This window comes from Jatropha curcas, chromosome 10, assembly GCF_041381405.1.
Source record: "Jatropha curcas cultivar XTBG-Jc1 chromosome 10, XTBG_Jcur_1.0, whole genome shotgun sequence".
Classification (NCBI taxonomy): domain Eukaryota; kingdom Viridiplantae; phylum Streptophyta; class Magnoliopsida; order Malpighiales; family Euphorbiaceae; genus Jatropha; species Jatropha curcas.
In genome coordinates this window covers 20,940,765-21,012,853 of record NC_143160.1, presented here as the reverse complement: position 1 = coordinate 21,012,853, position 72,089 = coordinate 20,940,765, and the positions used below count along the sequence as shown (strand labels likewise).

Sequence of the window (72,089 nt, the reverse complement as noted above, 5' to 3'; positions counted from 1 at the left end):
AAAAAAAAATAAAAGCATCAATTTAAGACAAGAAGTGAAGGTTCCATACCATGATGGCGGTGGGTTATCGGACCTCAATTTCAGACAAGATGGAATTTTAATCTCTGATGATTCCTTTGTGTGTCTGTCTAAGTATACCAAAAAAACCCTAATCTGACAAATTAAATTTTCATTTTTATATTTTTATTTGGATGAAAACATATTATGTGTTGAAGAGAGAGAAAGCGAAAGAAAGAGAGAGGTAAAGGCTAAACAGTTACCACTTACTACTGTTGGTCTTCTATTAATGGATGAATTATTATTTAGTCCTTGTAGTTTTATAGAATTCATAAATTAAAATCTGCATGTTAAAATATTAATTAAATGGTCTTTTCATTTATAAATTAAAATTGGTGATATTTAAGATTAAGTTTTTTGTCATGTGCAAAAGAACATTTAAAAAACTTTGTTAGTAAAAATTGATATTTAGCATAATTTAACAGAAGAATTAAGAAAATTAATACTTGATAGAATAATATAATAAAACAAAGAGAATGTTTAATTATTTTTAAAAATAAGTTCTGATTTATTAATTTTATAAGGACTAAATAGTAATTCGTCTTTATTAATAATGTGCAAGAGAAAGGAAACGCGGTTGCTTTGCTGGCATTCTTGCTTGTTCTTTGACTTTCTTTTGCATGCAGTTAAGGTTTTTACTATTCTCTATATTCCTTTATTATTTAAAATATTGCCATGCTGTAATATTTAATTTAAAGAAAGTGTTCAAACTCGTTTATGTTTAACTTAAAATAAAATAAAATCATGTTTTTCACGAGAAGTTTAAGGAGGTTTATTGGATTAAGAGTTTATTTGATTTTAAAAGATTTTAAAGTTTTAATGGTATTCAATTTAGATTCTTTTAATGTCTATTAAAATTTTATGATATTCGATTCAGACTCTTATAAAATTCATAAAAATTTTATAGTATTTAATTACGACTCTTATAAAATCTATAAAAATTTTATGGTATATTCAATTACAACTTTTTAAAAATTCTTACAAATTTGATGGTATTCAAAAATTTATTGATTTGAAAGGATTTTATAAAAGTATTAATTTCGTTGGATTTTAGAGTGTTATAAATAAATAAAATAGCCATTCACAAATTCATCCTCCAATCCAAAATTTCAAAAATCTTTTAAAATCTAACAGACTCTTAGGAGGATGTTTTGGATTAAAAATCTATTAGATTTTAAAAGATTTTAAAATTCCAGTGGTATTCAATTTAGATTTTTTTTATAGTCTATTAAAATTTTGTGATATGCAATTCAGACTCTTATAAAATACGTAAAAATCTTATGGTATTCAATTACGATTTTTAATTTTATATCTTATTTTAAAATTAATATGCATTTATAATAATTATCTATATCTATATTTCAATTTAAAATTTTGAATTTTCTTTTTTTTTTTATAAGAGCACTTCACGCACTTTTTTTCTAAATTTAAAGTTTAAAATTATTATTTATTTAAAAATATCTATACATATTTTTGAATTTTTGAATTTTTTTTTGAATTGAAAGTTTAATTTTATTTTTGTGTCCATTTATTTGTAATAATTTTTATTTTTATATCTATATATGTTTATTATCATTGTATTTTTTTATTCTTTTGTTCTTAGCTTATTTGTAAAAACAATTCAACTAACGGTTATTGTTACATTTATTCTATTTTAGGTTATACTTATGTCTTTTATAATTGTTTTTATTTGTTTGTTTTCATTTCTCTAAAGCTGTAGAATGTAGTTTTTATAAATATTTATTTTTATATGTATAATAGAAAAAGTAACTTCTAATGTAATGTACAATAATAAAGTAATACAATAATCCACACAAAATGCGGATTTCCATCTAGTATATATATAATACTGGAGGAAAAAAAATTTTCAAAAAGCTTATTTGATACTCTCTTCTTTGAGCATTATTTTCTTTTTCTACAAATTTTTTAATTTTTAAATATTTATTGTCACATATCTAATCTAAAATATACTTATATTATATCTAAAATTTTAAATAATTAATATTTTTAAATTTTTAAATTTTGAAGTTAAAACTTTTAAAACTCTTGAACTTTTTTTTATATACTTATATCTATCTATATATACCTCTGTATATCTATCTATATATAAAATTTTGAAGCAAAAAAAATTTTTAAAAATACTGATGTGGCACTCACTTTTTTAGTGTTCTATTTTTTTTCCTTTTTAGAACTATTAAATTTTTAAAGTTTAAATTTTAAAATTTTTGAGTTTTTTTCTCATCTTGTATCCGTATACATATATCTATTCAATATTTTTCTTTCATAATGACTTTTTTTTTTTTAAAAAAAAAATTTTGTTGTTCCTTTCAATTATTTTGCTTTCAATTCTCCTTCTTTCAATTTTTTCGCTTTCAATTCTCTAGGTTTTGATTGTATTGTGAAAATATCTTAATTTTATTTTTTTATTTTGATATAAATATATTATTGTCGTTTTCATTTTTTTTTTTTGAAATATATATTATTGTCATTTTTTTTTTTGAATAAACCGACAGTATCTAGACCTTATCCATTATCAGGGATCACCTAATCCGGCTTAAGGTTTAGTCACAATTAAGGCTCTCGCCCTTCCCTGCATGTGCATTTAGTAGAGATCGAATCCAAAAGTTCTTTCCATATATCCAGCCTGCATTGCCAACTGAACTATAACTCATCAGTTTGTTATATATATATTTTTCTGTGTTTTGCAATAATTAAATTATATATAATATATTTCTATATAGTACTCTATTAAATTATTTGAATCATAAAAATTTTATAGAATTATCTATGGTGTTTAAATTGTTTAAATATTTATATAAAATTTTATAATTATTTAAAATAAATTAATAGGATTATAATTTTTATAATATAATAATTGAATAATACAACTTGCGAGAAAATGGATCTTTTAATAATATACTAAATACAATTTATAAAATATAATGTACAACAATAAAGCAACCAATCGGTCAAATTGCAGGTCTTCAACTAGTATACATATAAGTTTGAAGCAAAAAAAATCTCCAAAAAGCTTTATCGACACTCTCTTTTTTGAGCGTTTCTTTTTGTTTTTTTCTACAAATTTCTAATATATATATATATAATCCTGAAACAGAAAAAAATTCCAAAAAGTTGAGCTGGCATTCTATTCATTCAACATTCTCTTTTATTTTTTTTTAGAAAATTTTGACATTTTTTGTTTATTTTTCTGCATTGTGATTGGACACTTTTTTAAATATTTTTTAAAAAATTAATTTTTATAAAAGATGTGTAGGTAATTATAATTATAATTTTTTATTTTGTTTAGTATTCTGTTACACAACTATCTATTATCTTATCTGTTAAATAGATATATACATAGTGATCTCTTCTCTTCGATCACAAAATCTTGTTCCAAAGGGAAACAGACGTTCATCAGGTTTGATTCTTCTTTCTTCCATATTTTAGATTTCCATTATCACACTTTGATGCTCAGTAATTTTGTTTTTATGCTTGAATGAATTGTTGTTCATATAAAATAAAATTAATTATTGTTTTCTTGATTTGGAATCTTTGAGCAGTTATGGCCTAAGTGATAACTAACGAAACAAATTTTATGGTGGCTGTTAAATTGAACCAGAAGAGTCCCAATTGTAAATCAAAATGTGGCTGAAAAGTCAATTCTTCACGGGATATTTCTACTCAAGCAAAGACACAAAAAGGGTATTTAAAATTGTCAAGCTCAGATTCTTTTACTTGACTTTATAGTTAACGTATTCTTAGTTTGATTTTTTAAAAATCTATTCCCTCTATGATTGATGGCCTGAAGCCAATTATGTTTCAAGAGGAATTTGGTCAAGCATATTAAAATTTCTTAGTTTCAAATTTATGTATCTAATAAGTCTGCTTAGGTGATCTTCAAATATTATGATTGTGTTTTAGTTTTTTCTCATTTTTATTTTATTTTTATTTTGCGTGTCGTTATGTATCTGAATTGATTGCGAGCCATCTTTAGCCTTTGATTATAAATAAAATAACTATTATAAAACTTTTATGTTCTTTTATCACATATTTATCAAGCATAGAGAGGGAAAGTCGGCTAAATATAGAAATAGGACACTGAGTTAGTAAACTAAACAAAGTTTTAAATTAGTTTTAGTTAGGATGCTTAAAAAAAAAAAACATTAGTTTCTATCTTTTTATTATCTGTTATAGATTAATTTTGTTAAGTTTTTGTACAATTTTAAACTTTTCATGTTTGAACTTATTTTTAATTGTCATAAAAATGTATCACTATGAAAAATTGAATAATCAAAAGTTTTAAAAAAATTTTAAATAATCGTTCATCTTAAAATAATTGGAAAGTTGACTCTTTCAAAGAGAGTCCAAAATTTATTTATAATTAATAGATATATATTCAACATTATTTTTTTAAAATTTATTTTTTTTACTTTTCTATATTTTATTGGATTTTATTTTGTAAAAATTTATTTCTTAATAGATATATAGATAATTTCCTTTCAATAGATATATAGATACATTATTTTTGAATTTTTTTTCTTATACGTTTCTATATGCATATATCTATCTAATAAAAAATATTTACTATATACAAATAGCGCCAATTATTTATGGACCGGTAACTACTTTCCTTTCATATATTTACTGCATGGTAAAAGACATGATACAATAGGGTCAATTATTTCCATATTCTTTTTTTTTTTTTTTTTTGGATAATAATTATTTCCATATTCAAATACCTACTATGTTGGCCTGCATAAGAGAAATAGATTAAGGTGGTGACGAAGTTCTAGGACGTGGGATCCATTATCGTATATTTAGCGGGATAAGGAGTCTTTATTTTTTATTTTTTATTTTTTTTAAAGTTTATAAAATTAGTGCTTGTATTAGTGTTTGTATTTTCTTTTAAGTAAGTTTCGTGTTTAGTAAATGTAAGTTAGAAATTAGTAATGAAAGAATGGTAAAAGGATTTGATTAGTAAACATGAATATTTAAATAATGCAAGGTAGAATAAGCAGAAATTAAGAATTTAATCTTATAATTATAGAACATCATTTATATCCTTTTATATATATTCTTAAGGGCTTTGAGAGGTTTGGTGACATCTAATAGAGGATTGAGAAGTTGAGAAATGATTTGCTATAAACAGATGAACTGTGAGTAGTGCTAGATAATTCACATTATTCACTTGCATTTTGCATTTATGCATACACGACTAAATGGTAGATGTGCATTTCTTGGTAAATTACTATTTGTGTTTCATTATTTGCTGCTATTGGATATTGCTTAATTAGTTGTAATGTGCTACATATATGCCTTGCTTGTGTGGAATTGGAATGAAGTAAGTCACCATTGGGTTTGTGAGGGTAGTCCATGATACTGTCGGCCATGTATGGGGAGATCGGCGTCCATGTGTGCATCTGATGAAAAATGATATGGATGATATAGAAAACCACAGGGTGACCTCCTATTGGTATGAAAAGAAATAAGAGTATAAAAGAAATGAGAAGACTGGTCAAATGAGGTTGAGACCGGTCAAGTGAGGTTGAGACCGGTTGGCCATGTAAGGGGATCGGCTCCCTGGTGCACAAGTGATGAAAGGGCAGGCCATGTATGAGGATAGCTCGTAGGGAATTTTGGTGACGTTACTGACCAATTTCCACTTGATGTGGTTAGTTGAAGGTGTTAATAGTTGTGATTGTTGTTGTTATGTAATTGGTGTGATTGACAACATGATCATATAACTAGTCGGATGGCTAGATTGATTTACATACGCATTTGTGTGATTGTATGGGGTGAGGGTTATCTAATCTTACTCACTAAATTTAGGCGCTCATCCTTGCCTTAATATTTTTTCAGGTTACAGATCTTTCAATAACTCATTGTCCGTCACCTGTCTAGACGATACCTCCATAAATCTTGTAAAATTTTTTTAAGTTCTTAGATTGTTTCACAATTACGATAGTATAAAATTATTAATGTATTACTTATTAAAGTTCCTATTATGTAACATATTAATATAGCTTAGAGGATTTTGAAAATTGATATTATTGAATATGATGATGCGGGCCAAGCGAGCCCAAGACTTATGTTAGTTGAAAATTATTGACATTGGCCTAAGGCTGTTTCTATTGAACAGAAAATTTATTTAGTATTTATTTGACTTATTACGAGCTTTGGTGACTTTAACTCTACCTAGATCCTAGTGCCGGTCCAGTCCCAGATAACAGGTCGTAACATAAATATATATTTGGATTCTCCAATTGCTAGGTTAATATATTATATACAATTCAAGTTACTAGTCAATAGATTAGGGAGAGAAATATAAGTATAATATATTTCTTATTTATTTATTTATTTATTATTATTATATTATTTTTTATCATTTACATTAAAGAGAAATTTCTTTACTATCTATATATATATATATATATATATATTCAATAAATACATTGAAAATAATAAAAATATCTGATAAATTAAAAAAATAAATACATTTAATAAATTAAAAAGAATTCAGATATCTTATCATTTATAGTTAAAACAATGTTCTTATCATTTAAATTTAAATTTTATTATTTAATTATTAAAAAATTATATCAAATAATTATATATTAAAAATGAATAATTCATTTACAATAATTATCTATATCTATATTTCAATTTAAATTTTTTTATTTTTTATTAGATCACTTAACATACTTTTTAAGTTTAAAAATTATTACTTATATAAAATAATTAATGGATTATTTAATTTTTTGTGTCCATGTATTTATAATAATTATCTAATTTTTACATCCATATTTCTTTATTATTATCTTTATAGATGAAAATTTTTGTACATTTTTTAAATTTATAATTTTGCCAAATTTATAATTTTTTGTACATTTTAAAATATATTCTTTATTATTATTATCTTTATTATTATCTACCATCCTATTTTAAAACACACACACACACACACACACACACACACACACACACACACACACACACACACACACATATATATATATATATATATATATATATATATATATATATATATTATATGTTTTATAATTTTTTATTTGCTTTTTTTCATTTCTCAAAAGTTGTAGGATTTTTTTATAAATAATATATTTTTATATGTAGAAGAAAAAAGTAACTTCTAATACAATGTATGATAGGTGTTATTTTTATAGTATTTTAATATAGTTTTTATTAGGATTTTTAGTATTTTTAATTGCTTTAATTATTTTTTAATTAGTTTTATTTCTGTTTTTGTTCAAAGCTTCCTTGAATCATAATTCACTTAATCTTAAGGAAATTTATAGGGTTTAGGACTAGAAAAGAGCACAATAAAGCACAACACTCAGGCTCTAACATGCCCTGCCCGTTCACATCAGCAAGCCTGTGCTGGATTTAAGAAAAATCAAGTGGAGACTCAGATTCTAGCACGCCCAAGCTGTCCTATATGGCACGCCCATGCCAAAAGAGGACATCAACCCAAATGCGTGCTTGCTTAAGCACGGCTCGTGCTGCATCTCATCCTGGAGACTCAGAGCCTAGCACGCCCTAGCTGTGCTATGTGGCACGCCCGTGCCACAAATTCTTATCTAGGCGTGCCCCTAAGCACAACCTGTACTGAACCTTCCTTAGAACTCAGGCTCCGGCACGCTCTGACCGTGCCATACAACATGCCCATGCTGCGAATCAAGTGCTGTTTTGTGTCGAGAACGCCAACCAGTCCCTATCACTTACATGGGCCCACATGAGATATTTTCTTGACATGCAAATCAAGTTCTAATCCTATTTAGACGCATGGAAGAGTCCTAATTGAGAAGAAATTCAAAGCCTAAACAGTTTCCTACTTCCAAAAAGATTTCTTACTTAATGAAGACTCTATTTCCTAAACGAAGTCGGATTTTCTCCCAGAAAATCTATATAAAGAGAGGAGCCATTCATTGTAGAGATATCTCTAGTTTGGATTATTTTTGTTCTATTGTACTTCTCTCTCTCCAAGACTTCAAGTGTTCAAGATTTGTACCAAGATTCAAGGAAGCCGTCTAGAATTAATTATTGACTAGGTTTTATCTCTAAACTCTTAATCTTATTTTAATCTTTCATTATTCTGATTGATTATGGAATTTTTATCAAGTATTATTGAGTTTTATTTAATTACTATGTCGAACTAAACTCTCATACTAGGGATTTGATGTAGCTTAATTTCTTTTCCAATTTATAATATTAGATTTGTTTTTCTTTGTTCAAAGTATAATTTATTATTAAACTTAATGCTTCCAGGCAAAGTTTCTCCCCTAGATTGGTTTATTTCATTAATCACTATCGGGAGAAGGGTTTTTGATATGAAAAAGGTAATAAATTACATGAAAATAATAACTTGATGCGGAAGCTATATGGTTTGACTCATGGAGGGCTTTCATAAGTTAATGACCTTAGGTTCTGAATTCACAAAACTAACCATAAAACTTAATGATTTAATTCATGTTTGATTGCACTATTGGAAGATAGGTAATTAGACCAGGTTAAAATAGCTAACAATACATCGGGAGAGCTTGTTAGTAATTTTAGGGTTGTTTCCCCTATTTGAACAATTAAAATTAATTAATGAACTAATAAAATAAATTGGAAAAAATTAAGTGAAGTCAAAAACCCTAGTAGCTTTTAATCTTTGATTCATTGAGCGAGTTAGTTTGATTGTTAATGAGGTCAAAGAAATCTGTTTAATATTAAATGGCATGTGAAACACATGTGATGAGATGATTTTTTAATCAAAAAAATTGCCTTGCTTTCTTCTTATTTTCTTTTATTTACTGAAGTTAGTTTCTTAAAATAATTTCTCTAAATCGTCGTTTAAATAATAATAGGTTAACATAATTTTGATACTTGGTATACAATCCCTGTGGATACGATACTCTTCTCATTCTATATTACTTGTTACGATTTCGTACACTTGTGAAAATCACTGTCAAGTTTTTAGCGCCGTTGTCGGAGATTGGCAATATCTATATCAATACCAATTACCCTATTATTAATTTAGACATTTGTTTTTGTTTATTATTTATTTAATTTAATTTTTCTGGAAGATTATTTCAGTGTTTATGCAAAGAAGATCAGGTAGAACTGAGCCCTTGATCTTTGATCTAGAAATCGAAAAGACTTGTCGTAGGAACAAGGCTACTAGAAGAGCACATGAGAACAAACCAGAACAGTAAGCAAACATGGACGATGAAGTTAACCCTCAGGACGAACCTCAACCTCATGTCCGCACCTTGCGAGATTACACAACACCTTCTCTCACTAGAACAACCTCGAGTATCACTGGACCTAAGGTGGAAGCTAACAATTTTGAAATTAAACCTGCAATTATCCAAATGCTTTCCACCTTAATTCAATATGGAGGTTTACCTAGTGAAGATCCTAATGCCCATATCACAAATTTCTTAGAGAGTTGTGATACTTTCAAACAAAATGGAGTTTCCGAGGATGCCATAAAATTAAGACTCTTTCCTTTCACTGTTAGGGACAAAGCACGATCTTAGTTACAATTATGCCCTGCTGGAAGTTTTATAACATGAGAAGAATTAGCCCAAAAATTTTTAGCAAAATTCTCTCCATCTTCAAAAACCACAAACTGCGGAACGAGATAATGACCTTTGTCCACTATGATCAAGAGAGTTTGTACGAAGCTTAGGAGAGATTCAAGGACTTATTGAGAAAGTACCCACATCACAACTTGCCTAAGTGGTTACAGGTTCAAACTTTTTATAATGCATTATCTCCTAACATTAAAATTACTCTAGATGCAGCTGCAGGTGGATCTTTTGAAAGAAAAGAAATTGACGAGGCAATGACTTGATAGAGGAGATGGCTAGCATTAGCCATTATCAAAGCAACTCCGAAAGGAAGAAGACTGCAGGAGTTTATAAGATTGATGCCATCACCGCACTTAATGCCAAGGTAGACAATATGGTAAGGAAGTGGGACTTATTGACTACTAACTCAGTGAATTCTATTGTGCAAGCTTGTGACAGGTGTAATGGACAACATGGGATTAGGGAATGCATGTTAGATTCTTTAAATCCATAAACTTTGGAGCAAGTGAACTATGTGATGAATCAAGGAAGGAAGAATTACCTGTGCTCTAACTCTTATGATAACAGGTTAAGGAATCACCCTAATCTTTCATATGGGAATCCAAACAACGCCTTGAATGCACTACCAGGTTTTCTACCTTAAGAGAAAAAGTCTTATGATGCTCTCCTTACCGCCCTCTCTAAATCACACATGGACTTCATGAATGAAACCCAAGAAAACAACAAAATCCAACAAGCTGCGATAAGGAACTTGGAGATTCAACTAGGGCAGTTTGCAAACATAATGGCCTCCCGACCCTAAGGTACGTTACCTAGTAATACTGAAAAAAATCCTAAAGAATAGGTACAAGCTATCACCTTGAGGAGTGGCAAACAGTTGGAGGAACCAACCAAGACAGAGAAGAAGAAGGAAGAACAGAAAAAAATCCCCATCATTGACCTAGAAGAGAAAGAGGAAGTAAAACCTTATGTTCCACTTGTCCTTTTCGCACAAAGGTTAAAGAAAACACAAGATGATAAAAGTTTCCTCAAATTTCTTGATGTCTACAAAAAGCGTCAAATCAACATACCTTTTGCTGAAGCTCTTGCTCAAATGCCCAGCTATGCAAAATTCCTAAAAGAAATCCTGAGCAAGAAAAGGAAAAGATTGATGATCAAGGAATGGTAATGTTGACAAACGAGTGTAGTGCAATTATTCAAAATAAATTACCTCCAAAATTAAAAGATCCAAGAAGTTTTTCTATCCCTTGTAATATTGGAAATCTTGATTTTGAAAAAGCATTAGCAGATTTAGGTGCTAGCATTAATCTTATGTCGTATGAAGTTTTTAAGATGCTGGGGATGGGAGAGCTAAAACCAACAAGGATGCCTCTACAGTTGGCAGATCTATCAATCAAATATCCAAGAGGAATTGTAGAAGATGTGCTCGTCAAGGTAGGTAAATTTATCTTTCCTATTGATTTTGTTATTCTTGACATTGATGAAGATAGAGAAGGATCCTTAATCCTTGGAAGGCCCTTTCTTGCAACTGTAAGAGCATTGATTGATGTGTATAAAGGCAAATTAACCTTGAGGGTAGGTCAAGAGGAGGTTGTTTTTGATGTTCTTAAATCTTGTAAACTTCCCATGGATTATAATGATTGTTTTAGGATTGATGTTGTTAATGAATGTGTTAAGGACACTTTTCATATTAAAGATAAAAATGACATTAATAATCCAAGCATCATAGATGAAAAAGAAAGTGAATCACCAAAGCAAGAATTGAAACAACTTCCATCTTATTTAAAACATGCATTCTTAAGTGAGAATAATTCTTTTCATATTATTATTTCTTCTCACTTAACACTTGATCAAGAGGAAAGGTTGTTGTAGGTCCTTCGAAAACATAAGAAAGCCCTAGGATAGTCAATTTCAGATTTGCAGGGAATAAGTCCAAGTGTGTGCATGCACAAGATATTAATGGAAGAAGACTAGAAACCTTCAATTGAGCATCAAAGAAGATTGAACCCAAACATGAAAGAGGTAGTCAAAGCAGAGATCATAAAACTTTTGGATGCTGGCATTATCTATCCAATTTCTGATAGCAGTTGGGTAAGTCCTATTCAAGTTGTCCCAAAGAAAGGAGGTATGACAGTTATTTCTAACAGGAATAATGAGTTAATTTCTACTAGAACTGTCATAGGTTGGCATGTGTGTATTGATTATAGGAAATTGAACAAAGCAACAAACAAAAATCACTTCCCTTTACCTTTTATTGATCAAATGCTTGAAAGACTTGCAGGTTATCCCTATTATTGCTTTTTAGATGGTTCTTCAGGGTATTTTCAAATACCTATTGCTCCCGAGGATCAAGAGAAAACAACTTTCAGTTGCCCTTATGGTACTTTTGCTTATAGGAGAATTCCTTTTGGGTTGTGCAATGCTCCTGCAACTTTTCAAAGGTGCATGATGTCTATATTTTCTGACATAGTTGAGAAGTTCATTGAAATATTTATGGATGACTTTTCTGTGTTTGGTTCTTCTTTTGATTCTTGTCTTTATAACCTCTCTTTAGTAATGCAGTGATGTGAAGGCACTAACCTTATTTTGAATTGGGAAAAATGCCGCTTTATGGTTAGTGAAGGTATTGTTTTAGGGCATAAAATCTCACAAAAAGGGATTGAAGTAGATAAAGCCAAGATAGAGGTAATTGAAAAGCTACCTCCTCCAAATTCAGTAAAAGGAGTAAGAAGCTTTCTTGGCCATGTAGGTTTTTACAGGAGATTTATCAAGGATTTCTCCAAAATCACGAAACCTCTTTGTAATTTATTAGTTAAAGATGTTCCTTTTGATTTTGACAAAGAGTGTTTGAATGCTTTTAACAGGTTGAAGAAAGAGTTCATTTTAGCACCTATCATTGCTACACCAGATTGGAGTCTTCCTTTTGAACTTATGTGTGATGCTAGTGATCATGCTATAGGAGCTGTTCTTGGGCAAAGAAAGGAAAAGAAATTGCATGTCATTTATTATGCTAGTCGCACATTGAATGATGTACAATTGAATTATGCCCCCACTGAAAAAGAACTTCTAGCTATTGTTTTTGCTTTTAATAGATTGAGGGCTTATTTAATTAGAGCTAAACAATAGTGTACACCGATCACTCTACTATTAAGTATTTATTAGAAAAGAAAGATGCAAAGCCTAGATCAATTCGTTGGGTTCTTCTTTTACAGGAATTTGATTTAGAGATTCGTGATAAAAAAGGAATTGAGAACCTTGTAGCGGATCATTTATCTAGGCTTGATTTGGGGGAAGAAGAGCAAGCAGAACTGCAAATCAATGAAGAATTCCCCCATGAACATCTTCTTCTTCTAGCTAAAGCACAAGCTCCATGGTATGCTGATATAGTTAACTACCTTGCTTGCAAGATTACTCCTCCCAATCTTTCTTATCAACAAAAGAAAAAATTTTTTCATGATCTTAAAAATTACTATTGGGAGGAGCCTTTTTTGTTCAAGTATTGTAGTGACCAGCTTTTTTGACGATGTATACCAGAAGAGGAAATGGAAAGTGTCCTTCGATTCTGTCATTCAATGGAATGTGGAGGACACTTTGGAGCAAGCAAGATGGCAGCACATATTTTAGAAAGCGATTTGTATTGGCCTAACTTATTTAAGGATGCTTTTAACTTTGTTTGTCTTTGTGATCGTTGTCAAATGTTAGGTAATATTTCCAAGTGACATGAGATGCCATTAAACAAATCCTTGAAGTGGAGATCTCTGATGTTTAGGGCTTGGATTTCATGGGGCCATTCCCATCCTCTTATTCCAACCAATACATTCTAGTAGCAATGGACTATGTCTCGAAATGGGCAAAAGCTGTTGCCCTTCCCAATAATGATGCCAAAAGTGTGATGAACTTCATAAAAAAACATATTTTCACACATCATGGTACTCCAAGAGCGATAATCACAAACGGAGGTAAGCACTTTTGCAATAAGTACTTAGATTCCATTCTTTCAAAATATGGTGTTACTCATTGTGTAGGTACCCCATATCACCTTCAAACAAGTGGACAAGTGGAAGTCAGTAATAGCGAAATCAAGAAGATACTGGAGACAACGGTTGGCCAATCAAGGAAGGACTGGTCCAAGAAGCTCGATGACGCTCTTTGGGCCTATAGAACTGCATTTAAAACACCAATTGGTATGTCTCCATATCGAATGGTCTACGGAAAGGCTTGTCACCTCCCTGTTGAGTTAGAGCACAAGGCATATTGGGCAATCCAGTTTCTTAACTTTAATGCTAAGGAGGTTGGTCAAAAGAGGTTGCCTCAATTGAATATGATGGATGAAATGAGACTCCATGCTTATGAGAATGCCAAAATCTATAAAGACTGCACCAAACAATGGCATGATAAGCATATTATCCTAAGGAATCTAAAGGTAGGCCAAAAGGTACTACTCTATAACTCTAGACTCTGTCTTTTTCCAGGTAAATTGCGCTCTAGATGGTCTAGTCCATTCACGATCAAAGAAAATTTTCTACATGGGGCAGTTGAAATAGTGGATGGTGACCAGAGTTTCAAAGTCAATGCTCAACGTTTAAAAGTTAACCAAAATAGAGAATTTGATCCAGTCAAATCCACTATAAGTCTAGCTTAGCCCAAATCGGGTTTAATACGTCGAGCTAAACGATGTTAAACAAAAGCGCTTGTGAGAGACAACCCATACCCTTTTCCTTAACCTTCTTACTTTAGTTTATTTTTATTATAGTTTTCCCAAAATTTTCACCATGTTTGTTCTTCTGTTTTCAGTCAAGTTCTCTCAGGTACAAGTTGAGGTATAGGCTCTAGCACGCCCTTGTCGTGCTCATCGGCACGCCCTTGTTGTGCTCATCGGCACGCCCGTGCTTTAAAAAAAAAGGGGAATGCTTCAAGAGTCAGACTTTAGCATGCCCTGACCGTGCTTTTAAGCGCCCCTGTACTAGGTAAGATGAAATTTTGCTCTTGTAAGTTAGAGGCTAGCATGCCCTAGCCATGCTCCTCAGCACGCCCATGCCAGGTAAGACACCATGCCTCCATGGTATAAACGGAACAGACCTACATCTTCAGTGGCTGCATGAAATTGGCCAATTGCCTGTCCTTCAACTGCTTCTCCTCCACCTGTTCCACCTCCTACAGCTCCTGTTCCTCCTCGGTTTGAGATCGGCTCACCAGAACAACAGGAAAGGTACAATAAACTCTCTCTTCGCCTTATTTTGCCAAATCGTTTTATTGATGAATCTACATTAGCATAAGTAGGGCTTAAACCTGCTGTTTTAGAACCCCTTAGGCGTATTGGGTGGGAATAATTTATTGCCATGAAAGACCTTGTTTATGCACCTCTGACTTTAGAGTTTTTGAGTTCTTATTCTTCTCTTATTCGTCTGTTGCCTATTGAATTTCCTAGCAAAATTAAATTCAGGCTTTTTTGGAAAAATTTTGAACTTTCAATTAATGAGGTTAGTCACATCTTTGGTTTCACCACCACAAATGCCCTCAATCAAATACCTCAAGATTTTATAGATCGCAGCACATGGACCGATCTGACTGGAGAACATAACAATAATCCTAGGTTTTCAAAAGCGTCAAAATTGAGAAACACGACCTTGAGGTATATTCATAAATTCTTAGCCAACACGATTTTTGGGCGAAGTGAGAGTGATGGGGTGTTGAGTTGAAATGAATTATATTTTCTATGGGCAATCGATCAAGGGATTTTTCCGAATGTTAGCTATTAACTATGCCTACGATGGGCTAGAGTTGCATGAGCAGATAAAAGAGCTATTATGATGGGGTGTTTTGTGACCCGAATTGCATCTTATTTGAGAGTTTGGAACCCTGCTAGGCCAGTATATGATAATGTGGGAGGAGGAAAGGGCACTAGGCTAGACTTAGATGTCATGCTGCATATGAAGTTGGTGGAAAAGGTAGGAGATTTGTATCGTATTGTGGGTACTCGAGAAGAGAGTTCTAATGAAGAGGAGGCTGAAGATGCTGGCGACATTAATATGGAGGAGGGTAATCTGAATCCTTTCCCTCGTTTTGGTACTTCTTTTGGTGCAGGTACGTCTGAAGTAGGTCCTTCTTTTCAGGGAGCATCTAACTTGTCTAACGACGAAGTTCTTGCACGCATGATGTCCCAAATGGACATGTTTGATACTCGCCTTAATGGAATGGAGTCCATGATTGCTGACCATTTCCAGTCCATAGAGATTATGCATGGGAGCCTCGACTCTCGTACAGACACCATGCAAGGCCCATATCAGCGAATTGCTAGTCAACTCCAAACAGTGATTCAGTTGCTGCAGCCACATCCACCTCCATCACCTGAAGATTGATTATTTTTGGTTCTTTTTCTTTTGCTTTCTATTTTGATTTTTGTTCCTCTTTATGTGTATTAAGTATTTTGGATATTATATTTTCTTATTTTTAGTGTTTTTTATTTTATAGCTTTGATATTTTCCAGCACCCGGCTCTTATCATATTTTTCCTTCAATCTTATTGTATTTTTCAATACAATGATGGTAATGGTTCCCACACTTTCTTATTCTTTAGTTACATTATTGATAATATGATAAGTTTGGGGACTTGCTTTAAAGCTCATTGGGGACAATGTGCTATATTAAGTTGGGAGAAGGAAATTTTTAATTAATAATTTAATTTTTTTTTGTTTCATTAGTTTAATATGGTTGGAATAATTGTGAGCAAGTTTCAAAATTATCATAATTCATTAACTTGCAATGAATTTAGTTACTCTTCGAAGTTAATTATTTTTAACTTAAATTTTAATTTTTGACTTACCATGATTCTTTGGTTTAACTATTTGTTTCTAAGATTATAAACACTAATTTTTGTGAATTTTATAATGTATAGGTATGTTTTAATCTAAATTTATTTAACCTTGGCAATCCTAGAACAAATTAGAATTTCCTTTGAGGGAAAATTTTAAATGCTTACATTTAGAAATAGATGATTTAGGCATTCTTTGTTGAACTTCATATTTAGCCTAGCCATGTTTTCGTACCATCGCCCCCGTGCGGCTCGAAAACGTCCTTTTTGTTTTTGAAAAATTGTGACAAAACATTTTATTGGATACGATGCCGATGAATCGGTCTTATAAAATATTTTTTTAAGTCGCCACCCATTATTTTGGTAATGGGATCGTTTCCAATTTTATTTTATAAGAAGTGACTCCATTTTAAACCCAACTTTATTTAAGGCCAAATTATTAAAAAGACTGGTCAGGCGCACTAATGCAATTCTGGGTAAGGGAATTGGGTACGTCGGCCCATTGGAAACCGACGCCCGGAAAAAAAACCGGCCTCTTTTAACCTACGGTTTCTAATTTATTTTAGTTAGAAAAGCTAAATAATTTATTTACCCAAACCCAATCCAAATGAATCGGACCGAGTTCCTATAGGGAAAATTACTTAATTGTCCCAATCAAATCCAATTATCCCATTTATAATCATTCAAACCAAGCATTTGAAATCATTCAAACCAAAGCAAGTAAATCGAACAAATAAAAGACCCGCTCTTGCCTTATGGTTCAAGGCGGGCAACAAACTGAACCTAAAATACATTCTACCCGATTCAAAATTAAACCCAAAAGCCGAAAACCAAAATCATGCATAATTATTATTTAGCAACTAAATCATATTTTATTATTTTTTTAATTTAATCCTAAACATGCAAATTACTAACAAATCCATAAATTTAATTTCATTTTTCATTCAACATAAAATTGTAAAATTCATACAAATAAATACACAAAATTACATTTTAGTATTCTAAACTTAATTAAATTGCAATATGTTCATAATTGGACATCTTCGGATTTATTGGAGAAATTAAACTTTATTTTGTACAAAATTTATTATTTTTTTAAAAAAAAATTATTTCTGGAAGCTTAGAACAGTTGCGTGACCCAACTGCGAATCGCGTGACCCAACTGAGAGTCGCGTGACACAACTGAGGGCTTATTTGAACAGACGCGTGACGCAACTGAGAGTCGTGTGACGCGGCTGTTCTTTTTTGAACAATTGCGTGACGCGACTGTTCTTTCCACAATCTGGAAAATAAAACACTGGGTACAGAAAATAACGTTTTGGACATGAACAGATCCGTCACGCATCTGCCAGATCCGTTACGGATCCATCGGCTGCGTGACGCAATTGCTCTGGTCCGAGCCTATTTTTCAAATAATTTGTTTAAATCGTTCTTTTATTTAAATATGCTTTAAGAAAATCTAAAATGACCCAAAGATGAACAAAATACAGTTTAACTAAGATTAAACTACTAAAACAATAACTAAATAAATAATAAATAAATAAAATAAAAATACAAAAAGTATAAAGGAGTTACCTAATCCTCTCAGATTGAGGATTGTAAATGGCTTAAATGCCTTAACAAATGATGGTTAAGGCGATCCAGAAGTTTTGTCAACAAGGATTTAAGCACTCACTCTTTTCTCTCTTGATTTTTTCTTTTTATGATTTTGTTTTAACCCTAATTCATATTTAATGGCTATTTTTCTTCAAAGGAACTCAAAAGAGTCTCTGGAGAAAAACGCAACCGAAGATGTGTTTTTAGACGCCCTAAAGCCAATCCCCTTAAATGAGAGAAAAAGATGAATTTATAGAAGTAGGGCAACAGAGAATAGCTGCATCACGTAGCTTACGGCTGGACACATCTTCCTTTCTAGACCACAGCCACGTGTCGCTCAAACAGCAATTTGGACTAGAGCTGCGTGACGCAGCTGACAGCCGCGTCATGCGACTGCTTAGCTGCGTGACGCGACTGTTCTTTTTTGAACAGTTGGGAACAGTTGCGTGACGCGACTATTGAGCTGCATCACCTGACTGCATCACGCAACTCTGACCCAACCAGAAACTTAAAATCGGTTTAATTTAAATCCTTGGATTAAAAGACTTCTAGATAGCATTAACCCTTCATTCTGTATCCTCATATCCTCATTGGATCAGGCGGGGGCATAAAGACATGCGTCAACAGTTTGCCCCCCCCCCACTTTGTCATTAATTGTGTAAACAATTAATGTTAAAGTGGCCCACTGACGCGCCTTCAATCTTGGGTTGAATGAAATAGTTGTCTTGATCATCTGGTCACATCCAAAGCTCAGTTTGATTGGCTTTGTCGGCTCCCGTCGGATTTGTAAGCATCTCTAAAGCTCAGTTTGATTGGCTTTGAAGACACCTCCGAAGCTCGGTTTGATTGGCTTGAAGGATTTTGGTTGAGATCATCCTGATCATCTGGTCACGTCCAAAGCTCAGTTTGATTGGCTTTGTTGGCTCCCGTCTGATCTGTGATCATCTCCAAAGCTCGGTCTGATTGGCTTGAAGGATTTTGGTTGAGATTGACTTGATCATCTGGTCACGTCCGAAGCATAGTCTGATCAGCTTTGTTGGCTCCAGTAAGATCTGTAATCATCTCCAAAGCTCGATCTGATTGGCTTTGAAGACACCTCTGAAGCTCAGTCTGATTGGCTTGAAGGATTTTGGTTGAGATTTGTCCTGATCATCTGGTCACGTCCAAAGCTTAGTTTGATCGGCTTTGTTGGCTTCCGTCTGATCTGTGATCATCTCCGAAGCTCGGTCTGATTGGCTTGAAGGATTTTGGGTGAATGACTCCTGATCAGCTTCGTAATACACTATCACTAATCAGGAAAAGGATCCAAACAGCAAAGCTCAGTCTGATCGGCTTTGTTGTTCACCTCCTCAGCTCAGTTTGATCAACTTTAGAGGGTTTGGTTGGTGGGATTGGTTCGATCAGCTTCGTAATGCATCATCACAAATCGAGAAAGGGATGCAAACAGCTTCGCAATACACCATCACTGCTTGGTGGGATTTGAGTCAGCTTCGAAAAACCATCACTGACTCGATTAAGGACTCCAAAGCTCAGTTTGATCGGCTTTGTTGTCCACCTCCTCAGCTCAGTTTGATCAGCTTTGGAGGGTTTGGTATAGAGATTGTCTTGATCAGCTTCGCAATGCACCATCACTAATCAAGAAAGTGATCCAAACAGCTTCGCAATACACCATCACTGCTTGACCTGAAAACATTTTCAAGAGAAAAGAGCAATTTCTGTGTACGAACAGATCTTGCCTTTGTTAAATGTTGGAGCGTCACATGCCCCCATGCATTAATAATCATAAACTTTGAAATTTGAATTTTGGCATCAGGGCAAAAGATTTTATTTTTTGCCCCCAGTTTAGAATTCCGTCTCGGGACCAAAAATATTATCTTTTAAGCAAACCTTGAAAACGTATATTTTTTATCCATTGCAAAAATTTTTTTGAAATTTTGTTAAATTTTTCTAGTCCTAAATTTTCAGGTATACTCTTCCTGATGTAGTGTTGAATGAAAACTTACCTGAGGGTATTTGATGATTTTGCCCCCTGTGTGGCGAGTAGATGGAATTATTGAAGTATACGAGCCTCACACCGACTCCAAATTGATTTTTTTTGAGACTTTGCTTTATTCCTGCATAAAGAAAACAAAACCACAGAAACAAAAAGGAGGCATCCCACTCACTGGCAAGAGTGGTCCACCTTGTTCATGCGGGCATAAATGCCCATATACTTTATTCCAAATTGCAAGAGTGGTCCACCTTGTTAATGCGGGCATAAATGCCCATCTACTTTATTCCAAAATTGCAAGAGTGGTCCACCTTGTTAATGCGGGCATAAATGCCCATCTACTTTATTCCAAAACTTATCACCACCAAAAGCAAATGCTAGCCAGCTGGTGATGAGCATCATTTCCCACCCAGTAAGGCCTTTCCTCTCCTATAAATAGGAGTTCCATTCTTCATTCTCTTCATTCCACCGCATTCGAAATAAACTGTTCTAACAACCCTTTTCTTTCATGGCTTTCAGAAATCAAGTCTCATCTTTTGTTCAATCACTTCCTGATGACCTGTGGGAGATCAACCCCATGAATCAACTAGCCTGGCTAAAATACTTCAAAGATTTGAAGCCTGACCATGGTTTCTTGTCCTGGCTCGTGAGGCACTTCAACCCCAATACCATGGTTTTTCGATTTGATGATTCTGAAGTGACACCGACCTATGAGGAGATGTGCGTCATAATGGGTCACCACCCTGAACAGGATGAAACTCCAGCCTTGTCCCCAGGCCCAAGATATGATCTGACTGAGGTTGCGGCTCTATGTCCGGTTTACCTTCCTGGTGGAATAGATCCAAACCAAGGCCTTCCCTTGGAGCCTTTCCTGAATAGGGTTCTGTCCATGGATGCGAACTCCTCTTGGGTTCAGGCTTGTTGTTTCCTGTTGCTGAACATGTATGCTATGAAAAATCGCCAACCTGGAATTGGAGATTTCCGACTACTGACCGTCGTCCGAGACATGCAGGTGTATCGTCGCACCGTCTTCATGATGATCATGGGAGAGACCATGTGCTGGGTTAGGGACATTGCCCTTCAGATCACCAACTTCAACATTCACCACCGGGGTTGCCCGATGTTACTACAAGCCTGGGCTTTAGATAAACTGAGCATGATTCCTCCAGTCCCAACTCGTTCAATTCCAACTTATGGTCCTGCCAATTTTCGCACCCGCTCCCGAGGACACTTTGATTTTGGAGATAACCCCGTGATTCGGTGGACTTGCCCTTGGTGGAGGATTAGACTGGTCACTGCTGGGAGCATGAACCTCAATTATGTGCTATATGCCAGTCTTAATCGCTCCATGGCCTATTTTTCAGATAGAATCAACCGCCAGTATGGTGGCGTTCAGCACGTTCCCAGAGTCCATAACTTCGAAAGCGGTCCCATGACGCAGAGTCTATTGACCAACCTAGCCGATCGTTGGCAGAATCGAAACACCTGGTACATGGGTCAAGGGGTGATGCATGCACTGTGACACCCGAGTATGTTGATTAGTTTTATTCCCAGTGATGAAACTGGGTCTTCGAGGGGTCGGTGTTTGATGATTCAACCACTATGATGACTGCTGCTGCTGCTTTTCTCTTTATTCAATTTCCTGTATTTCGGAGGGCCATGAGCTCCTAATCATTGTATCCTCTCTCTTTTTTTCTTTCTTTTTCTTTTCAATGAATAATTCCAACAGTTCCCTCTTTATTGATTCCTGTTTTCTGCACTTAAAGACACCAAAAGACAACAACAAATATTTTCTTTCAAAATTATTTGCTGGATTAGCACCTGGGCCTCCTGCCCTTGGATTAAGAATTGAAAGCACATTAAAGTGGATTATCTAACTGAGGACAGAACTTACATTTTTGAAAAAGATGGGGTGACCATTTTATCACCTGCAACATTCAAAAAGAGATAAAATATGCAACTCCCTCATGTATGCATGAACCTATTTAAGTGCTAGGGATTTTATTCATGGTTTTTCTTTATCGATCCTTCCAAGGAAACCATCGAGAAAATAGCATTTAACCTCCTGATCGCCGTCTAAAAGAATCCAACACTCAGGTAGGACCAACAGCCAAACGTCTTCAAAACGAATGAGCAAATTCTGACCAAATAAGCAGAGAGGAAGGTCTTGTAATCAACAATCATACCCCAGAAACAAAAGGGAAGAAAAATCTGAAAATCAAGCTCTTTATTGATCTTACTTCTTTCAACATCATACAGAAGTAAAGAGAAACTACTTTAATACAATAGTCGTTCATTCTAACTACTCATTCGCCTATTCTCCTTCTAGTCAGGTTGATGGCATTGAGCAACCAGTCGCAAGTGTAACATCCCTTCCCGGTCCACCCGTAAACCCGAATAAACCGAGCCGAGACGCTACAAACTGGTTGACTGAATGAACTGACATGCTGAAATCATAATGTATAATGAATCTAATATCATGCTGAGATTGCTTATAGTAATAATGTACTGAATATTTACAAGACATGATACTGTTTACAAAATGGATTGGGCCCAACTGTGTGCCCTGTACATGCCAAAAAAAATAACAAAATGAGTTTCTACCCTGAAGACTGAGTCTTCTATAGATGAACGGCAGCAGTTGTAAACGGACCCTCTACGGACCAATCTCAAAACCTGCGAGTTAAACAGGTAACTCGCTGAGCAAATAAAGCTCAGTGGATATCTCAACATAAAACAACAATAAGCACACATATAAGCAAAAAGCATTATGTAAGCACATATAATCACACATAACATGCAGCTTTCATTTTACCTTAATGATCTTTCTTACTGTTTATTTTACTGTATGATTCATGCAGTAGCAAGTTAAAATATCTGTATGGCTCCATAAGGTTATAGCGAAACCGAGGTGATAAGAAAAACTGTATAAACTGGATGAATACTGTATACTTGGCTGCTATGGCCCATATAATCATATCCACTCAACGGCCTGTAGCCGGAGTAACAAACTGTATGAGGCGCAGATCTGCTATCCTATGTCGCGACATGGCCTTATCGACATGGTTTCTACCTAACCTCAATGGAGCATAATGTTGGTATGTCAAATGTATAACAATAAATCATAGTAATAGTTCAACACTTCATAAATTATAATGTTCATATGATTTCACATCATTTGCATGCTTGGATGTTGTTTTGATCCATGTTCTAATGTTGTCTTTTTGTTTTGAAATGATTGGATGCATACAAGTTGAGCAAAGAACCCAATTACATAGAAAAAGAAAGTCCAAAAATGCAGGAAAAACCAAGTCGCGAGCGCGCCTGTGGAAGTCGCGAGCGCGAGATGCAGAAAATAAGAGACAGTGTGTTATCAGGCACAAGTCGCGATCGCGTACTTGAAAGTCGCGAGCGCGTAGTGTGCCAAATGAGAGACAGTGAGTTTTCATGCCAACTATGCGAGCGCGCACTTGAGAGTCGCGATCGCGTAATATGCCAATTGAGAGTCAGAGAGTTTTCATGCCAATTACGCGAGCGCGCAGTGCAAGTCGCGAGCGCTTCCAGGCCAAGGGCCAACTTCGCGATCGCGTCTTGCAAGGTCGCGAGCGCGAGAGGAGCAAAATGAGAGTCAGTGAGTTTGAAGTGGAAGTCGCGCGCGCGCAGTGCAAAGTCGCGAGCGCGCGACGTGCTTCCAGCCTACGCAGTGCCAGGTCGCGACGCATTTCCAGCCTGCGCAGTCTGCGCTCTTTTGGTCATATCTCTCAATATACAAATCCAATTTGGGTGATTCAAAAACCCATGCAAAGCTAACACATAGAGGAACAAATAACTCTTCTATGACACTTCCTAATTCCATCATTAACTGGGGTCAAAATCAAGATGAAGTCCTCCCCTGTTTTCAACATAAACTCAATACCTCCCCTGTTTTCTCACCACTACCATTCTCCAACATGAAACAATATATTGTCTCAATAGCAACACACCACACAAATTCTCATGCAAAGAAGATGATAAAAATCAAGAGATATCAAACCTTTACTCCAAAAAGCTTGAGCTCTGTTCTAGCTTCTCTTTTCTGCACCTTTTGAACTCCCTTCTCCTATACACATCAAAATTCTTACAACTTATCTACAATATAACACAAGTAGAGACTGAATAACATAAAGCTGCAAGTAATTCTACTTACTAGGAGAAAATTGAGGTTGCCTAATGGGATGGAGAAGTAAAGGAAATGAAGGAGATGAAGAAGATGGCGATAAAGATAAACAAGGGAAAGTAAAATGATGATTACGGGTAAGTCATCACAAAATCAAGATAAATGATGGAAACTTACTACATGGTACCTCAAGTGGGTAAAAGCTACAACTTGATACTCAAGCTTGTTCTTTTAATGCCATTAAATCCTAATCCTTACACTTTGCTCTTTATCTCTCAATCAAGTAAGTCCACTAATAATCCCATTCTACCCCAACTGGGTTTGGTTCAACTCGACTCAACTCAATGCAAGACTCGACTCAATGCAAAGACTCAACTCGGTAGGATGTCACAATTCTCCCCTCCTAAATAAAAACTTCGTCTCGAAGTTTACCTGTTGTGAACAACTGCGGATACTGTTGTCGCATGGTTTCTTCAGATTCCCAAGTTGCTTCTTCTGTCTTATGATTCCTCCAAAGAACTTTTACCAATGCTATTTTCTTGTTCCGCAGTTCTTTCATTTCTCTTGCTAGGATCTGAACTGGTTCTTCTTCATAAGTGAGATCCGGCTGAATGTCAATCTCTTCTGCTAATAACACATGTGATGGGTCTGATCGGTATCTCCTTAACATTGATACGTGAAAGACATTATGAATCCGATCTAAGGTTGAAGGTAATGCTAGGCGATAGGCCAATGGTCCGACACGTTCAACAATCTCGTATGGACCAATGAACCTAGGGCTAAGCTTACCCTTTTGTCCAAACCTTAGGATCTTCTTCCATGGTGAAACTTTCAGAAATACTTTATCACCGACCGAATACTCAATATCCCTTCTCTTTAAATCAGCATAAGACTTCTGTCGATCACTTGCTTCTTTCAGCCGTTTTCTGATAATCTCCACTTTCTCTTCAGTTTCTCTAACCAAATCTGGACCCAAAATCTTCTTCTCACTAAGTTCTGTCCAACACACAGGTGTCCTGCATTGTCTACCATACAATGCTTCATATGGTGCCATTTTAATGCTCGATTGGTAGCTGTTGTTGTAGGCAAATTCCATGAGAGGTACATATCTGTCCCAACTGCCTTCAAATTCTATGACACATGCTCTCATCATGTCTTCCAGGATCTGAATGACTCTCTCTGATTGGCCATCTGTTTGAGGATGAAATGCAGTGCTGAAATGCAATTTCGTTCCTAATGCTTCCTGCAGTTTACCCCAAAACTTCGATGTAAACCTTGGATCACGATCAGATATAATGGATGATGGAACTCCATGTAGTCGAACTATTTCTCTAACATAAATTTCGGCTAACTTGGCTAGAGAATAGTCCATCCTAATTGGTAAAAAGTGTGCAGATTTAGTTAATCTGTCCACAATCACCCATACTGCATCATGCTTCCGCTGCGTCTGAGGTAATCCAGTAACAAAATCCATCGTGATCTGATCCCACTTCCATGTTGGCACTGTTATTGGATGAAGTAACCTAGATGGCAGTTGATGTTCTGCTTTTACTTGTTGACATGTTAAACATCTTGTTACAACATGTACAATATCGTTCTTCATGCCCGGCCACCAATAGCCTTTCTTCAAATCTTGATACATCTTGGTACTACCGGGATGCATTGTATATGGACTGTTATGAGCTTCATGCAGAATCCTTTGTCTAAGCTCTCCTGTCTGCGGTACAACAACTCTGTCTTCATAGAATAAGACTCCACTGTTATCCAATCTGAATTTCCCACCATGATCTTCCTGTACTTGTTTCACCCATAGTACTGTTTGTGCATCTTTCTTCTGTGCTTCTGCAACTTCCTGAACCCAAGATGGCTGTATTTGCATCTGTGCTAGAATCACTCCCTGCTGTTGCAACTCCATGCGAATTCTCATTGCTTTCAAAGCAAACAATGATTTCCGGCTAAGGGCATCAGCTACCACATTAGCTTTGCCCGGATGGTAATTAATGACATAATCATAATTAGCCAGAATCTGCATCCACTTCCGTTGTCTTGAATTCAAATCTTTCTGTGTTGGTAAATACTTTAAACTTTGATGATCCGTGTAAATGTGACACTTTTCACCATACAGATAATGCCGCCATACTTTGAATGCTAGAACAATAGCTGCCAGTTCTAAATCATGGGTTGGATAATTCAATTCATGTGGCTTTAACTGTCTGGAGACATAAGCTACCACCTTCCTGTCTTGCATAAGTACACATCCTAACCCAATATGAGAAGCATCACTGTAAATCTCAAAGTCTTTACCTGACACTGGCTGGGTCAACATTGGTGCTTCAGTCAACTTTTTCTTCAAAGTGTCAAAACTCTGCTGACATCTATCATCCCATTGGAATACAACTGCTTTCTTCAATAATCTTGTTAAAGGTGATGCATTAAACTTAATCCTTTCAGGCAGAGTTTCTCCCCTGAATTGATTTATTTCATTAATCACTATTGAGAGAAGGGTTTTTGATATAAAAAAGGTAATAAATTACATGAAAATAATAACTTGATGCGGAAGCTATATGGTTTGACTCATGAGGGGCTTTCATAAGTTAATGACCTTAGGTTATGAATTCACAAAACAAACCATAAAACTTAATGATTTAATTCATGTTTGATTGCACTATTGGAAGATAAGCAATTAGACCGGGTTAAAATAGCTAACAATATATTGGGAGAGCTTGTTAGTGATTTTAGGGTTGTTTCCCCTATTTGAACAATTAAAATTGATTAATAAACTAATAAAATAAATTGGAAGAATTAAGTGAAATCAAAATCCCTAGTAGCTTTTAATCCTTGATTCTTTTAATTAAAAAAATTGCCTTTGTTTTCTTCTTATTCTCTTTTATTCACTGAAGTTAGTTTCTTAAGATAATTTCCCTAAATTGCCGTCTAAAAAATAATAGATTAATATAATTTTGGTACTTGGTATACAATCCCTGTGGATACGATACTCTTCTCATTTTATATTACTTGTTGCGATTTCGTACACTTGCTAAAATCACTGTCAATGTACAAGCAATCAGCGCAATGTGCAAGTTTCCACCTAATTATATATATGTTTCAAAATTTTTGAAAAAATATATTGAATTAAATCATAAAAAAAAAGCTACAATTTTTTCGAAAATTCCTAAAAAAATATATATTTTTTATTTAGAAAAATAAATTTATGGAAAATTAAAAATTTGAGATGCTTAATTATAAATATGTATATATATTTAAAATATTTTTAAAAATATTTCTAATCAAATGATAGAAACACAAAAAAGAATATTAAAATAAAAGGAATATATTTTTTCTTTTTCCTTATGACTCCATCTAAAATATTTTTAATTACAATTACATAATAAAATTAAATATTTAAGAAATAAAATTGAAAAAGAAAGATGTGAATTTTTCAAATACATGATTATGATATATATTTATTTGAAAAATAAATTTAAAAATAAAAATCTAAAAAAATTTTGAAAAACTTAGTTATCTATATGTATCTATCTATTTAAAAAAACTTTTTAAAGAAATATCCAATCAAATTATATATATATATATATATATGAGTTAAAAGTTTTTAGTTGGGTATGACTAAAGTTATTTTAAAATATCTTAAATTTCACTATACATATTATTAAAATCTCATTATTCTCCCTCATTCTCATATTTATATAATAATATAGATTATAGTATAATTATTTTTATAAAATTTTGAAAATTTTATTTTGAACTAATTTTTAAGTGAAATTGTATATGACTTAAATTTATTAGGAAAACGATGAATAGATTGAAAAATAATTTTGCATCTTCTTTTTGTTTTATTTTTATTTTTTGCTATAAAAATGTTTATTTTAAAAAGAAAAAAGAAAAATTCAGTTGAACTGAATTTGAGTTTACTGGTGTTGAAAATAATTATATGTTTTCACTTGGATTATTTTCTTCAATTTTTAATAATTAAATTTTTAAATGAGAAAAATAGATGTGTTGACGTGGGTGGGATGAAATTTAAATTTAAATTATCCTACAATTAAATGTTGAATGACCAATTTAAGCCAAAAAAATCTATTAAATTTAGTGGAATTAATTGAAAAAATTTAGGACCTAATTTAATAATTTAATTTATAATTTAAAATATATACTACAAATACATATGAACACAATTTGTAGTATATATTAAAGAAATTGTTTGGACTATAACTAAACTATAGATTGCTCTAAATAATTTGACTTTGAAGATTTTGTAAATCAAATTAAATTTTTTAAAATTGACTTGATAATAATTTTCCCAATTAAATTATCTTATTCACTATATTAATCATCAAGAGATATCATACGTCCCCAAGGACAACCTAAAGCGAACCTACGGGTTGTGGTTCAGTTGACAACGCAGGCTGGGTATGTGGGAAGAGCTCTTAGATTTAATTTCCACTAAACACACCTGCAAGGAGGGGCGAAGAGCTTTAACTGTGACTAAGTCCCGAGCTGAATTTAGTCGGTTCCCGATAATAGGGGTCGAGATAACGATGGTTTACACAAAAAAAAGACAACCTAAAGTGAGGTGGAAAAAAAATATAAAAATGTGAGAAATATCTTTATTATATAAGTTATTTCAATTTTTAACATATAAAAATAGGAGGAATATTACCTACAATTACTCTTTCAAGTGGTTATCTAACAAACTCTTTTTTTATTGATTAAAATAAGTTAATTATTTTTGAAGATATTTTATGTAGTGTTAAAATACATAATAAATTAATTTAAATAGAGTTGACAAATTGTCTTAAAAATAATTAATTTACTTCAACCATAGAAATAAGATTATTAGACACCCGTTTGAAAGAGTGACTATATATATATATATAAAAGGTTGACTCTTAAGTAAATGCATCCTTCAAAAGCTCCTGACTGGGATGGTATGTCTCATTTATTCTTTTAAACTTTTTGGTATGTCATAGGCATAGATGTCGAGGATAAATTTTTATCGATCCTTAATAATACGGTATCCCTAGAATCCTTGAACTATATTTTTATTACCCTTATTCCTAAGATTAAAAGTCCTAAATCCACTAAGGACCATAGACCTATTAGTTTGTGTAATGTAGTTTTTAAGTTATACTAAGGTTCTAGCTAATAGATTTAAGTTTATTTTCCCCTCTATTATTTGTGATACTCAGCCTGCTTTTGTTCCCAGTATGCTTATTTTTGATAATTCGCTCATTGCATTTGAAGTTTTTCACTCTATGCAAAATAAGAGAACTGGAAGGGTTGATTTGCTTTGAAATTGGACAATAGTAAGGCTTATAATAAGGTAGAATGACATTTTTTGCATAATGTGATGTGCAAAATGGGTTTAAATTCTCACTGGATTGAGTTAAGTATGCGGTGTGTTACATAAGTTTCGTACTCTATACTTATTAATGGGAACCGCAGGAGAAATTTTTTTCCAAGAGGGGTCTCCACTATGTCCCCTTATTTGTCCTTGTTGTGTGCTGAGGTATTTTCAAGTCTGATCAGGAAAGCAAAACATAATTTACTAATCCATGATGCTAAAATCTGTAGAGGTGCCCTTTCTATTTCTCATTTATTTTTTACAGATGATAGCATCATTTTTGGGAGAGCAAATCTCAAATAAGTGGAGGTGGTGGCTAAAATTATTGCGGATTATGAGAGAGCTTCGCAGCAGAAAATAAATTGTAGAAATCGAAGATTTCTTTTAGTCCAAGCACACCGAGGGATATGATTGATTTAGTCAAGACCAAGTTGGGGTATGGGAGATCTAGTAGCAATCGAAATATTTGAGAATTCGAGCGGTAATTGATTGTAGCAAGAAACTAGTTTCCAATCGCTTTATGATAAAGTTGCTCACAAATTAAAAAGTTCGAATGAAAAATAATTATCTCGCATTAGCAAAGAGATTCTTCTAAAAGCCATAGCTCATGCGATTCCTAATTACGCTATGACTAGTTTTTTGTTCCCTATGAAGACCTGTAAGTGGATTGAGTGTGTGTGATGTGATAAAGTCACCACCTTAATTTGTTTTTGTTTTCGGGGAAAAACTAAGAAAAAACCCTGTGATGGACTTCATTTTCAGTTTGCTCTAAGGATAAAATGCACAAGCCTCGAATTATTAGATTTGGGGACTAGGTTTTTAGCTTCTTTTCAAAATGAATCAACAATTTGGGTCATAATTAAGAAATCAAAAGCATTGTTTTGCACGAATGTCAGTTTATTGATGCATGAACAAACTTAAAATGCATGGCAATATCAGGAATATAGGGCATTAAAACTAATAAAAGGAATAAAGGGTGTAATTCGAAAGAGAGTCTGACTCTAGCCTCATTTATTGAGGACTTTAGGTCATGCGATACATTCTCCTAAATACCGACCAGTCAGTTTGGTCAGGGGCCCGCTGCCTAGACTGAAATCCGTAAGTATACCTTTGTACCTTGTTTGTTTGAGCATCAGGACACAAGAAGTTCTACCATCGATTATGATAGTTGGGTTTTGAAGGTGCTACTCGGAGAGTGAGGGCTTATAGGATGCCGGATGGACTGGGATTTTAGTTTGAAAACTGGTTTTGTTGGTTTTGTCGAACGGACCGAGCCTGTGTGCCAGACGGACCAAGCTTCACTATAAAAAAAAAAAAAGTGAAATTGCGATCGATTTTAGCTACTCAAAACGGTAGCAAATTTATGACCATCTTGCGATGGATTGCCATCAATTTTTAATTAAAAAGAAATTGGTATTTTGATGTCCAAATAGCGACCGAGGATGACCAGATTGCGATGGAGTTGGGACGAATTTTTTATCAATCGCTAATATTGCCATTCAATTTTTACCGTATTTTATTGCATCGAATTTGCGAGACAGTTGCGACGGATTTTTATTAGTTAATTTTTTTTTTTTTTTACTTTGCGACATACAATATTTAGGGCTTTAAAATAAAAAATTTCTCCTGCAACGCGACAAATAGTTCTAATTTCTTTTTTACCCTGTTTTATTCTTTGCCTCCTGAGCGATTGCCATTCTGTCATCGCTGCTTGTTGCCGGAAGGGAGAGCCACTTACCGTCGCCATCATCGGCAACCGTATCCTGGTTGTGCGTCGACAGGTATTTTTTTCCCTCGTCTCTTGTTATATATATATATATATATATATATATATATATATGTTTACTGTGTGTGGTTTCTCTCTTTTGTTTGGAGTTTGTTCTTTCTTCTGCTGCTTCTTAAAACAGAAAAAGAAAAGCAAAAGATTTCCATATTTGGTGTTTGTCATAGTGTATAATCATAGCCCCACGATACTTTTTCTCTTTGATTTATATATATGTCTTCACTGTCAACAAACAAGCAAAAACAATCAATTTGGTTAACTAATTTTTAACCTTTATTTATTACTTTATTAACTGTTTTTACATATTTATAATTAATGATATTGTAATAAAGCTTTCGATCATGATATTGTGGGTAAACCAAAACTATTCTTGTATTCAATGAAAAAAACTGAAGAATTTAAACTCTTGCTTTCCATAATAATGAATCGGCAGAAATCAGAAATTAGGAGTCAAACACAATTTAAGTTTGAATGTAAAATATTCTAATAAAAGTCTTGCTTTCCCATTATTATTTAGTTGACTTGGTATCCAATTCTTAAAATTAGGAGGTCTTGATAATCCAGCATTGCCAAGTCTTGAAGCCATCTTGAGTGGTTACAGAAGCTTAATCACAAATATTGCATAAAATAGGTACGAAATTATACCAATTTGGAAAAGCATTGGAACAGTCAATAGCAATAGATTTACTTGTTTTCAACCATAGGAAAGTGGACAATTTATTTTTTTAGAAAGGTTTTCCAATCCAATTAATTGCATCTAAGTCTAGCTATATGTTATGGGAAAAGTTCTAAATATAAATTGTTTCCAAAACTATATATTACAGGTTTCTGTAAAAATTGTATTGTAAAAATTTATATTCCAAAGTCTATTATTAGCTATAATAACGAAGTCTATTATTCCAAAGTCTATGGTCAATATTCAATATGATTATTTCATTAGTAATTTTGTTTTTTTAGGACTATTATTGGAATGTGTATTCTTTAATTGCTAGAGATTTTGATTCTTTTAGATAAGTATTTTATATTTTCATTATCTGAGAGAGTAGTTTTTTGTATCTTATATATTTTGATTCTTTTAGGTAAGAATTTTTTATTTGAGAATGAAATGTGAATATGATTTTCCACTTGCATTAAACAATAAAAATGTATTCTATATTTGTGTTGTGGTGGTGGAATTGGGACGTTTGTTTGAATTGGAGGCCTAGTAGTGGCTATAATGTTCTTTGGAGAATGGTGTTGGATACATGAAGTTTGCAATTGTTTTCAATTTAAATTTGACACATTTACAGGGAGGTGCAGCCGAAATTTTTGTTCCGTTAACTAAATGATTTATGAATATTATATAATGTACTTAGGAATACATTACCAACAAAAAAACAAATGCGAAGTGAGCAGGAGTGGATGTATAGGAGGTACGAGGTGAATGAGATACTTAGAAAAGAATTCTCACTAGGATTGGAATTGTTTATACAGTTTGCAGTTAGCAATTTGAGTTATATGGATGGTAGCAAATTGAGGTGTCCATGTAAGCATAAAAAATGTCAAAACAGAGCATTCTTTGATGTCGATACAGTCAAGCTTCATTTATGCAAGAATCGCTTTGTGGACAACTATTATGAATTGATATTTCATGGTGAAGCTAGGGTTTCTAGTGATTCTAGTCGACTGCATAATATATCATCTATTGGTCAGCTACCTGAATATGAGTCAAATCCAACTTGGCAATATAATGATATGGTTATCGATGCTGCTGGGCTAGAATTTCATTGGGAGAATACAGAGGAATCGCCTAACTCTGTGGTGTAGAAGTTGTTTGAAATGCTAAGTGCGGCTAACATTGAAATATGGCCTGGGTGCAGAAATCATTCAAAAGTATCTATGGTGGCATAATTGTTGCATATGACGTTAGAGCACCACTTCTTAGAAATGTGTTTCGATGATTTTGTTCAGTTAATGAAAGAACTGCTACTAGAAGATAATTCTATGGTGGATAGTTTTTACCATACAAAGAAATTTGTTCGTGGTTTAGGACTACATGTGGAAAAGATTGATTGTTGTTGGATTAACTGTATGATATACTGGGGCATTGACTCTGACTTAAGAGTTTGTAAGTTCTATAATCTTCCTAGATTTCAAAGGTGGGGTCAGGGGACTAGGAGAGTATAAGAAGAGATGGCCTTCAAGAAGATGTATTACTTCCCTTTGATTCCTCATCTTCAAAGGCTATATGCATCTAATGCGACAACTAAACACATAAGATGGCTCGCTGAGCATCAATCTCAGGATAATGTGACTTATCCGTTAGACTCTAAAGCATGGAAACACTTTGATAATCATCATCCTATGTTTGCTTTTGAGATCAGAAATGTGAGATTTTGGCTTTGTACGGATGGGTTTCAACCGCTCAATCAATTAAGCCAACAATATTCCTTATGGCTTGTGATTGTAACACCCTATAATCGACTGCCTATGAATGTATATGAGAGATGAGCACATATTTTTGTTTGTAATTGTACCTGGCCCAACTAATCCAAAGTATAACATAGATGTTTTTCTGTAGCCTTTGGTCACCGAATTGAAAGATTCATAAAAGTCGGGGGTTGAAACGTTCGACATTTCGACAAATCAAAATTTTTTACTTCGAGTAGTTTTGCTTTGGACAATTAGTGATTTTCCCGCACTAGCAATGTCATCTGGTTAGAGTATGATAGGTGTTAGTTTTATAATATTTTTAGTATAGTTTTTATTAGAAATTTTAGTAAATTTTATCACTTAGATTTGTTTTTAAATTCATTTTTAGTATAATTTTGTTCAAAGCTTCCTTGAATCATAACTCGCTTGATCTGAGAGAAATTTGCAGGGTTTTGGCACAGAAAAGGGCATTACAAGGCAAAATACTCAGCCTCCAGCACACGCAGCCCGTGCTAAAAAGCACACCCATGCTAAAAACTAAGGAAAATCATGGGAGAGTCAGGAGTGAGCACGCCCTGAGTCGTGCTAGAAGGCACGGCCGTGCCCAGAAGAAACTCAGGGCGTGCCAGCCTAGCACGCCCATGACAAATTCTACCTAGGAAGGATAGAGACAAGAACGCCTAGCCTGTGCCTGCCTAGCATGCCCCGTGCTCAACCATCCAAAGTTCCAGACTTAAGCACACCCAAGCCGTGCATCGTGGCACGCCCGTGCTTCGAAGGCAGAACTGGCGTGAACTAAAAACGCAAATCAATCCTTTTCTCACATAAGCCCACCTCGGATAGTTTCCTAAACGTACTAAACAAGATCTAGACCTATTTTGGAAGAGAAAGGAGTCCTAAATAAGAAGAAATCCAAGGCCTAAACAGTCATGATCTCCTATAGAAGATTTTGTACTTAATAAGGATTCTATTTCCTAAACGGAGTCAAATTTGCCTTCAGGAGCTCTATATAAAGAGGGGAGCTTTTCATTGATGGGGTATCTCGTTTTTAGGCTGTTTTCTGCATAATTCTCTCTCTCCCAAAGATTTCAAGCATCCAAGATTTGTGCCAAGATTCAAGGAAGCCATCCACATAGCTGTGATCTAGTTTTATCTCTAAACTCTTAATCTTGTTTTCTTTTTCATTACTATTACTGATTATGAAGATTGATTCAAGTATTACTGAGTTTTATTTAATTAACATGTCCAGCTAAACTCTTATACTAGGGATTTGATGTAACTTAATTCGATTCCAATTTATAATATTAGATTTGTTTTTCATTGTTCTTGTTACAATTTATTATTAAGCTTAAAGCTTTCAGGCATAATTCTTTCCCCTGGATTGAACTATTTCAATAATCACTATCGGGAGAAGGGTTTTTGATATGAAAACGATAATAAATTACTTGAGAATAATAACTTGATGCGGAAGCTATATGGTTTGACTTAAGGGGGGGGTTTTCATAAGTTAATGATCTTAGGTTATGAATTCACAAAACAATCACAAAACTAAATGATTTAATTTATGTCTAATTGTGCTATTAGAAGATAGGTGATTAGACTAGATTAGAATAGCTAACAATACATCGGGAGAGCTTGTTAGTGATTCCATGATTGTTTCTCCTACTTGAACAATTAAAATTGATTAACGAACTAATAAAATAAGTTGGATAGAATTAAGTGAAATCAAATTCCCTAGTACTTTAAATCCCTGATTTCTTTTCACCTAAATTTTATTGCTTGATCTCTTTCTATTTTTACTTTCAAATTTAATTTCCTTACAACAATTCTCTCTTATTGTCGTTTAAATAATAAAAGGTTAACATAATTTTGGTACTTGATATACAATCCCTGTGGATACGATACTCTCTTACTCTATATTACTTGTTGCGATTTCGTACACTTGCGAAAATCACTGTCAAGTTTTTGGCGCCGTTGCCGGGGATTGGTGTTATCAATATCAATACGAATTACCCTATTGTTAATTTAGATATTCTTTTATTTTTATTTAATTTTCTTTTAAGAATTATTTCAGGTGTTTTATGTAAAGAAGATCGAGAAGGATTGAACCTCTAGTCTTTGATCCAAAAATTAAAAGAACTTATCATAAGCACAACGCTGCAAGAAGAGCACGGGATACAAAACCCGAACAACAAGCAAACATGGCCAACGAAAACAAAAACTTAAATGAAAACCTAATTGGACCTCCACTTCAACATCCGGTCCGTACCTTGCGAGATTACACAACACCTAATCTGAATGGGACAACCTCAAGTATTACAAGACCTAGGGTGGAAGCTAATAATTTTGAGATTAAACCCGCAACTATCCAAATGCTCTCCACCTCGATCTAATATGGGGGTTTGCCTAGTGAAGATCCTAATGCCCATATCACAAATTTCCTGGAAATTTGTGATACTTTCAAACAGAATGGTGTCTCTGAAGATGCAATCAAATTAAGACTTTTTCCTTTCACTCTTAGGGATAAAGCAAGATCCTGGTTACAGTCATGCCCCGCTGGAAGCTTCACAACATGGGAAGAATTAGCTCAAAAGTTTTTAGCAAAATTCTTTCCATCCTCAAAAACCACAAAGCTGCTTAATGAGATAATGACATTTGCTTATCATGATCAAGAGAGCTTGTATGAAGCTTGGGAAAGATTCAAGGACTTGTTGAGAAAGTGCCCACATCACAATTTGCCTAAGTGGTTATAGGTACAAACTTTCTATAATGCATTATCTCCTAACATCAAAATCACTTTAGATGCAGCTACAGGTGGATCCTTTGAAAAGAAAGGAATTGATGAAGCATATGAATTGATAGAAGAGATGGCAAGCAACAGCCATTACCAAAACAATTCCGAAAGAAAAAGAACCGCAGGAGTCTATGAAATAGACGCCATTACAGCACTTAATGCCAAGGTGGATAATATGGTAAGAAAGTTGGACATGTTAACTACTAATCCTGTGAATTCTATTATGCAAGTTTGTGATAGGTGCAATAGACAACATGGAATTGGAGAATGCATAATGGACTCTTTGAATCCACAAACTTTGGATCAAGTAAACTATGTGATGAACCAAGGAAGGAAGAATTACCCTTATTCCAACTCATATGATAACAGATTAAGGAACCATCCTAATCTATCCTATGGTAATCCTAACAATGCCTTGAACGCACCACCAGGTTTCCTTCCTCCAGAAAAGAAATCTCATGATGACCTCCTCAATGCCCTTTCTAAATCGCACATGGATTTCATGAACGAAACCAGAGAAAACCATAAAATCCAGCAGGCTGCGATAAGAAATTTGGAGATTCAGCTAGGACAATTTGCAAACATGATGGCATCTCGACCTCAAGGTACGTTACCTAGCAACACTGAAAAGAATCCAAAAGAGCAGGTGCAAGCCATCACTTTGAGAAGCGGCAAACAATTGGACGAGCCACCAAAGGAAGAAAAGAAAGTGGAAGAATAGAAAAAGATTCCCACCATTGACCTAGAAGAATAAGAAAAGGTAAAACCTTATGTTCCACTGTCCCCTTTCCACAAAGATTAAAGAAAGCACAAGATGACAAGAGCTTCCTCAAGTTTCTGGATGTATTTAAAAAATTGCAAATCAATATTCCTTTTGCTGAAGCTCTTGCTCAAATGCCTAGCTATGCTAAATTCCTAAAAGATATCCTGAGCAAGAAACGAAAAATTGATGATCAAGGAACAGTAATGTTAACTGAGGAGTGGAGTGCAATTATCCAAAACAAATTGCCTCCAAAGTTAAAAGATCTAGGAAGTTTTTCTATCCCTTGCAATATTGGTAATCTTGATTTTGAAAAAGCTTTGGTAGATTTAGGAGCTAGTATTAATCTCATGTCCTATGAAGTTTTTAAGATGCTAGGTATGGGAGAACTCAAACCAACAAGGATGTCTCTACAATTAGCGGATCGATCGATAAAATATCCTAAAGGGATTGTAGAAGACATGCTTGTAAAGGTAGGTACATTCATCTTTCCTGTTGATTTTGTTATTCTTGACATTGATGAAGATAGGGAAGGTTCTTTAATCCTTAGAAGGCCTTTTCTTGCAACTGCAAGAGCATTAATTGATGTTTATGAAGGTAAGTTAACTCTAAGGGTTGGGCAGGAAGAAATTGTCTTTGATGTTCTTAAATCTTGCAAACTTCCTATGGACTATGGAGATTGTTTTCGAATTGATGTTGTTGATGAATGTGTGGAAAACACTTTGCATATTGAAAATAACATTAATGAATCAAGCATCATGAACGAAAAAGAAAATGAACCACCTAAGCAAGAACTGAAACAACTTCCACCTCATTTAAAACATGCATTCTTAGGTGAGAACCATTCTTTTCCTGTTATTATTTCTTCTCACTTAACGCTTGATCAAGAATTGCAGGTTCTACGGAAGCATAAGAAAGCACTAGGGTGGTCAATTTCAGATCTACAAGGGATAAGCCCAAGTGTATGCATGCATAAAATCCTGATGGAAGAAGACTACAAACCTTCAATCAAGCATCAAAGGCGATTGAATCCGAACATGAAGGAGGTAGTCAAGGCTGAAATCATAAAATTCCTGGATGCCGGTATCATTTATCCAATTTCCGATAGTAGTTGGGTAAGTCCTGTCCAAGTTGTTCCAAATAAGGGAGGTATGACTGTTATCTCTAATGAAAACAATGAATTAATCCCCACAAGAACAGTCACAGGTTGGCGTGTGTGCATAGATTATAGAAAATTAAACAAAGCAACACGCAAGGACCACTTTCCCCTACCCTTTATTGATCAAATGCTTGAAAGACTTGCAGGTTATCCTTTTTATTGTTTCTTAGATGGTTATTCAGGATACTTTCAGATACCTATTGCTCCTGAAGACCAAGAGAAAACTACTTTCACTTGTCCTTATGGCACTTTTGCCTATAGGAGAATGCCCTTTGGGCTATGCAATGCCCCTGCAACCTTTCAAAGATGCATGATGTCCATCTTTTCGGATATGGTAGAAAAATGTATTGAAATATTCATGGATGACTTTTTTGTATTCGGTTCCTCTTTCGATGCATGTCTTCATAATTTATCCTTAGTAATGCAGCGATGCGAGGACACTAACCTTATTTTAAATTGGGAAAAGTGTCACTTCATGGTTAGTGAAGGTATTGTCTTAGGGCATAAAATCTCTCAAAAGGGGATTGAAGTGGACAAAGCAAAAATTGAGGTAATTGAAAAACTACCTCCTCCTAACTCAGTGAAAGGAATAAGAAGTTTTCTTGGTCATGCAGGATTTTACAGGAGATTCATCAAAGACTTCTTGAAAATCACAAAACCTCTTTGTAATTTATTAGTTAAAGATGTTCCTTTTAATTTTGACAAAGAGCGTTCAGATGCTTTCAACAGGTTAAAGAAGGAGTTAATCTCAGCCCCTATCATCACTGCACCAGATTGGACTCTGCCCTTTGAGCTCATGTGTGATGCTAGTGATCATGCTATTGGAGCTATTCTTGGACAAAGAAAGGACAAGAAGTTGCATGTTATCTATTATGCCAGTCGCACATTGAATGATGCGCAATTAAATTATGCGCCTACTGAAAAAGAATTGCTAGCTATTGTTTTTGCTTTTGACAAATTTAGGGCATATTTAATTGGAGACAAAACAATAGTTTACACAGATCACTCAGCCATCAAATATTTGCTAGAAAAGAAAGATGCCAAACCGAGACTAATTCGTTGGGTGCTTTTATTGCAAGAATTTGATCTAGAGATTCGCGACAAAAAAAGAGATTCGCGACCATCTTTCCAGGCTAGAATTGGGGGAAGAAGATACAAGCAAGCTACAAATCAATGAAAGCTTTTCCCATGAGCAACTTCTACTATTGGCAAATACTCAAGCCCCCTGGTATGCTGATATAGTTAACTATCTTGTTTGCAAAATTCCTCCTTCCAATTTTTCATACTAGCAAAAGAAAAAGTTTCTTCATGATATCAAATACTACTATTGGGAGGAGCCCTTCTTGTTCAAATATTGCAGTGATCAGCTATTCCGGCGATGTATTCCGGAAGCTGAAATGGAAAGTGTCCTTAAATTCTGCCATTCAATGGAATGTGGAGGTCACTTTGGAGCAAACAAGACAGCAGCGCCTATATTAGAAAGTGGTTTATATTGGCCTAATCTATTTAAAGATGCTTTTAACTATGTTCATCTTTGTGATCGTTGTCAAAGGTTAGGTAATATTTCGAAGAGACATGAGATGCCCTTAAATAGCATCCTTGAAGTCGAAATCTTCGATGTTTGGGGTCTGGACTTCATGGGACCTTTTCCACCATCATACTCCAACCAATACATTTTAGTAGCGGTGGACTACGTGTCAAAGTGGGTAGAGGCTGTTGCTCTTCCAAGTAATGATGCCAAAAGTGTAATGAACTTTATCAAGAAAAATATTTTTACACGTCATGGCACTCCCAGGGCAATAATCACGGACGGAGGTAAGCATTTTTGCAATAAATATTTAGATTCCCTTGCAAAATATGGTATTACTCATCGTGTAGGTACTGCATATCATCCTCAAACAAGTGGACAAGTAGAGGTCACAAACAGAGAAATTAAAAAGATCCTGGAAACCACTGTTGGACAATCAAGGAAGGATTGGTCCAAAAAGCTAGACGATGCTCTATGGGCCTACAGAACTGCATTCAAGACACCTATAGGTATGTCTCCATATCGCATGGTTTACGGTAAGGCTTGTCATCTTCCTGTTGAATTAGAGCATAAGGCGTTTTGGGCAATTCGATTTCTTAACTTCAATGCAAAGGAGGCTGGTAAAAAACGACTGCTACAACTGAATATGATGGATGAAATGCGCCTCCATGCTTATGAGAGTGCCAAAATATATAAAGATCGCACCAAACAATGGCACGATAAGCATATTATCATGAGGAATCTAAAGGTAGGCCAGCAGGTATTGCTCTATAACTCTAGACTCCGCCTATTCCCTGGTAAGTTGCGCTCTAGATGGTCCGATCCATTCACAATCAAGGAAATTTTTCCTCATGGAGCCATTGAAATAGTGGATGGTAAGTCAAATCGAAGTTTCAAGGTTAATGCTCAACGTTTGAGAGTTTATCAAAATGACAGCTTTGAGCCCATCAAGAGTACAATCGGTCTTGTTTAACCTGAACTAGGTGAATGCGTCGAGCTTAACGACGTTAAACAAAAGCGCTTGTGGGAGACAACCCATGTTATTTTCCTTTTCAATTTTTGTTCCGCTATTTCTGTTTTAAAATTTCCCAAATTTTTGCCATAATTGTTCTTTTGTTTTAGTAAAATTTTTTAAGGGTCAAGTTAAAATCCATAAGGCAGCACACCCTAGCTGTGCTACATGACACGCCCGTGCCATGATGGGACAAGGTAGCACGCCCAAACCATGTCCCAGGACACGCCCGTGTGCCTTAAGAGATAGAATTGCTTGAGAGACAGAGGCGAGCACACCCTTCCCGTGCCAATCCGCACACCCGTGCCCCATAAAAGAAGGAAAAGTACTTTGAGAGTCAGAAAGAAGCACACCCAGCCCGTGTAATGAAACACGCCCGTGCCAGGTACGCTCCAATTTTTTGCCTTACAGGTCAGAAGAAAGCACGCCCTGGCCGTGCCATTAAGCACGGCCGTGCCACGATTAGACATGCGCATTAAATGGCGCCTCTATTTAAAGAGCACGCTTTAACTGCCCTCACTTCTCTCTCGCACGCCCTAGCCGTCAACTCCTCCTCTCCCAAATTTTCTCTCTTTTTCCTCCCTTTTCTCTCAAATCAAACACCTTCCACACCAAATTTTCACACCCTCATCCTCAATCATGCCTCCTAGATACAAGCATAGCAGACCCGCATCCTCAGTTGCCGTTAGAAAATGGCCGATCGCAAGATCCTCCACTGCCCTCCACCCCCTTCAACGTCTGCGCTTCCATTCGAGTTCGCCTCACCCAAGCAACAAGAAAGGTACAATAAACTATCCCTTTTGCCCTATTTTGCCTAATAGATTCATTAATGAGGCTACTTTAGCGCAAGTGGGTCTTCGGGATGTTGTGACAGAACCACTTAGGCGTATAGGATGGGGAAAATTTCTTGAGATGAAGGATTTAGTTTATGCACCCTTAACTTTAGAATTTTTGAGTTCTTATTCCTCCTTCATTCGATTTTTACCTACCTCTCCCCCGAGCAAAATTCGCTTGAGGCTACTGGGTAGAAATTTTGAATTATCTGTGAATGAAGCTTCTTAGCCATATTTTCGGGTTCCCCACGGAAAATGCTCAAATACAAATATCTAGTGATTTTAATGCACGTAATACCTGGAACCATTTTACTGATGAAATAAATTATAATTGTAACACCCACCGATTAATCCCGGAGAACCAGACGGTGGATACCACAATCGGTGCCGGAGCACCATCTTATGTCACTATAAAAGCTAGATCACAAATTAGAAGTGGTTAAATTTTCATAAGGAGGCAAGTAATTAACATTTTGTTTTTTTTTTTGTTTTTGTTTTTTTTTTTTTTTTTTTTTTTTTTTTTTACAAAAATAATGTTTAAGGAAATTCCTACGAAAATTTCGCAAGAGTTTCCCCTAAAAATTAACTTGCCACACAAAGAAAATATACACACTTCCAATTTTCTCCAAACCCCCAAAACTCCAATTCAACACAACATACCACAAGCACTTCTAATTATCCATCAACATACGCATAATATTCGAAATACATTCTTTTCAAGGAATCTATAATCATCATACACCAAAAATATAATAAGATGTTATTTCCTTAAATAATCATAACTCTTAATACATGACAAACTTATTATATCCAACCTTCACAACACAATATTTATATACATGCCAAAAATCACCATTTACAAAATATTCTACCCAAAATGTGATATCTACTCTGATGCTCGTCCTCTGGTCTTGAAGAACACCCTCCGCTCCTAACCTGCGCGTGATAAAAATCAACGCGCTGAGTGGAAGACTCAGTGGTGCTAAATAACCAACAATTTAATTAACAATAATAGCCAAGGCAAAACTTAAATTACTCAACTATATAAATACCGAAATCGCATTCATTTAATTCAAATACTTTGAAAGCAATGAGAAGATTATAAATACAAATATGTCTTCATTCTTTTATAGCAACAATAAAATTTCATTTTTCGTTAAGGCTCATACTCATGCAGAATGAACATAAGCAGATTTGATCGTGGCCTATGTTAGCGCCACCCCCATCACATACTCGTGGCCTATGAAAGCACCACCGTGGCCTATGAAAGCACCACCGTGGCCTATAAAAACACCACCCCCATCACACAAAATCGTGGCCTATGAAAGCACCACCCCATCACACAAATAAGCGCGTCCGCCTATTTATAAGGGCTGATAACCCTAGCATATGATCATAGCTTCACAATAAGAAAATCCATCTCATCATACCACGTCTCAATCATGCATAGTAGAGCCCAAATCAAAATCATTCTTTCATAAAAGCAATAATTCTTAATCAAAACCTCTTCATTTAGTACTCATCAGTTCAAAATTTTTACTCAAAACACTATAGATATATATATACTTAATATAGTATAAAAGTACATAAATCAAGAACTTTTCAGCATTTTCATAAACTTGACTTTTGTTGGGTTTTTAACACATACTTTGAGTTGTGGGTCTCCAAATTGAATGAAATTAGATTCATTAGAAATTTAAGACAAAATGATACAAATGTTCAGAAGGGATGACAGCCCAGATCAAACAGTAAGATAGCAAACAAAAGCTCAGAACACAGACCAACAGATCAGACCTGATTCAGCAGAACCAAGTCCAATGTTTCTTGAATTCCTACTTCATCAAACACTCAAATGAAACCAATCTAGAACGAGAGAATTCTCAAGACACAGGGCAACAACTTTTATGAAGAACTCAGAACCTAATCTTGTCATTATAGTGGTCAAAATGGGCACTCAATTTAGTAATGCATGTGGCCCGACACAACAGAGTCAGTTTGGGTGTTTCAGCCATAAGTTGAGCTATATATCTCCAATTTGGACACAAGAGGATGGGTTGGAAATATAAGAAGTAAAAATATAACTTTTATGAAGAACATAAAACATTATTTTGCCATTTGAGTGGTCAAAATGGACAATCATTTCGGATAGATAGGTAAGACATCATAACAGAACCAGTTTTGGTATTTAAATCATAAGTTGAGCTACAAGTATTGGAATTAGACATAAGAATATGTTTTGGAAAGCTGAGAAATAGAGCTACAACTTTCATGAAGAAATCAGAAACAAATGGGAAGTATAAAGGGGTCAAAAATGAGTTCCAATCCCACGGCAGAACACATCTCACATTAAAATTCAGCAATTTCAACAAAACATACAAAGTTCCCAAAATATATTCAAAACCCTAACCATGTAAAAACAACTTAAACAAGTGAAATTATGATTGCACTAACCTTATTAACAAGCTTGAAAAGCCTTACTCTTTGGCTTTCTCTTTACCCTTTGAGGATGGTTCTCCAACCTCTTCAAAGCATGAAAAATCAACATTACAAGCAAAACTTGACAAAAGAAATAGTTGGAGCATGATTTAATGCATCAATAACATGTCTAAACCATGAATTCTACTTAACAATTCACAAAACTCAAAAACCACAACTTACTTGCTTCAATGGTAACTTCACTTCTCTTTGCTTTTAATCACCAATCTCAACTTCTACTCCTTAATTCTTAAGCATTAAGTCGTATTCTATGGTTTAATTAGGTAGTTTGGTGGTAAATTTGGAGGTAAGAAAATGAAGAAAATGAAAGAAGAAGGAAGAAGATGGAAATGGCGTGGAGAAGAGAAGAGAAGAAAGAAAAAATGTTGTGGTGTTACTTTAAGTGCCAAAGTCAAATTTGACTTCCTAAAATCATGCCAAATGTGTGGCTAAGATCAAGTCCTAAATAATCTCATCCAATGGCTCTAAATATTTCTCAAATAATTCTCTTCTACTTATTATTTAACTCCACCAATTAATTAAATTAACTCCACTAAAATAATTCCTCTAGTATACCACACTAGAAATATTATGCATTGAATACATAAACTCTCCAAAAATATTCATTAAATATTTTCTACCCTCCTAAATCATGCAAACATGCTCCAAAAATAGTAAATAAAATATTAACTATGCATAGTAATTTTTTCGGACTAAAATAATACCAAGTCCCGGACCGATGGTACTATTCACAGACTGGTAAATCACTATTACCGACACTAAAAGAAAAAATCAGTCTGTTACAGTTCTTCCCCCCTTAAAAGAAATTCGTCCTCGAATTTACCTGGTGTAAATAACTGAGGATGCTGTTGTCTCATAATATCTTCACTTTCCCATGTAGCTTCCTCGGTCTTATGGTTTCTCCAAAGGACCTTTACCAAAGGAATTCTCTTATTCCTTAGTTCCTTGATTTCCCTCGCAAGTATCCTCACTGGTTCTTCCTCATAGGTCAAATCTGGCTCTATGGTAACAGACTCAATTGGTATCACATGTGATGGGTTGGACCGATACCTCCTCAACATAGACACGTGGAAAACATTATGTATCCTATCCAGGTCTGGTGGTAAAGCTAGTCTATAGGCTAATGGACCCACACGCTCAATGATCTCATATGGACCAATGAACCTAGGACTAAGCTTACCCTTTCTTCCAAATCTCAATATCTTTTTCCACGGAGATACCTTAAGGAAAACCTTATCACCCACTGCATACTCTATATCCCTCCTCTTCAAGTCTGCATAGGACTTCTGACGATCTGAAGCTGCTTTCAATCTATCTCTAATAATTCTGACCTTATCCTCTGTGTCTCGAATCAAATCTGGACCTATAATCTTGCCCTCACTCAATTTTGACCAACTTAGTGGAGTCCTACATCTCTTGCCATATAATGCTTCAAAAGGGGCCATCTGAATACTCGACTGATAACTATTATTGTAGGCAAATTCTACAAGTCGAATGTACTTCTCCCAACTGCCTTCAAACTCAATAGCACAAGCTCTTAACATATCCTCCAAAATCTGAATAACCCGCTCTGACTGACCATCAGTCTGAGGATGAAAAGCTGTGCTGAAATTCAGCTTAGTACCCAGGGCCTCATGTAGCTTCTTCCAAAATCTAGAAGTAAATCTCGGATCTCTATCTGAAATGATGGAAGAAGGAACCCCATGTAATCTCACTATCTCATCTATATAAAGCTCTGCATACTGCTCCATGGTGAAGTCAGTCCTAACAGGAAGAAAGTGTGCCGACTTAGTTATCCTGTCAACTATTACCCATATAGCATCTTTCTTTTTAGGAGTTAAAGGAAATCCAGTCACAAAATCCATAGTAACCTTATCCCATTTCCACTCTGGAATAGAAGTAGGGTGTAACAAACCAGAAGGAAACTGATGCTCTGCTTTCACTTGCTGGCACGTCAAGCACCTCGACACATAATCTGTGATATCCCTCTTCATCGCCGGCCACCAATAGTGTGATTTCAAATCATGATACATCTTATTACTGCCAGGATGCATAGTATAGGGACTACTATGAGCTTCCTTCAAGATACTCTTTCTCAACTCTGAAATTTTAGGCACACAAATCCGATCCCCAAAGTACAGGCAGTCGTCATCTTTAATCATAAATCTCTTTTCTCACCCTTTCTGACTAAGCCTTTCCACAAGGTAATAGTCTCATCACCCTGCTGTGCATCTCTAATCTGCTGTAGTAGGCTAGGTTTCACCATAAGCTCTGCTACAAGAGCACCATCTCTAGTCACAGATAAGTGTGCATTCATAGCACGAAGAGTAACTAATGCCTTTCTACTGAGTGCATCTGCCACTACATTAGCTCTACCCGGGTGGTAATCAATAGTAAACTCATAGTCCTTAAGTAGCTCTAACCATCTGCGCTGCCTCAGGTTAAGCTCTCTCTGTGTAAGCAAATACTTAAGGCTCTTATGATCCATATACAAGTGGCATTTCTCACCATACAAGTAATGTCTCCAAATCTTCAAGGCAAACACAATAGCTGCTAACTCCAAATCATGGGTAGGGTAGTTCTTCTCATGTGGCTTCAGCTGCCGGGAAGCATAAGCAATCACCTTGCCCTCCTGCATAAGCACATAACCCAGACCATTATGCGAAGCATCACTATAAACATCATATGGTCTGCCTGGAGCTGGCTGTGTCAAAACTGGAGTCTCAGTAAGCATCGCCTTAAGCTTCTCAAAGCTACTCTGGCATCTATCAGTCCACTCAAAACGGACATCCTTATGGAGAAGTCTAGTCAAAGAGGCTGCAATAAGAGAAAACCCCTTGACAAACCTCTTGTAATATCCAGCCAAACCTAAGAAACTGCGAATCTCTGTGACATTCGTAGGTGGCTTCCAATCTAGCACTGCCTCAATCTTCTTCGGGTCAACCCGAATACCCTCTGCAGAAACAACATGCCCTAAGAAAGCAATCTCAGTCAACCAAAATTCACATTTACTGAGCTTGGCATACAACTGTCGGTCTCTCAAGGTCTGCAGAACTGTTCGTAGGTGATGATCATGATCCTCTCTAGTCGGAGAGTACACCAAAATATCATCAATAAAAACCACCACGAACTGATCCAAATAAGGATGGAAGATCCGGTTCATCAGGTCCATAAACACTGCTGGAGCATTAGTCAACCCAAATGGCATCACTAAAAACTCATAGTGACCGTAGCGTGTCCTGAAAGCAGTCTTAGGTACATCTGATCCCTTCACCCTTAGCTGATGATAACCTGATCTCAGATCTATCTTCGAGAATACACTAGCCCCTCTCAACTGATCAAACAAATCATCTATCCGAGGCAATGGATATCGATTCTTCACAATAACTTTGTTAAGTTGTCTGTAATCAATACACAATCTAAGTGAGCCATCCTTCTTCTTTACAAACAATACTGGAGCACCCCATGGAGATACACTAGGATGAATAAAACCCTTATCAAGCAACTCCTAAATCTGTATCTTTAACTCTTTCAATTCAGCAGGTGCCATCCGATACGGAGCAATGGATATCGGTGCAGTACCAGGCATAACCTCAATACCAAACTCAACCTCTCTCTCAGGAGGTAAACCAGGCAACTCCTCTGGAAACACATCTGAAAAATCACATACTGTGGGTATATCATGGACACTAGGAGACTCTAACTCTGGAGCAAGTACACAGGCTAAGAATGCCTCATAGCCATGCTGTATCATTCTCCTAGCGATACTGGCTGAAATAACATTAGAGAGGTAATCCATCCTCTCCCCCACAACTACAATCTCCTCTTCAGACGGAGTCTGAAACGAAATCCTCTTATGTCTACAATCAACAATGACCCCATGTCTAGACAACCAATCCATACCCAATATCACATCGTACTCTTGAAAAGGCAACTCTATCAAATCACCCGGAAATACATACCCATGAATGACTACAGGGCAATCTCTATACACCCGATCAACTACTACACTCTGACCCAAAGGGCTAGTAACCTCAACGCTGTGCTCTAATGTCTCAGCATGCATACTACCCAGTCTACCCACATGTATGCATATGTATGAATGCGTGGATCAATCAAAGCAAGTACAAAAGTGTCAAAGATAGAGAAGGTACCTGCTATGACGTCCGGCGCATCCCGCTGCTCCCTGGTCCTGATGGCATAAGCTCTCGCCTGTGCTCTAGCCTCTGGTCTCTCCACAGTCTCAGACACGGGTCTCTCACTCCTAGTACCATATCCCTCACTACAGCCTCTACCTCTGTGACATCCTACTGAGTCGAGTCTTGCATTGAGTTGAGTCGAGTTGAACCAAACCCGGTTGGGGTAGAATGGGATTATTAGTGGACTTACTTGATTGAGAGAAAAAGAGCAAAGTGTAAGGATTAGGATTTAATGGCATTAAAAGAACAAGCTTGAGTATCAAGTTGTAGCTTTTACCCACTTGAGGTACCATGTAGTAAGTTTCCATCATTTATCTTGATTTTGTGATGACTTACCCGTAATCATCATTTTACTTTCCCTTGTTTATCTTTATCGCCATCTTCTTCATCTCCTTCATTTCCTTTCTTTCTCCATCCCATTAGGCAACCTCAATTCTCTCCAAGTAAGTAGAATTCCTTGAAGTGTGATGTTATTTCCTATTCCATTTAGTTCTATTGGAGATGAGTTATGAGAATTCTTGTGTATAGGAGAAGAAAGTTCAAAAGGTGCAGAAAAGAGAAGCTAGAACAGAGCTCACGCGTTTTTGGAGTAAAGGTTTGATATCTCTTGATTTTTATCATCTTCTTTGCATGAGAATTTGTGAAGTGTGTTGCTATTGAGACAATATATTGCTTTATGTTGGAGAATGGTAGTGGTGAGAAAACAGGGGAGGTATTGAGTTTATGTTGAAAACAGGGAAGGACTTCATCTTGATTTTGACCCCATTTAATGAGGGAATTAGGAAGTGTCATAGAAGAGTTATTTGTTCCTCTATGTGTTAGCTTTGCATGGGTTTTTGAATCACCCAAATTGGATTTGTATATTGAGAGATATGACCAAAAGAACGCAGACTGCGCAGGCTAAAAACGCGTCGCGACCTGGCACTGCGTAGGCTGGAAGCACGTCGCGCGCTCGCGACTTTGCACTGCGCGCGCACGGCTTCCACTTCAAACTCACTGACTTTCATTTTGCTCTTCTCGCGCTCGCGACCTTGCAAGACGCGATCGCGAAGTTGGCCCTTGGCCTGGAAGCGCTCGCGACTTGCACTGCGCGCTCGCGTAGTTGGCATGAAAACTCTCTGACTCTCAATTGGCATATTACGCGATCGCGACTCTCAAATGCGCGCTCGCGTAGTTGGCATGAAAGCTCACTATCTCTCATTTGGCACACTACGCGCTCGCGACTTTCAAGTACGCGATCGCGACTTGTGCCTGATAACACACTGTCTCTTATTTTCTGCATCTCGCGCTCGCGACTTCCACAGGCGCGCTCGCGACTTGATTTTTCCTGCATTTTTGGACTTTCTTTTTCTATGTAATTGGGTTCTTTGCTCAACTTGTATGCATCCAATCATTTCAAAATAAAAAGACAACATTAGAACATGTATCAAAACAACATCCAAGCATGCAAATGATGTGAAATCATATGAACATTATAATTTATGAAGTGATGAACTATTACTATGATGTTGTGTTATACATTTGACATACCAACATTATGCTCCATTGAGGTTAGGTAGAAACCATGTCGATAAGGCCATGTCGCGACATAGGATAGCAGATCTGCGCCTCATACAGTTTGTTACTCCGGCTACAGGCCGTTGAGTGGATATGATTATATGGGCCATAGCAGCCAAGTATACAGTATTCATCCAGTTTATACAGTTTTTCTTATCACCTCGGTTTCGCTATAACCTTATGGAGCCATACAGATATTTTAACTTGCTACTGCATGAATCATACAGTAAAATAAACAGTAAGAAAGATCATTAAGGTAAAATGAAAGCCGCATGTTATGTGTGATTATATGTGCTTACATAATGCTTTTTGCTTATATGTGTGCTTATTGTTGTTTTATGTTGAGATATCCACTGAGCTTTATTTGCTCAGCGAGTTACCTGTTTAACTCGCAGGTTTTGAGATTGGTCCGTAGAGGGTCCGTTTACAACTGCTGCCGTTCATCTATAGAAGACTCGGTCTTCAGGGTAGAAACTCATTTTGTTATTTTTTTTTTTTTTGGCATGTACAGGGCACACAGTTGGGCCCAATCCATTTTGTAAACAGTATCATGTCTTGTAAATATTCAGTACATTATTACTATAAGCAATCTCAGCATGATATTAGATTCATTATATATTATGATTTTAGCATGTCAGTTCATTCAGTCAACCAGTTTGTAGCGTCTCGGCTCGGTTTATTCGGGTTTACGGGTGGACCGAGAAGGGGTGTTACAAATTTTGGTATCAGAGCCCTAGGTTCAGTTTCCCTGGGCTTGCATTCATAAGTCAGCATAGTGTACATGCCATGACTACCCTGATGAACTAAGCAGTTGTTGTTCTTTTAGGAGGATGTCACAAGAGGGTGAGAGTGAGTCACACGCCTCCAGAGCAGTGGAGGGTGAGGCTCCAGCAGCACCAGGTCAAGAGGCATTATTAAAGCAACTTGCAGATACTTTCAGACAGATTGCAGGAGTGATACCTCAAGCACCAGTCATAATAGAAAGAGACAGAAAGCCCCCACTGGAGAAGCTTAGAAAATATGGTGCAAAGGAATTCAAAGCGAGCAAAGATGATAGTCCCGAAGTAGCTGAGTACTGGCTAGATTGGACATCGAGAGTTCTAGAACAATTGCAGTGTACAGTAGAAGACAAGTTGGTTTGTGCCACTTCATTGCTGATAGAAGAGGCATATACATGGTGGACCACTGTGCAACAGAGAGTAACAGCAGATCAGCGGACTTGGCAATTCTTCTTGGATGAATTCAAGAAGAAGTTCATCACCGAGGCTTACCTAGATGCGAGAAGGAAGGAGTTCTTATACCTGCGACAGAATAGAATGTCTGTAACTGAATATGAAAGAGAATTCACTAGACTAAGCAGGTATGGTAAACAGATAGTGGCTACAGAAGCCGAAAGGTGTAAAAAGTTCCAAGAAGGTCTAAATGATGAGATTCAGATGGGAGTGGTAGCTTCCAGATTCAGAGAATTCTCAGCCTTGGTAGAGGCAGCTCAAGAGATAGAGTGAATTCAGGCTAATCAGCGTACTAGACGCCAGCGGTCTCAGCAAAGAAGAGATCAGACTCCGAGTGCACCGAGTACACATCAGCCGGAGAGTAAGAGATTCAGAGGTGCTAGTAGTTCAGCTGGTTCTAGACCTTCCTTTAGCCAAGGCGCAGCTAGGGGTGCTAACATGCCAGCGGTATCAGTTGTGGCTAGTTCCGCCGGTGGTAGTAGAGGTTCAGGCAGAGGAACTGGTAGGGGCACCAGTAGAGGTGCAGAGACGGCCGGTTATCCTTTTCCACCTTGTGAGCATTGTGGCAGACGGCATGGTGGAGATTGTTGGTTGGTGACTGGTAAATGTTGGCTATGCGGAGCATCAGACGATCAGAAGAAAGACTGTCCTAAGAGGGCAAGAGTTCCTACACAGTTCATAGCAGGCAGAGGTAGAGGTGAGAGCTCCGGAGGGCAGAGACAACAATCAGAGACTGTGGATAGACCCGATACTAGAGGTCCAGCCAGGGTTTATGCTATGCGAACCAGAGAAGAGGAGGAAGCTCCAGATGTAATAGTTGGTGAGTTTTCTCTAGGTGGTCATACAGTTTATGCTTTAATTGATCCTGGATCATCACATTCATACATTAGTGTACCTAAACCTTGGGTTAAAGGGTTAGAAGTTGCATATGTGAGTCAGGGTATGGTAGTTACTAATCCACTAGGTGATGTAGTAAAAACCCATACAGTGATCGAAGGATGCCCAATTGTTATACATGGAAAAGAGTTTCCAGGAGATCTTATGGAGTTGCCATTTAGAGAATTTGATGTTATTCTGGGTATGGATTGGCTATCCAGACATCAGGCTATAGTTGATTGTGCAAAGAAAAGGGTGACATTATATACTACAGCAGGGGAAGAGATAATAGTAGTCGGGAAGCGGCGAGATTTTCTGGGTAATGTGATATCAGCCATGACAGCAAAGAGATTAATTCAGAAGGGTTGTGAAGCATACTTGGTATGTGCATTACACGCAGAGCAAGAACAGTCAAAAGTGCAAGATATACCAACAGTGTGTGATTATCCAGATGTATTTCCAGAACAGTTACCAGGGTTACCACCAAGGAGGGAAGTGGAGTTTACTATAGATGTCTATCCTGGAGCAGCACCAGTATCAATTGCCCCTTACAGAATGGCACCAGCAGAGCTAAAAGAGTTAAAGATTCAGCTGCAGGAGTTATTAGACAAAGGCTTTATCAGACCCAGTGTATCACCTTGGGGAGCACCGGTATTATTTGTAAAGAAGAAAGATGGATCATTTAGATTGTGCATTGACTACAGACAACTGAACAAACTGACAATCAAGAATAAGTATCCATTGCCTCTCATTGATGATTTGTTTGATCAATTAAAGGGTGCAGGTATGTTTTCTAAAATCGACCTCAGGTCGGGATACCATCAGGTGCGGATAAACGAAGAAGATATCGCTAAGACTGCATTCAGGACCCGATATGGTCACTATGAATTTTTAGTCATGCCATTCGGTCTCACAAATGCACCAGCGATTTTCATGGACCTCATGAACCGCGTGTTTCATTCATATTTAGATCAGTTTGTGGTGGTGTTCATAGATGACATTTTGGTCTACTCCAGAGACAGGGTTGAACATGATAAACATTTGCGAATCGTACTTCAGACATTGAGGGATAAACAGCTGTATGCCAAGCTCAGTAAGTGTGAGTTTTGGCTAGAAGAAGTCTCTTTCTTAGGACATGTGGTATCATTGGAGGGTATCAGAGTGGATCCTAAGAAGATTGAAGCTATTGTTAATTGGAGACCACCCAGAAATGTTACAGAAGTTCGCAGTTTTCTGGGTTTAGCCGGTTATTACAGAAGGTTCGTAAAGGGATTCTCTATCATTTCATCACCTTTAACAAGATTATTGAAGAAAGCAGTTGTATTTCAATGGGATGATAGATGTCAGCAGAGTTTTGACACTTTGAAGAAAAAGTTGACTGAAGCACCAGTGTTGACCCAGCCAGTGTCAGGTAAAGACTTTGAGATTTACAGTGATGCTTCTCATATTGGGTTAGGATGTGTACTTATGCAAGACAGGAAGGTGGTAGCTTATGTCTCCAGACAGTTAAAGCCACATGAATTGAATTATCCAACCCATGATTTAGAACTGGAAGCTATTGTTCTAGCATTCAAAGTATGGCGGCATTATCTGTATGGTGAAAAGTGTCACATTTACACGGATCATCAAAGTTTAAAGTATTTACCAACACAGAAAGATTTGAATTCAAGACAACGGAAGTGGATGCAGATTCTGGCTAATTATGATTATGTCATTAATTACCATCCGGGCAAAGCTAATGTGGTAGCTGATGCCCTTAGCCGGAACTCATTGTTTGCTTTGAAAACAATGAGAATTCGCATGGAGTTGCAACAGCAAGGAGTGATTCTAGCACAGATGCAAATACAGCCATCTTGGGTTCCGGAAGTTGCAGAAGCACAGAAGAAAGATGCACAAACAGCACTATGGGTGAAACAAGTACAGGAAGATCATGGTGGGAAATTCAGAGTGGATAACAGTGGAGTCTTATTCTATGAAGACAGAGTTGTTGTACCGCAGACAGGAGAGCTTAGACAAAGGATTCTGCATGAAGCTCATAACAGTCCATATACAATGCATCCCGGTAGTACCAAGATGTATCAAGATTTGAAGAAAGGCTATTGGTGGCCGGGCATGAAGAACGATATTGTACATGTTGTAACAAGATGTTTAACATGTCAACAAGTAAAAGCAGAACATCAACTGCCATCTGGGTTACTTCATCCAATAACAGTGCCAACATGGAAGTGGGATCAGATCACGATGGATTTTGTTACTGGATTACCTCAGACGCAGCGGAAGCATGATGCAGTATGGGTGATTGTGGACAGATTAACTAAATCTGCACACTTTTTACCAGTTAGGATGGACTATTCTCTAGCCAAGTTAGCAGAAATTTATGTTAGAGAAATAGTTCGACTACATGGAGTTCCATCATCCATTATATCTGATCGTGATCCAAGGTTTACATCGAAGTTTTGGGGTAAACTGCAGGAAGCATTAGGAACGAAATTGCATTTTAGGACTGCATTTCATCCTCAAACAGATGGCCAATCAGAGAGAGTCATTCAGATCCTGGAAGACATGATGAGAGCATGTGTCATAGAATTTGAAGGCAGTTGGGACAGATATGTACCTCTCATGGAATTTGCCTACAACAACAGCTATCAATCGAGCATTAAAATGGCACCATATGAAGCATTGTATGGTAGACAATGCAGGACACCTGTGTGTTGGACAGAACTTAGTGAGAAGAAGATTTTGGGTCCAGATTTGGTTAGAGAAACTGAAGAGAAAGTGGAGATTATCAGAAAACGGCTGAAAGAAGCAAGTGATCGACAGAAGTCTTATGCTGATTTAAAGAGAAAGGATATTGAGTATTCGGTCGGTGATAAAGTCTTTCTGAAAGTTTCACCATGGAAGAAGATTCTAAGGTTTGGACGAAAGGGTAAGCTTAGCCCTAGGTTCATTGGTCCATACGAGATTGTTGAACGTGTCGGACCATTGGCCTATCGCCTAGCGTTACCTTCAACCTTAGATCGAATCCATAATGTTTTTCACGTATCAATGTTAAGGAGATACAGATCAGACCCATCACATGTGTTATCAGCAGAAGAGATTGACATTCAGCCGGATCTCACTTATGATGAAGAACCAGTTCAGATCCTAGCAAGAGAAATGAAAGAACTGCGGAACAAGAAAATAGCATTGGTAAAAGTTCTTTGGAGGAATCATAAGACAGAAGAAGCAACTTGGGAATCTGAAGAAACCATGCGACAACAGTATCCGCAGTTGTTCACAACAGGTAAACTTCGAGACGAAGTTTTTATTTAGGAGGGGAGAATTGTGACATCCTACTGAGTCGAGTCTTGCATTGAGTTGAGTCGAGTTGAACCAAACCCGGTTGGGGTAGAATGGGATTATTAGTGGACTTACTTGATTGAGAGAAAAAGAGCAAAGTGTAAGGATTAGGATTTAATGGCATTAAAAGAACAAGCTTGAGTATCAAGTTGTAGCTTTTACCCACTTGAGGTACCATGTAGTAAGTTTCCATCATTTATCTTGATTTTGTGATGACTTACCCATAATCATCATTTTACTTTCCCTTGTTTATCTTTATCGCCATCTTCTTCATCTCCTTCATTTCCTTTCTTTCTCCATCCCATTAGGCAACCTCAATTCTCTCCAAGTAAGTAGAATTCCTTGAAGTGTGATGTTATTTCCTATTCCATTTAGTTCTATTGGAGATGAGTTATGAGAATTCTTGTGTATAGGAGAAGAAAGTTCAAAAGGTGCAGAAAAGAGAAGCTAGAACAGACCTCACGCGTTTTTGGAGTAAAGGTTTGATATCTCTTGATTTTTATCATCTTCTTTGCATGAGAATTTGTGAAGTGTGTTGCTATTGAGACAATATATTGCTTTATGTTGGAGAATGGTAGTGGTGAGAAAACAGGGGAGGTATTGAGTTTATGTTGAAAACAGGGGAGGACTTCATCTTGATTTTGACCCCATTTAATGAGGGAATTAGGAAGTGTCATAGAAGAGTTATTTGTTCCTCTATGTGTTAGCTTTGCATGGGTTTTTGAATCACCCAAATTGGATTTGTATATTGAGAGATATGACCAAAAGAGCGCAGACTGCGCAGTCTGGAAACGCGTCGCGACCTGGCACTGCGTAGGCTGGAAGCACGTCGCGCGCTCGCGACTTTGCACTGCGCGCGCGCGTTTTCCACTTCAAACTCACTGACTTTCATTTTGCTCTTCTCGCGCTCGCGACCTTGCAAGACGCGATCGCGAAGTTGGCCCTTGGCCTAGAAGCGCTCGCGACTTGCACTGCGCGCTCGCGTAGTTGGCATGAAAACTCTCTGACTCTCAATTGGCATATTACGCGATCGCGACTCTCAAATGCGCGCTCGCGTAGTTGGCATGAAAACTCACTGTCTCTCATTTGGCACACTACGCGCTCGCGACTTTCAAGTACGCGATCGCGACTTGTGCCTGATAACACACTATCTCTTATTTTCTGCATCTCGCGCTCGCGACTTCCACAGGCGCGCTCGCGACTTGATTTTTCCTGCATTTTTGGACTTTCTTTTTCTATGTAATTGGGTTCTTTGCTCAACTTGTATGCATCCAATCATTTCAAAATAAAAAGACAACATTAGAACATGTATCAAAACAACATCCAAGCATGCAAATGATGTGAAATCATATGAACATTATAATTTATGAAGTGATGAACTATTACTATGATGTTGTGTTATACATTTGACATACCAACATTATGCTCCGTTGAGGTTAGGTAGAAACCATGTCGATAAGGCCATGTCGCGACATAGGATAGCAGATCTGCGCCTCATACAGTTTGTTACTCCGGCTGCAGGCCGTTGAGTGGATATGATTATATGGGCCATAGCAGCCAAGTATACAGTATTCATCCAGTTTATACAGTTTTTCTTATCACCTCGGTTTCGCTATAACCTTATGGAGCCATACAGATATTTTAACTTGCTACTGCATGAATCATACAATAAAATAAACAGTAAGAAAGATCATTAAGGTAAAATGAAAGCCGCATGTTATGTGTGATTATATGTGCTTACATAATGCTTTTTGCTTATATGTGTGCTTATTGTTGTTTTATGTTGAGATATCCACTGAGCTTTATTTGCTCAGCGAGTTACCTGTTTAACTCGCAGGTTTTGAGATTGGTCCATAGAGGGTCCGTTTACAACTGCTGCCGTTCATCTATAGAAGACTCGGTCTTCAGGGTAGAAACTCATTTTGTTATTTTTTTTTTGGCATGTACAGGGCACACAGTTGGGCCCAATCCATTTTGTAAACAGTATCATGTCTTGTAAATATTCAGTACATTATTACTATAAGCAATCTCAGCATGATATTAGATTCATTATATATTATGATTTCAGCATGTCAGTTCATTCAGTCAACCAGTTTGTAGCGTCTCGGCTCGGTTTATTCGGGTTTACGGGTGGACCGAGAAGGGGTGTTACAACCTCTGCCTCTCTGAACATAGGGAGCTGGCCTCCCAACCTGGTGAGCTGGATGAGTCACAGTCATAGGACAATCCCTAATTATATGCTCAGTGGATCCACATCTATGAAAGCACCACCCCATCACACAAATAAGCGTGTCCGCCTATTTATAAGGGCTGATAACCTTGGCATATGATCATAGCCTCACAATAAGAAAATCCATCTCATCATACCACGTCTCAATCATGCATAGTAGAGCCCAAATCAAAATCATTCTTTCACAAAAGCAATAATTCTTAATCAAAGCCTCTTCATTTAGTACTCATCAGTTCAAAATTTTTACTCAAAACACTATAGATATATATATACTTAATATAGTATAAAAGTACATAAATCAAGAACTTTTCAGCATTTTCATAAACTTGACCTTTACTAGGTTTTTAACACATACTTTGAGTTATGGGTCTCCAAATTGAAAGAAATTAGATTCATTAGAAATTTAAGACAAAATGATACAAATGTTCAGAAGGGACCACAGCCCAGATCAAACAGTAAGATAGCAAACAAAAGCTCAGAACACAGACCAACAGATCAGACCTGATTCAGCAGAACCAAGTCCAATGTTTCTCGAATTCCTACTTCACCAAACACTCAAATGAAACCAATCTAGAACGAGAGAATTCTCAAGACACAGGGAAACAACTTTTATGAAGAACTCAGAATCTAATCTTGTCATTATAGTGGTCAAAATGGGCACTCAATTTAGTAATGCATGTGGCCCGACACAACAGAGTCAGTTTGGGTGTGTCAGCCATAAGTTGAGATATGTATCTCCAATGTGGACACAAGAGGATGGGTTGGAAAGATAAGAAGTAAAGCTATAACTTTTATGAAGAACATAAAATGTTATTTGGCCATTTGAGTGGTCAAAATGGACAATCATTTTGGATAGACAGGTAAGACATCATAACAGAACGAGTTTTGGTATTTAAATCATAAGTTGCGCTACAAGTATTGGAATTAGACATAAGAATATGTTTTGGAAAGCTGAGAAATAGAGCTACAACTTTCATGAAGAAGTCAGAAACAAATGGAAAGTATAAAGGGGTCAAAAATGAGTTCCAATCCCACGGCAGAACACATCTCACATTAAAATTCAGCAATTTCAACAAAACATACAAAGTTCCCAAAATTTATTCAAAACCCTAACCATGTAAAAACAACTTAAAAAAGTGAAATTATGATTGCACTAACCTTATTAACAAGCTTGAATAAGCTTGAAAAGCCTTACTCCTTGGCTTTCTCTTTACCCTTTGAGGATGGTTCTCCAACCTCTTCAAAGCATGAAAAATCAACATTACAAGCAAAACTTGACAAAAGAAATAGTTGGAGCATGATTTAATGCATCAATAACATGTCTAAACCATGAATTCTACTTAACAATTCACAAAACTCAAAAACCACAACTTACTTGCTTCAATGGTAACTTCACTTCTCTTTGCTTTTAATCACCAATCTCAACTTCTACTCCTTAATTCTTAAGCATTAAGTCTTATTCTATGGTTTAATTAGGTAGTTTGGTGGTAAATTTGGAGGTAAGAAAATGAAGAAAATGAAAGAAGAAGGAAGAAGATGGAAATGGCGTGGAGAAGAGAAGAGAAGAAAGAAAAAATGTTGTGGTGTTACTTTAAGTGCCAAAATCAAATTTGACTTCCTAAAATCATGCCAAATGTGTGGCTAAGATCAAGTCCTAAATAATCTCATCCAATGGCTCTAAATATTGCTCAAATAATTCTCTTCTACTTATTATTTAACTCCACCAATTAATTAAATTAACTCCACTAAAATAATTCCTCTAGTATACCACACTAGAAATATTATGCATTTAATACATAAACTCTCCAAAAATATTCATTAAATATTTTCTACCCACCTAAATCATGCAAACATGCTCCAAAAATAGTAAATAAAATATTAACTATGCATAGTAATTTTTCCGGACTAAAATAATACCAAGTCCCGGACCGATGGTACTATTCGCAGATCGGTAAATCACTATTACCGACACTAAAAGAAAAAATCAGTCTGTTACAATAATCCTAGGTATTCAAAGGCCTCTAAACTTAAAAATCCTTCCCTAAGATACGTATACAAGTTCTTATCTAACACTATCTTTTGAAGGAGTGAAAGTGATGGTGTCCTAAGCTTGAATGAATTATATTTTTTATGGGCAATTGAAAGAGGAATTTTGCTAAATGTTGGATATTGGCTGTGCCAAAAATTTGCAAGGGTAGCTAGGGCCGATAAAGGGGCTATCATGATAGGGTGTTTTGTGACCCGCATTGTTAGATATTTACAAGTCTAGAACCCGACTAGACCGATTTATGATAGTGTTGGAGGGGGAAAGGGTACCAGACTAGATTTGGATGTAATGATCCACATGAAACTGATTGAAAAAGTCGGCGATACTTATCGGATAGTAGGCGATCGAGAGGACAATATTGAGGATGAGGGAGCTGAGGCCGCAGGTGCTGCTGACATGGAGGAGGATAATCCTCCCCTTTTCACTTCTTCTTTTGGTGCAGGTACTTCATGTGCTGGACCATCCTTTCAAGGAACGTCAAATATGTCCAACGACGAAGTCCTTGCAAGGATGATGTCTCGAATGGACATATTTGACACACGCCTTAACGGGATGGAAACAATGATTGCAGACCGTTTCCAATCCATCGAGATTATGCACGGGAGCCTCGACTCTCGGATGGATACACTGCAGGGCCAACTTCAAACTGTTCTCCATCTTTTACAACCCCATCCACCTCCACCACCGGAGCCTTGATGGATTTTTGACTTATCACTTGTTTTTTATTTTGATTTGGTTCTCATACACTGATCTGTTTGTGTTTAATTTTTTATTTTTTCTGTTATTTGACTATTATAACTTTTAGTAGTTTCTTTTCTCTTAATGTTTGTTTTGCTCTTTTAGCTATGACATGTTCCAGCACCCGTTCTATTGTATTTTTCAATACAATTTTGGTAAAGTTTATTCCACTCTCTTAATGCTTTTCTTCTGTTAATGCGATAAGTTTGGGGAATCGGTTAATTTTGCACACATTGGGGACAATGTGTTTGATTGAATTGGGGGAAGGAAATTTTAGCTAAAATTTTGTTTTTGCTTAACATTGTTGGAATGACCACAAGCAAGCTTGAAGGATGTCATGATCTAGTAATAGGTGATAAATTTAGTTGATTCTCTATTCTAGTATACTTAAGCTCTGAATTTGGAATTTTTGACTTAAATATGTTCATTGATTTAAACTATCTGTTTCTAAGATCCTAAACACTGATTTTTGTGAAATTTATGATATATAGGCGTGTTTTAATCTAAAGTTATTTAAACATTGGCATTCCTAGAACAAATTAGAATTCCCTTAACAAATTAGAATTCCCTTTGAGGCAAAAATTTTAAATGCTTACATTTTAAAAGAAATGATTTAGGCATTCTTTGTTGAAACTCATATTTAGCCTAGACCACCTAAGTTAAAAATATGACCTTTGCAACCAATTTTGAAGCCTATAAACCATAAAATTTTCTTGTTCACTCTTATTAAACCTAGCCTTTAAACCAATTTCAAATTCCTACCCTAAGTACAAAAGATTGTATGATTGAAAGATTCGACTTTTAATTAAAACATAGCAACAAAAAAGGGAGAATTTATTTTTTATACTAGTAAGCGCACCAAATAAGAAAAATCAAGAGACATAAAAAAAAAAAAAAGAAGAAGAAGAAGCAATCAAGAATTCAAGTTTGGGGAATTCAAAAAGGCAAGGAAGAAATTACCAAAATATTATGGAAAGACCTTGCCAAAATGTCTCTAGCTAGTAAAGAATTTCAAAATAGAAACTTCCTGAAAACAGTAAAGTTTTATTAAAAATAGAATTCTGGATAGTATACATTTCTTTGTACTCCTTGTCTACCTTTCATCCTTTTTCTTTGATTAAGCAAAATTTACACCTCGAAAACCCCATTACAACCCAAATTAAAGACCTTTTAATCTTTTAAAAATGTATGCATTTAAATTGTGGAGAAGGGATGACTAATTTTGCATATGGGAATGCCAAATTTGTACTACCAATTATCTTATTTTGAAAGGTTGAAAATTCTTTGGATGATTCATATCCTATTTATCGTAAATTGAATAATTATTAGTGTTGACAATCTCTTTAAACTTATATTTAATTCAATGAATGTGCTTTATTTAAAAAAAAATTGAAATCAAGCTTAAATATGAGTAGCATGGAGAACAATTGATTTATTCACTTATTTGCTAATCATGATATCTTATAGGTTTACGATTAATCGCCTCCAACCATGGTAAGCCATTTTTGTCAAATTATTTTTCTTAAAATTTAGTTTTGTTGCTTGAGGACAAGCAATGGTTTAAGTTTGGGGATTTTGATAGGTGTTAGTTTTATAGTATTTTTAGTATAGTTTTTATTAGAAAATTTAGTAAATTTTATCACTTAGATTTGTTTTTAAATTCATTTTTAGTATAACTTTGTTCAAAGCTTCCTTGAATCATAACCCACTTGATCTGAGAGAAATTTACAGGGTTTTGGCACAGAAAAGGGCATTACAAGGCAAAATACTCAGCCTCCAGCACACCCAGCCCGTGCTAAAAAGCACACCTGTGCTAAAAACTAAGGAAAATTAAGGGAGAGTTAGGAGTGAGCACGCCTTGAGTCGTGCTAGAAGGCACGGACATGCCCAGAAGAAACTTAGGGCCTGTCAGCCTAGCACGCCCATGAAAAATTCTAGCTGGGAAGGACAGAGACAAGAACGCCTAGCCTGTGCCTGCCTAGCACGCCCCGTGCTCAACCATCCTGAGTTCCAGACTTAAGCACGCCCAAGCCGTGCATCGTGGCACGCCGGTGCTTCGAAGGCAGAACTAGCGTGAACTAAAAACGCAAATCAATCCTTTTCTCACATAAGCCCGCCTCGGATAGTTTCCTAAACGTACTAAACAAGATCTAGACCTATTTTGGAAGAGAAAGGAGTCCTAACTAAGAAGAAATCCAAGGCCTAAACAGTCATGATCTCCTATAGAAGATTTTGTACTTAATAAGGATTCTATTTCCTAAACGGAGTCAGATTTGCCTTCAGGAGCTCTATATAAAGAGGGGAGCTTTTCATTGATGGGGTATCGCGTTTTTAGGCTATTTTCTGCATAATTCTCTCTCTCCCAAAGATTTCAAGCATCCAAGATATGTGCCAAGATTCAAGGAAGCCATCCACATAGCTGTGATCTAGTTTTATCTCTAAACTCTTAATCTTGTTTTCTTTTTCATTACTATTACTGATTATGAAGATTGATTCAAGTATTACTGAGTTTTATTTAATTACTATGTCCAGCTAAACTCTTATACTAGGGATTTGATGTAACTTAATTCGATTCTAATTTATAATATTAGATTTGTTTTTCATTGTTCTTGTTATAATTTATTATTAAGCTTAAAGCTTCCAGGCAGAATTCTTTCCCCTGGATTGAACTATTTCAATAATCACTATCGGGAGAAGGGTTTTTGATATGAAAACAATAATAAATTACTTGAGAATAATAACTTGATGTGGAAGCTATATGGTTTGACTCAAGAGGGGTTTTCATAAGTTAATGATCTTAGGTTATGAATTCATAAAACAATCACAAAACTAAATGATTTAATTTATGTTTAATTGCGCTATTGGAAGATAGGTAATTAGACTAGATTAGAATAGCTAACAATACATCGGGAGAGCTTGTTAGTGATTCCATGGTTGTTTCTCCTACTTTAACAATTAAAATTGATTAACGAACTAATAAAATAAGTTGGATAGAATTAAGTGAAATCAAATTCCCTAGTACTTTAAATCCCTGATTTCTTTTCACCTAAATTTTATTGCTTGATCTCTTTCTGTTTTTACTTTCAAATTTAATTTCCTTACAACAATTCTCCCTTATTGTCGTTTAAATAATAAAAGGTTAACATAATTTTGGTACTTGATATATAATCCCTGTGGATACGATACTCTCTCACTCTATATTACTTGTTGCGATTTCGTACACTTGCGAAAATCACTGTTAGAGTATTGCCGACAAACTTGCTTGTCCCCATTGTATGAAGTATAACAGTGAATTTACATTGAAAAATGGAGGAAAGCAATGTTGGTTTGACTGTCATGTAAATTTTTACCAGATGACCACACCTGGAGGCGAAATCGACAATGGTTCAAAAAAAACACGGTTGTTTATGATCCTCCTCCACTTGTGAAGTTAGAAGCATAAATATTGGAGGAAATTGAATATTTGGGTATGATGAAAGTGTCCGATTTAGGTGCAGAAGAGCTAAATGGTCAGATTGCACGTAATAGTGGATGGAAAAAATGTAGTATCTTATGGGATTTGTCATATTGGAGTACACTTCTTATCCGTCACAACCTCAATGTGATGCACATAAAAAAGAATGTATTCGAAGATATCTTGAACACTGTGATGAACTTGCGGGGAAATCAAAGGATAATGCCAAAGCTATAGCGAATATGAAAGAAATCTGTCGTCGCCTAGAACTTGAACAAAATGCAATTACAGGGAAGTATCTAAAGGCTTGTTATGCATTAGATAAGTATTGTGTGAATGGGTTCGAACATTGAGATTTCTGGATGGATATGTATCAAACATGGGATGATGTGTTGACATGAATAAATACAGATTGTTTGGCATTAAAAGCCATGATTGGCATGTTTTCATGCAGAGATTGATACTTGTAGCATTTCGAGAACTGTTGCTGGGAAGAGTTTGGGAAGCAATAATAGAGTTGAGTATATTTTTCAAGGAATTGACCACAACTGTTATTCGAATAGATGATATGGACTGATTAGCACGAGAAATCCTGTTAATCTTATGCAAATTGGAGTGGATATTCCCACCTGGATTCTTTGATTCTATGGAGCATCTACCTATTCATCTACAATATGAATTTCGGATTGCAAGACTAGTACAATATAGATGGATGTATCCATTTGAAAGGTGAATCATTTTTATCATATTGTAATGTTCTATAGTCTTAACTTGAATTTAGACTAACATTTATATAAACTTACAGGTACCTGCACAAAATAAAAAAAAATGTGTGCAATGAGGCTAAGGTTGAGGGTTCAATTTGCAACACATACTTAGTAGAGGAAGCTTCCATCTTCTGTTCACATTACTTTGAACCACATATTTATACCAAGTATCGAAGAGTGTCATGTAATGATGATGGTGGAGAACGAACTGAATCAGAATTAGAAGGAAATCTAACAATTTTCACCTATCCAGGGCGCACAATTAGAAAAGCGAAAAAAAGAAGATTGACTGATGCAGGGATACAAGGAACTCAAAGTTATATATTGTTGAACTGTGAAGAGGTTTCTCCATGTGGGTCCCGTATATGTATGGCCAAGAAGGGGGTGAATTGAGTTTTTTAAAAAATAAGTATAACTTTCTAAAACAAAAAAATCAGAATTCTATTGCAGTGGAAATAGAATATATTTGTGAGAATAAGTTATCAAGATTAGAACTTCCTGACAAAGCTTAATGTAGAAATTAGAAAAACTTTGTAAAGAGCAGCTATTGATTAGAACTGCTTCACAAATCTTAATCAATTTCAAAAACACTTTATGAAGGAAAGTTATTACGTTTAGAACTACTTCATAAAGCTTACACAAACATTAAAGATTCTATGAAAGACAGTTATTGAATTTTAGAACTGCTTCACAAAGCTTTAAGCAAATTTAGAGAATTGATTAAAATCCAAATTGTGATATATACTGAATACATAAGAATAGATTAGAACTTGATATAATCACAATGCAGAAATTTGGAGTTCTGATGTTCAATAAAGATAAAGCTTATTCGAGTTTAGAATAATAAAACCATTAACAACTTTTCATTTCCAAAAGATTAATAGAAGTGTAAGTAAAATGTAATTAAGTAGAACTTCAGAAAATAAAAAGATAAACACAACATTTTATAGTAGTTCGGCACTAACTCGACTACATCCACTCCTCAAGACTCATCTTGAGATCCTCCACTATGTTATCTCTTTTCAAGGGTAAGAGACAAACCAACAGTACAAGGCAATAGATCAACACCTAGATCTACCCTTTGTCCCACTAGATTTTCCAAAGGTTCTAGTCAACCTCAACCCTTTCTATTTTTGCAGAGAACAGAAACTCAAATCAAGACATTAGAATCCCATATAAGGAGAAGGTCGCTTGATAACCTATTTCATAATAGCTTTTCACCTAAGCTATTACACAAAAGTTTTTCAAATAAAAACTTGTCTACAACAGATTACAGAATCTATATAGACAGAGAGAAATGCAAATATAAGCAAAGGAAAAATAGAAATCAAGTTTAGAAAATCAATTTAAAGAACAGAACTGTTTTTCAAAAAAAGTTGTTATAAAATTTTCTTTTCTCTTAAAAGTATTTCGTGAAGCAAAAAGACGAAAAGAAACAAGGGGGTCGAGAGAGAGCTTTGAGATATAAAACATTGAAGCAATTAACTCTTGCTTTTGTAAAATAAATTACCCCAGTCTTCATAAGAAGAAGACGCCTTTTATAAAGGGATGTAGATCCTGTTTTAGAAAGTGTAATCTTTAGCCTTTAAACAAGAATTTTGACTTTCCAAAACTAAAAGATACGAAGATCTTGTTGCCAAAAATATCTTAAGTCAAAATCTTTTCTTTTAAGGTAAGCAAATAAAAGCAAGATTTTGGACTTTCCTTATAAAACAATTTTCGAAAATAAAAAGATATAAAAATATTTTGTTACAAAAAATATTTAAGACAATCCTTTTCTTTTAGGTAAGAGATTTAAAATCTAGATTTTTGACTTTTAAGGGAATATTTCTAAAATCATTTTTGAGAGAGAGAAGAAATACTTTTGTGCTTATAAATTAATATTCACTCTATCCTACAAAAAATCCTAAGATAAAAAAATCTACACTACTCTTCATAGTTTTCAATTAATATTGGACTTGTAGGAACTTGCCTTCTTTATTAATTTCTATATATATAAATAAATAAATCTACATAAAACAATATTAGCACAAATATTAAATTTATTCATTTTGCATAATCATCAAAATCTCAAAATAGAATTGACCCTTGAGCCAACACTCCATTTGTACAGTAAGTGGCAAAATCTGTGCGCATTAAGCTTAATAACTCAGTTAAATCACATTCTGTCTAACACCATGCTTGTAAAGCAGGAAATTTATTGATCATTTACAAGAGCAAAATCTCGATTTGACTGATAGTGCGATCGATGCAAGACTTGAGACAAAATTTGCAGATTGGTTTAAATGTTATGCAAGTACCTTTCAAGTTACTCATAGTAAAAAATGAACCTTACTCTTACCTTGTGTCATTGTTATTTCATACATGCTAGAAATTTTGAAAGTAATATTGATAACAAATTCATTGTTGATCTAGCAAGAGGACCTCTACCGCTAGCTATTGTATACTCTGGTTGCTTTGTAAATGGATACAAGTTTCATACTGAGGGCTACAGGACAAGAAAAAAGGCAATGAACAGTGGTGTTTGCATAAAGGGATCAAACTACAGTGACGAGTCAAATGATTTTTATGGGAAGTTGGTTAAGGTTTTGGAGTTGGAGTATCCATACTTACCAATAAAGCTTACAATCTTGTTCAATTGTGAATGGTTCGATCCTACACTAAATATTGGTATGAAGGTTCATCCAAAGTATAACCTTGTAGATATTAATCATAGAAGAAGATATATAAAGTATGAACCCTTTGTGTTGGTGATGCAAGCTGTGCAAGTGTATTATGTTCCATATTTATCTCTAAAACAAGATCAGTTGGATTGGATGGCGGTATGCAAAATCAAGGCTAGAGCAGTTGTATTAGACGTTGAAACCAAACAATATGCTGTAGTATCAAACTTTGAGCCATTTCAAGAAGTTGAAGTTGATACGTAACCAATGCAAGTAGTTGAAGATTTAACTAAAAGACTGGATGATGAAAATGAAACTTTTGTTGACATAAGTTCATCAGATGAAGAGGAGGAAGAAGAATATGTAGTCCTACATACTTTAGAAGAAGAAGAAGAAGAAGAAGAAGAAGAAGAAGAAGAAGCAGAAGATGACGAAGATGAAGATGAAGATACTTAGATGCATTGTATTTTAGATAATAAATAAATAGCAACATGCAATGTACTCTTTATAAAAACTAATCAATATTAGTGATGTTCTTAAAATGCAAACTGATTTTTTTATATTGTTTAATAAATTAATTATGTATATATATATATATATATATATATATATATATATATATATGACTAGATTAATTAGGTTGGATCATTTATACTAAATATGACTAGAGGCAAGGGGGTCAATCCGGACACTATCGATGATGGACCTCATGGAGGTCGAGGCCGAGAACGTAACACGCTTGTACGAGGGAGGGCTATCCTTCCTCTAACTCCTCTGCCTCCTTCTTCAACACCTGGGTCTTCATCTTCTGTTCAACCCCCTGTGCCACCTCCACCTCCACCTCCTTTTGTTACTTCTTCTTCTGAACCAAATGCTAGATAGTCAGAGTCTTCATTAGCTTCATAGTCTCCTTTTGTACCAGGTAATCATAACCGTTAATTAATAAAAGTCCTTGTAATTTTAGTTTTATGTATACAAGTCTGTTATATATATATATATTGCATAATTGTAATTGAATGTATATTTCTCTTCTTTTTGCATTCACAGCTTCATCTGAACCATGCAATCAGTTCAAATTGGTAGCAAGACAGTAAGTACTTGTCTGCTTATTTCTTACTCTTTCATGTTACGCTTATTTTGATGAATGGTTTTATTTACATGACTTCGGTTTGTTTTAAAGCATATATCCATCCTCTCGAGCGTCTAGGCGAATTACAAGAATATTCAAGTTACATTTAGATAAAGATGGATACACTTGGGATGTCGTACCAAAAGATGTGAGGGATTTTTATTGGGATGAGTTTAAGGTAAGTTCTGAATACTTGTTGACTTTAATCATATCCCTTTCAAGTTAATGGAATCACTGACTCATTTTGTATAAACATTGTCTTCTATTTTGTGTAGACGCATTTTTTATAGGAAGACGAGGATATTACAATAATGCTTAAAGTGGCTTGGGAGAAGTTGTGCTCTAATCGGTACTCTGACTTCACGTACAGGATGCGAAGAGTTGAAAGAAGCAAAAATGTGTATCTCAGGAAGTATGGGAGAGCTGACAGAAGGCTTGGGAGGATCTTACGTTTAAGAGAAAGTGTGAGATCTATGCACGGAATAGACACAATGAGACTACAGGTGACAGAGCAGGCCTGTCCAGACACACTGGTGGATATATATCTATTATACAGATAGCTCAGATACTGGTGAGACAAAAGCACTTATACAAGCTATTTGTTAGTGGAATAATGATGTTAATATTAATATTATATATGTTGAATTGCAATGCAGGCTGAAAAAATGGGTCGCAAGCCTACCCCGATGGCGGTCTTCACTTACACCCATACGAAGGACCACAATTGGCACACTTTTGTTAACAAGCGTGTGATGGGCGTTAATGTAATTATATTTTTCATTAATATGATTTTCTTAAATATTTCTGCATTGAAATTCATGTCATTTTGCTACCAAAAATTATTATTTTCAGGAGACTTACACTACATCTCGCGAGCATGTTGTTTCTTCCCAGCAGGTTGCACTAGGAGCTGAGTCGATTGTTTATGAGTTAGTGCTATATTTGGAGGCCACAAGAGGTGAGAAGAAGAGAAAGGTGTACAGCATCGGCTCTTAGGCATCACGATTCTACACCGGCTCAGTAAATGTCGCCTCTGCTAGTGTTGCGATACGATCATAACCAGATCCTAGTGTTGAGGAGATTAGTGCTTTCATGTGTTGATGAGCAGGAGAGGCAATTCATAGAGGTTCGAGTGCATGTCATGCAGATGTCTTGCCCACACATTGATGTTGATCCCTCACAACCTCCGACTGTTTTGCATCCTCCTACTTCTCTTTCAGATACTGTAGCTGCTACTACAGATACCTTATTGACTCCTGCATCTTTTGAAGGCATTACAACACATAATGTAGCCACTTCAGCTTACCAGCTGCGTAGATTTGACTTTGGACCATTTTAGTTATATTATTTTGCTTTAACTTTTTTATTCTGTAAAATTACTATGTTTAGGTTAGTTTCTTCTATTGTTTATGCTATTTTTTTTTTATGCTTATGATGAGGACTTGAATATTTTGATTCCATGCACATATTTGTTGTTTTTTGGCAGTGAAAAAATTTATAGTTTTGAAAATTTTTAATTTTTTTTCCCGCCATTTGCATTTTGTGACCGATCTCCTAAGGAATTGCGACCGACATTTATTTTTTTAAATCTGAATTGTGATCAATTAGTGATAGATTATCAACCATAATTTTAAAAATATGCTGACAATTGCGACCGCTTAGTGACCAACTCAGCGCTTGCGTGAAATACCTATGGATCTGCGATTGCATGTTCACGCCAAAAATTGCAATAGATAGCGACTGATTTTAATATAATTGCAACAAAAAGCGTGGTCGCAGTTTTGCGACTGACATCTGTGGGTCCCGAATATATATGGCACAACCCAAGAGGGAGGTGAATTCTAAAAATAAAAAATTAGCTTTAAAAATAAAACTCAGAATTCTATTGTAGCAGAAAAATGATGCATTAGTGAGAGTAAGCTATTGTATTTAGAACTTTCTCACAATGCTCTATTAGAAGAATAGAAAGATTTTGCAAAGTACAGCTATCAATTAGAACTGATATCAAAGTTTCTTTATGACGGAAAGCTATTGTGATTAGAACTTCCTCATATAGTTTAGACAAAAATCAAAGACTGTGTGAGAGATAGTTATTGAAATCTGAACTGCTTCACAAAACTTTAATCAAGTTTAGAAAACTGATTAGAAACCCATATAGTGAAATATACTGAAAATAGAAGAACAGTTTAGAACTTGGTATATTTACTGAGCAAAATTCCAGAGTTCTAATGTTCAGTTTTAGAATATCAAAACCATTAACAACTTTAGCATTTCTAAAATATAAATACAAGTGAGAGTAAAATAGTATCAAGCAGAACTTCAGAAAATAAAAAGATCAACACAGTGATTTATAGTGGTTTGGCACTAACTTGCCTACATCCATTCCCCAAGACTCATCTTGAGATCCTCAACTATGTTATCTCTTTTCAAGGGTAAGAGACAAACCAACATTACAAGGCAATAGATCAATTCCTAGATCTACCATTTCTCCCACTAGATTTTCCAAAGGTTCTAGTTGAACTCAACCCTTTCTATTTTTGGCAGAGAACAGAAACTCAATTCAAGACATTAGAATATCTCTCACGGAGAAGGTCGCTTGATAACCTATTTCACAATAGCTTTTCACCTAAGCTATTTCGCAAAAGTTTATCAAAAGAAAACCTGTCTACTAAAGATTACAAAATCTAAATAGACAGACAGAAATGCAAATACAAGCACAGGAAAAACAATTTTTAAGATTAGAAAATCGTTTTAGAGGGTAGAGAGTAAGTTTTGAGAGATAAAAGATATGATCAATGGACAAATACTCTTAAAACGAAAACTCTTTTCTCTATGTCTTTTAGAGACGAAATGCCCATTTTATAAAGAGGGATGAGAATCCCGTATTTAGAAAGTGAAATCCCCTTTTCAAATCAGAATATTGACTTTCCATATTTAGAAGATATGGAAGTCTTTGTTACCAAATCTTTTTAGTCAATATTCTTTCTTTTAGTAAGTGAATAAAAGAAAATTTAACTTTCCTTTAAAAACAAAGATTTTTGAAAATAAATATTTGAAAATCTTTTTCGAAAGATTTATTTACCAAAAACGATTTAAGATAGAACCTTCCTTCATTTAGGTAAGAAAATAAAATCAAGATTTTGGATCTCTTTAAAAGTTTATTTCCGAAAATGAAGTACATAAGAATTTTATTCGATTTATTCTTATTACCAAAATCGTTTAAGCCAGAGTCTCTTTAATTTAGGTATTTGAATATTTTGAACCTTAAAAAAAAAAATTTCGAAAAACTAAGATAAGCTTTTTCTAAGATTTATTATTACCGAAAATGTTTGAGACACGATCTCCTCCATTTTAGGTAAGATAATCAAGGAACAAAAGAAAAAGTTTTAATTTAAAGAGATATTTTCAAAAAATCCTTTTGATAAGGTGAGAGAAAATTGATTTTGTGCTTATAATTGGATGTTCTCTCTATCCTACAATGAGTCCTAAAAAATCTAACCACTAGGGTCTT

General features: G+C 35.6%; 1 protein-coding gene, 1 long non-coding RNA gene, 2 other non-coding genes and 1 pseudogene across 4 annotated transcripts in view; 2 read left to right on the top strand and 3 right to left on the bottom strand.

Moving 5' to 3' along the window:
• LOC105636060 (RING/U-box superfamily protein) overlaps nt 1-258 on the bottom strand; it is a 6,424-nt gene extending 6,166 nt beyond the window's left edge. Inside the window, exon 1 of the mRNA XM_012219231.4 lies at nt 50-258. The gene's annotated coding sequence lies outside the window, so the exon portion shown is untranslated. The remainder of the gene's footprint in view (nt 1-49) is intronic.
• A 3,125-nt stretch (nt 259-3,383) lies between these two features.
• LOC119369671 (uncharacterized) lies at nt 3,384-6,167 on the top strand. Its single transcript, XR_005177237.2, has 3 exons — nt 3,384-3,475; nt 3,618-3,759; nt 5,917-6,167. It is a non-coding gene; the product is annotated as an uncharacterized LOC119369671 (long non-coding RNA).
• A 3,524-nt stretch (nt 6,168-9,691) lies between these two features.
• On the bottom strand, nt 9,692-9,798 carry LOC119369715 (small nucleolar RNA R71). The gene has a single exon (XR_005177288.1). It is a non-coding gene; the product is annotated as a small nucleolar RNA R71 (small nucleolar RNA).
• A 22,731-nt stretch (nt 9,799-32,529) lies between these two features.
• Nucleotides 32,530-67,905, top strand: LOC149493248 (uncharacterized; annotated as a pseudogene).
• On the bottom strand, nt 36,396-36,502 carry LOC149493249 (small nucleolar RNA R71). The gene has a single exon (XR_016318625.1). It is a non-coding gene; the product is annotated as a small nucleolar RNA R71 (small nucleolar RNA).
• Nucleotides 67,906-72,089: the final 4,184 nt, after the last annotated feature.